The sequence below is a fragment of the Amphiprion ocellaris genome, chromosome 1, assembly GCF_022539595.1.
Source record: "Amphiprion ocellaris isolate individual 3 ecotype Okinawa chromosome 1, ASM2253959v1, whole genome shotgun sequence".
Taxonomy (NCBI): Eukaryota; Metazoa; Chordata; class Actinopteri; family Pomacentridae; genus Amphiprion; species Amphiprion ocellaris.
The window spans coordinates 13,599,417-13,669,642 of NC_072766.1; the positions used below are offsets into that span (position 1 = coordinate 13,599,417).

The window sequence follows — 70,226 nt, forward strand, 5'->3', positions numbered from 1 at the left end:
ACCTTAAGGAAGAACTGCTACCTTCACTCTGTAACGAGACGGCAGTTATTTTAAAGACCCAGCTCCTGGTGGCTTTGAGTGAAAGTTTAACACCCATCAAAACGGAACTACAGACAGTTAAATCTGAGCTGTCGGTCAGTATTTCAAACATTAAGTCTGACCCGGCTGCACTAAAGAACTGTGGGTGAAACGGAAACTTCACTCTCCACATCACCGACGACATCGTCACAATCCAAAGCAGAGCACCTGTCTGCTGAACTTTTAAAAGTGGACTATAAATGTGAAGAATGTGAGCAGCAGCAGCCTGTGAGCAGCGGAACAGATGTGATCAGAAAGAAGTCATTTTCACTTTTATCTTTTCTTTGTGGTTCACTTGATGCTGTCAGATGCAGATGTTGGAGCTGATTCTGATCTTTCAGGATAAAAAAGCTGCTTTTCCTTCACAGGCTTTTCAGGAAATTATTCTCTCAGGTTTTCTCTGCTATTTATATTTTTATTATCTGTGATTATTTCATTATTTCTTTATTGTAAAAATAAAGTTTGAGGCATAAAGACTCATTTAGTTGTTTTAATCCTGAAATCTTTGATGTAGCAGAACTAAACTTCCATTTTCCTTCTTGTACTTGTGATACTAGAACTAAACGTATCTTCAACATGGATCATCTGCTTTTAATGAATCAGCAGCAACATCACAACAACAAATGAGACAGTTTTCAACAAATTAATGAAACTGATGTCATTTAAAACTATCAGAGTCTGTTTTAGTGTCAAATTAAAGCTGATTACTGACAACTAGAACATTAACGTTACTGTTTTAATCACATTTAAGTTTCCTGAACGTTACATTAATGTCAACCAGCCACAGTTTTATGAACTTAATGAACTACATTACAGGAACACAACGCACCAGCTGTTTACATGAAACTCAACACATTAGCTTGATGCTACGTTAGCTTTAATCAGGCTACAATTGAGCACCTAGCTCGGTGGGCATCGCTAACATTAAAGCTAATATTTACTATGCTAACTTTCTTCTCTGGTCAACACAAACTGAAACAAACTCCACCAACATCTGGAGTGCATGGCACACATTATATCTGACACTAAAGCTGCATATAAAGTGCATTAAAGCGGCACCGATACGAACATAAACATTTACTTACCAAACTATCAGAGTCCTTTCAGTGTCTGCTGGTAGAATCAGCCGAAGGTAGAAAACTGGTTAAAACAAGCCAACGGGCAGGAAAACTGTCTGTGGAAAATGTTCTGCTGCTCCACCGATAAATAAACCAACAGTTATTATATCAGAATTAATCCAAACGAGGAGAGCAGAGTCTCTGCTTCTTCCTCCATAGGACCTGTCAATCATTCCAGACCGGACTGTCAATCAAGTAGTCCCGCCCCTGGCTTCGCAAAACTTTAACGCTCTATAAAAAAATTAATATTGATTTATTTTAAGATCGGCCACTTGATCTCTCATTTTGACCATGAAAACTAACGAAAAAAAATGTATATACAGTCTATGCACCGTACTCTGTTTGGCTCCACACTTGCTGATGACCACTTCCGGTCTCAGAAAATGAAAAAACGGACCTCTTTTCGTTTCTATTTCTTACTGGTTTTACTTTCTTGTTATTCTAAATATAAAACGAAAATCAAAGCATTTTTTAAAAAATTGTTTATCCCTTTTTGATCATGAAAAGGAAAAACGCCTTGTATTTCAATTTTAATTTTTGTATTTTAAAACGAAAATCAAATAACCACTCGTTTTTTGTTTTTCAATACCCGTTTCAGAACGGAAAATCCAATTACCAGATCCGTACACGGACCGTGGTGGATGTCTAGTGTGTGTGTGGGCTGTGTGTCTGATTGTTGTTGTAAAAAAAAAAAAAAAAAAAAAAAAAAAAAAAGTGGGACTGAAACGAGTGAGAGCTCGTATCTGTGCAGGCTCCAGCCGAAAACTACAGTTGTAGTTATCGGCTGAAAAACTACAACTCCCGGCAACAACGTCACTTCCTGTTGATGGGGACAGGAACCTCTCGGGTATGGACACATAAGAATCATGTGACAGGTCATGGCCACAACGTGATCACGCTTATTTCAACTTAAGAAGTCCTCCAAATACCAGTAGTCTGGTTTATAGAGTTTTGTTGTGTGCGCTTTATTGTGTATTTTTACAAACCCATCACTGCAACGAAAAACCACCCTGAGACCTGGTGAATGTGTGAAATGTTAGTGTAACTCCCCAGATTTTATATGCAAAAAGAATTATCGATCTATCTCATCTGGTTTAAAATCTACAGCCAATCAAAAATCAATATGCAAAACGTAGCGCCGGCGCTACGCTGGGTTCTAAAGGGTTAAATAGGGCTCACTGGATCGAACAGAAAAGCCTTTATTGGCTATTACACCAATCAAACGCTTCCTATAATTGCTGGCCAGCTTTATGCATGTCTCCACTGGTATTTTTGCCCATTCATCTTTTGCGATGAGCTCCAACTCTTTCTGGTTGGAGGGTCTCCTTGCCATCACCCTGATCTTTAGCTCCCTCCACAGATTCTCAGCTGGATTCAAGTCAGGCTTCTGGCTGGGCCACTCCAAAACGTTAATGTTTTTGACCGCTAACTATTTCTTCACTGCTTTTGTTGTGTGTTTTGGGTTGTTGTCATGCTGAAATGTCCAGCAGTGCCCAAAGCCAAATTTGTCTGCAGACTGCCTGATGATGTTGAGAATCTTGATGTATTTTTGTTTTTTCATGGTGCCGTTTACTGTAGTTAGGTTCCCTGGTCCATTGGCTGAAAAACATCCCCAAAGCATTAGGTTCCCACTGCCATGTTGGACAGTGGGGATGGTGTTCTTAGGGTTGAAGGCTTCTCCTTTTTTTATGCCAGATGAAGGCTACATCATTGTGGCCAAACAGTAAAATTTTTGTTCCATCTGACCATAAAACAGAAGACCAGAAGTCTTCTTCTTTGTCCAGGTGAGCATTTGAAAAGGCCAAGCAGGCTTTTGCGTGCCTTATCTGGAGAAGTGGTGTCCTCCTTGGTCTGCATCCATGGAACCCAGTAGTGTGCAGTGTCCGCTGGACTGTCTGCCTTGAGATGTTGCCACCAGCAGGGCCCAGATTTTCCACGATGGCCTTGGTGGTGATCCTTGGATCTTTTTCACCTCTGTCACAATCCTCCTGGCCAGCACAGGTGTCACTTTTGGCTTCCGACCACATCCTCTGAGATTTTCCACAGTGTGGAGCATCTTGCAGTTTTTACTAATACTTTGCATTACAGCCACTGGAACTTGAAAACATTTAGATATGGCCTCATAGCCCTTTCCTGACTTGTGAGCAGCCAAAATGCGCACCTGCAGGTCCCCAGTGTGCTCCTTTGTCTTAGCCATGACTGTCCACAAACCAACTGCAGAGAGCTGCTGTTTTTCACTCCTGTTGAGTTGATTAAAACAGCTGTTCCCAATGACTCAGGATAATTAGGATGCTTTAGAACAGCTTGGACTATCTGTAATGGTATAGAACCTTGGATTTTCCCATCAACTGTGACATATTGCATATTGTGGTTTCTGTTTATGAATAATTTTGGACATGCCACTTTTTGTTTAAATGTAAATAAAAGCTGAGATATTATTTTTTCCACAATGATAGCTCAATGATAATTTTACTAATCCACAGTTACAAGTTTTTAAAAATATTACTTGACAATAGACGTGTAAATCCAGTGTTTTTTTTAAAAAATACAATTTATTGATATTTTCGTGGTGTTCATGAATTTTCAAAAAATATCTGCAAAATTAAATAACAATTGGGTTAAAATCACAGTTTGATTTTTTTCTTTTTTTATACCATAGCCTACATAGGCTCATTTTTACTTCTAATACTAGAGAGACATTTCAAATATTAATTTACTTATAACTGAGTACTTATACTCAATTTTTACTTAAAGGATCAGAGTACTTTGTCCGTCACAACAATTCTTCATGAAATGTTCCCTGAATGTTCTCTGAATATTCCTGTTTTGTTTTAAAAACGAACCAAAAAACAATGATCCTAGCAGCGAAGGGCCGTCGGATAATATTAACGTTCCCTAAATGTTCTCCAAACGTTCCTGTTTTTGTTTTAGTGGAAAACAATGATAATAGCAAACAGGAACTTTAATGGTACCTTAAGGGAACGTTTCCTCAGTGTTCCCTGAACGTTCCTGTTTCATGTAGAAAGCAGTGATCCTAGCTGTAGGATGACTGTTAAGTTGTTCCTCTACACCTGACTATCCTGCTGTATTCTTGTGTAATTAAATGTTCACCAGGTAGTAGTCAGTGTCCACCGCCGTGTGTGCTGCGGGCCTACTTGTTGTTGACATGATTACACGTCATGCAGGCCCGGAGAGTAGACGGTGACGGTGTTTAAAGGGCGCTTTGATTGTTTTTAACGGCTAAACGACGAGGCCGAGGCTCCGGTGCTCTGTTCAAAGGGCTCTTTCGTTTCAATAATCTTTCATCGTACGTGATTAGAGCTCGCGGCTGCTCTGACGTCAGCCAGATTGTCTGCGTTTAGGTGAGTCTCGCGCAGCCTCCTCTTCCTCTCGCGCCCCTCCCGCCTGCGCGAAAAGATACGATGAAACCGCTCGCTGTCATCATCATCATCACCATCACGAGCGCCGCCCTATAGAGAGAGAGAGAGAGCTCGAGACCCCCCCTCCCCACCTAACAACCCCAACCCCGCAGGCTCGAGCACAACGACCCCACCCCCCAACCCCCTCTGACTGAGGGGACGGAGCGAGACGCACACAGTCGCGGAGAGAGACGACCGATTCGGGATCCCGGCTCTGTTTTGCCCTCAATCCGGGCCTAATGCTGTAGCAGACAGCGCGGGAGGAGAGCGAGTGAGAGACAACGCACTGACCGAGAGTCGGCGAGGGACAGGGCGGACCGGGGAGACGACGGGATTGCTCATTCGCCTGGAAACATGGGATGTACACTGAGCGCCGAGGAGCGCGCCGCTCTGGACCGGAGCAAGGCCATCGAGAAAAACCTGAAGGAGGACGGGCTGGTCGCCGCCAAGGACGTCAAGCTGCTCCTGCTCGGTAAGAGAAGAGCCTCCCCAGCCGCGGGGCTGCTGCGTCTCGGCTCGGTGTACTTGTGGTGGGACTGCATGGGGCGGAGGTGCTCTCCGTGGTGCTGATTTCACTACCGGCTCTCACTCTGCCCTCCGTTCTTTACAGGCGGCGGAGAGTCCGGCAAAAGCACCATCGTCAAACAGATGAAGTAAGTGTCCCTTTTTTGGCTCATTTTGACCCTCTCAGGCACAGGCGGAGTGAAAGGCCCGAGATTGCGCCTCCCCTATCTGTGCTAAGGCAGGTTGAGCCGCCATGTTTCGAGAGGCCGTAGCCCCGGAGGAGTGCCGGTGACTCGAGCACCTCCTGCAGACCGACAGTGAGGCTGCGGAGGCCGCACCGGTGCGTCCCAGGGTGCTGTTCACCGCCTGGGTGCTGAAATGTAGTTAACGAGGGTTTTACTCGACTACAGGGAGTGTGCAACTGGGGATGTGTGGGTGTTTTTCCTCTGTGTGTGTGTGTGTGTGTGTGTGTGTGTGTGTGTGTGTGTGTGTGTGTGTGTGTGTGTGTGTGTGTGTGTGTGTGTGTGTGTGTGTGTGTGTGAATTACAGTGAGGTCACTACAGCTCCATTAGTGAATACCTCTGCTTTTAATCTTAATGGCTTTAAGTGCCCGATATCGCCGGGAGTACTTTGCCTATAAAGCGGATTTACGCAGAAATATGGCTTCTAAAACCGCATCTAAACCATCCCTGTCTAAGCCAAATCACTCTTTGATGTTTTAAATCACTTTTGTTGTTTCCTCTAAACCTCTTAGTTAAGTTTCTAGATGTTTCAGTGCGGAGAAGAAACGCTCCTTTGTATATTTCCTCCTGTGCAACATCTCACCCAGTGTTTGTGGGTATAGCACTGTGTGTCTCCTTCCTGCACTGCACTGACTGCACCCTCCCTGCATGCCCTGCTTCCTCCTCTTCCCTACACCTCATTACCCAGCCTGGTCTCTGGTTGCCCATAACTCACTCCTCTGCTCTGAACTCAAGACACTGGGCCAAAGAGTGTTTGCAAACACTTTCAGGGCTTGCTTGAGCCTAAGCCAGCAGCAGATGGATGGGTTTTGCTACACATTGTGGGTCATAAAGTGAAGGTGTTGAACATGTAGCATGCTCTGCTGTGATTTGTCTGCTGGTCATCATCCCATGCAGGTTAGTATGACCACTGAGAGTCTCCTTTCTGGTTTGCTCAATGAGAGTGAAACTACACCTGATGTAGTTTCACTGCATTGTAAAAGAGAGAGAGACTAAAAGGCCACACGCAATGTTGACATGAATAATTTTAACAGCCTGAAAATAGCCAGAAGACGTCACCCTACAGGGATGGAGGAGCTGTAATGATTTGCACAGTAATATGGATTATGTGAATAAACAAGGAGCAGCTTCATTGATAGGTGTTGTAGTACTAACCACTGTAGTCAGCTGCAGCTGCAGAAATGTCACTGATGTCTATTTTTATACTTTTCCAAATTCAGACTCTGTGATTGGCCAGCTAAGTTTTCATTATTAACGCATATAGCTAACGATTAACCCATTACATTTATCAGTTTAGTCATTATTTGAATCATTTTTAATGCAAAAACGTCACCAGTTCTGACTTTAGTCATCAATGATCCAGGAAATAATATCCAAATCAATAAATAATAACTATAATTATTAGTTCTAACCTTAACATCACATAAATATAAAATACTTATTCACTTATCGGCCCTAATTATAAGCATTTCGTAAGCACTGAATGCACAAAATATAAAACAAAAACCCATCCTTTTCGATAAGATGTTTTGTAGAGGTGGAAAAACATGCACCTTTTAGAACTGAAATGATCAGCACATTGATGGACAGAAGAACATTTTGATGACCAAATAACTATTATAGTTTGTTCTGTAGTTGTAGTATACGATAATGAATTGAAAAGTTGCCACTATTTCCCAATATTTATGGGCAAAGCGAATAATCATTACTTGCTTGTTGAATTGTTAAACGGCCTTTGCTGTGTGAAACAGCCCCTCTACTGCTTGTCCCTGAAGGTTAATGTTTTATTTTATAACATTTTTATGATGCCAGTGGTGATGCAGGCCAGAGGGCTGATCTCTGCAATAAAAACTTTGATTCATGATGTGAACAGATGAGATGAATATATAAAAACAATTATCCCTTATATGTTTTCCTCCATCATATGTCGATCAACGATCACAAAGGTGGATGGGAGAAGCTGCTTTGAAAGGTTTAATGTTGATTGCAGGTCAGTTTTCAGGTTATAGGTTCAGTCAGGGTGAGAATATGCTGATGGATAATTTAATGCTGAACAGATTATAAGGAATTTAACTGTGTCGAGTCCTGTGTAGTAGTGATTGATTAGTGCTCTGCCTGATTCCACTCCATCGCCTGGCATAAATTATTAATGGCTTAAATATCACATTACTGCCCAATTACAGATCACAGACTGAGACTGTGATCAATTTCTACTCCATTATATGCACACACACACACACACACACACACACACACACACACACACACACACACACACACACACACACACACACACACACACACACACACACACACACACACACACTTAAAGATGGATTTAGGATAGAGATGGTAGGAATAAAGGAGAGGACAATATGATTTATGTGTTTGATTTAATGCCAGAAAGACAGAAATCCCTTCCAACACACACACACACACACACACACACACACACACACACACACACACACACACACACACACACACACACACACACACACACACACACACACAGAAAAATCCAGAGCATGTGGAGCTTTTATTGTGAAAAGACATCTATTTAGGACCATATGGACGTGTGCGACTTTTTCTGTTTAGTCCAGGCTTGTGTTTCTCTGATAATGTCTCTGTACGCATGCAGGATTATCCATGAAGATGGCTTTTCTGGGGATGATGTGAAGCAGTATAAGCCTGTGGTCTACAGCAACACCATCCAGAGCTTGGCAGCCATTCTTCGAGCCATGGACTCACTGGGCATCGAGTTTGGAGACAAAGACCGAAAAGTTAGTCTTACCTTTACCTTTATTGCCAAAGCAGGTCTGTGTTGATATAAATCGCAGTGTCTGTTTGGGTCATGACGTCTAATTGATAGTAGTAAATCTGTTTCAAGAAATCAGTCCTGGAAATACCTGACTTTGTGGTTGGTTTGTAGTGTCCATTTAAAGAAATGATGTGTGTAATGATTTAGAATGATAAAAAAATGCCACAATACCACTTAAGCCAGATGAAAAACAATATGTACATATATTACATGTAATCTTGCTGCTCTTGCCCTGACCTTATGAAATGTGCTTGTCCAGGCTGATGCTAAGCTGGTTTGTGATGTGGTCAGTCGTATGGAGGACACAGAGCCGTACTCTGCAGAGCTCCTCACTGCTATGAAGCGCGTATGGGCCGATGCCGGGACTCAGGAGTGCTTCAACCGTGCCCGGGAATACCAGCTTAACGACTCTGCTCAATAGTGAGTAGAGCAAAGACTACAAAATGCCACGCTTTCAAAAAACACCATTCCTCTAATCCACATTCTTCCTTCTTGTTGTCTTCAGCTACCTGGACAGTTTAGACCGGATCGGGGCGGCGGACTACCAGCCCACAGAGCAGGACATCCTGAGAACCCGAGTGAAGACCACTGGCATCGTCGAAACCCACTTCACCTTCAAAAACCTCCATTTCAGGTAGCGAGTTGCTGCTGCTCAGAATGACTTGACCTCTCTAAGATTAGGTTCAGGGTCTGAACTGACATGTTATCACCTTTTTCTAGGCTGTTTGACGTGGGAGGGCAGAGGTCAGAGAGGAAGAAGTGGATCCACTGCTTTGAAGACGTAACAGCCATTATCTTCTGCGTCGCTCTGAGTGGATACGACCAAGTGCTCCATGAAGATGAAACAACTGTAAGTGTGTCTGAGTTGAATCAATGTGAATCCCACTGGTGCACAATTCATGGTTGAACTTATTCGATGAAGGAAAAACAAAACAAACTTAACATACGTAAAACCATATTTACTGATTAAGAAAGTGTCTAAACAGTTCCAAACTTTTAGAGTTTCTTTCACTACGTTTGCGATTTTTTTTCCCACAAGAGGGTTGTACCATCTGCACCACATCCTCTATCCTCAAAGTACGAACTAAACTGTAAAATCATTCATCTTTCATTATTCAATTAGTCTCTTCTTCTTCAGTATATATTGTGCACATATTTTATGTCGGCCAGTGCCTGAAGCTGGCATAACAGGAAAAATATTAATATCATAAAATGTTGATTTGTTGTCCATTGCTGATATTCAGTAAAAATAAAATCTTTGGAAGACAAACTTACGCAATCATAGTTGTTTCCTCTAGAAACCACATAAAACTGGGTGTTGTTGGCAAAAGGATTTATAGTTCGTATTACACTGGTGCTCCACTCCAGGCGCTCTCCTCACTGTAACACTAACCTCATTGTTTTGTTTACTCCTCCTGAAGAACCGCATGCATGAATCGCTCATGCTCTTCGACTCCATCTGTAACAACAAGTTCTTCATCGACACCTCCATCATCCTCTTCCTCAACAAGAAGGATCTGTTCGCTGAGAAGATCAAGAAGTCACCGCTGACGATCTGTTTTCCAGAATACACAGGTGAGTCTCGCGCCTTCCCTCCTCATCGGCTTCATAAACAAAATGACGAGTCTTTCATGCTCTCTGGTCTTTTCTCTGTTTCCTCCGTTTGTCTCCAGGTGCTAATACTTACGACGATGCTACTGCATATATTCAGGTTCAGTTTGAGAGTAAGAACCGCTCTCCCAACAAGGAGATCTACTGTCACCTGACCTGTGCCACAGACACAGGAAACATCCAGGTAGTGTTTGATGCCGTCACTGACATCATTATTGCAAACAACCTTAGAGGGTGTGGCTTATATTGAGGCCTGACCAAGCACAGAGGTTGTCATGGAGTGTATGAGGTGTTAATAATGATAATTTTGATGATACTTAAACACATAAATATGTAATTCTACACGTCCAAATGGACCCAAAGAGCTGCCGTCAGACACCACACTGGATTATTGCCATGATTTGTTCCCTTTCCTCTTATTTTAAGTATACAACCCCCCTTTTGTCTTTTAAAAATGTGTTTCTGAGCTGAATGTTTCACATTTTGTTGATGACTGTGTCAACAACCGGTAAGGTTAGAAGCACCAGGGGCTTATTCAGTGGGAGCCTCATTTTGCAAAACTCTGAGAACCCAGAAATGTAAACGCGGGGTGAGTATGGCGTCATTCTCAAACACAACGTGGAATATTGTCCTGTTCTTAGTGGCGCTTTATGTGCAGATCTCGAGGCATAAATATCTGTTCTGAATACAGCCTCTGGTGCTCCGTTTGAAGAGCTGCTGTGTGTAAGAAGGTGGAGATGATGTCGGGGAGGTGCTGTACTCGTGGCTGAGGGTCATGGATGGAAAGAAGGAGGCTATTTTAGCTTTCCTTCAGACCCACACATGACTGAGTAGCCTGCAGGTCTGTTCCACTCTCGGTCTTCTCTTTTACTCTAAAACATAATGAAAGAGAGGACTCTTCTGTTCAGAGTGGCTGCCCATCACCATTGGCCTCCTGTAGCGTGAGGAAATACCTATCAGCCAATAATATTTTAAAAAAAACATAAAAAAACCCAAAACATATCGGTGCCAACCATCTGAGAACGACAGATAGGGGAATAGGATCAGAAATCATAGCTCATACTATCAACTATATTATTTAACAGATATAACATTTTATTATCATCGAATGATTTATTTATTTAAGCCTCATGCCCTACATGCCTCCTCCTACCTCCTGAAATCCCGTGCCACATTTATTTCCTGAAACACTGGGGTGCATCGGTACCCGTCTACGGTTCAGAGGGTGGAAAGCAGCCCTCCAATGACATCTTGTTCTCTGTGTGGTGCTTGACCCTTCGATGTGAATCTGTGTAGAAATAGAAGACTGCACGAGGAGAACAATATCATTTGAGGCAGAATCTGTCTGGGGAGTCGAGGGTTTTTTTAAACCCTCTTCTCCCTCGATCAGTGAACAGGGAACCATTATCCCCTCCCTCCCATCTGTCACGTTTCTCTTTTCACAGAGGAAAAAGTACAGCTCTCCATTTTCACCTGTGCACCCTGAAATTCATCCTCCCGACCCTGTATACTCTTTACCTTTCACATATCAGCCCTCATATCCTATCTCCATTTCCACCTTAAAAAGCACCGTACTGTATATATATATTATGATTATACCAGATTTTTTTTTTACTGTGAATGTTTTTGTGCTGCACCCCCATCCTATTCAGTAGTTTATTGGTTGCTCTCATGTGGAATGTTTGTGCTGAGCCAATCGAATGTTGTGTTTACATTAAAGCCACACTTTTCCTAACTATTCCTGCGTCCGGGGTCTGAGTCTGATTGCGCTGGCGAGGTAAGGCGGCCGGTGACACGCTGTACGATCGCAGCGCTGTTCCCCTCCGCAAATGCTTTCACACACACTGACCTGCTTTAATCTGTGCAGAGAATTAAGGTTAGACCAGGAAATTAGGCTGAACATTATGAGAGTGGACCACTTTTAATGCTTCATTGCCTGGTGAACACAGCTTTGTATTTAGTATCACAAATACGTATAAAAGATTGGGAGCAGGTCTAGCATGGCAGTAGGGCAGCACTTGGTGAAATGTGGCGGATGGCCGGGATCAGAGGCGTTGCACAGCAGCTCTCAATTTATTAGGTTAAAAGTGTCCCATCATCACAGACAAGGAGCTATTCATATATTGAATGACTAGGCTGGATCAGCTGTCTGACCTGCTTCTGTCTGTTTAATGGGTACGATGTTCATTACTGCTCTGTTTCACTGACAGCCACAAAGCTCCACTCCTCAGTCCCAGTGTGTCCTCGTTTCTCACAGCCAGTTACAGGTTAAAAGGTTGGAACTCCCGCGGCAATGCAATTACAGACTTACACTTTTAATTAAACATTTCATATTCTCACAGTTTACAGTTAATTAACATGAAATCATTCCACCATTCCTGCCAGTCACCCACAAAACCCAAGTCTCTAAATGCTCCGCTGACAGAGTTTGACATCTACCAGGTGTGGAGCAGAAATTTCCTGGAATGGCAATCAGCATCTTTGTCTCTGTCCTGCCCACATCCGTTCACAGAAACATGGATGAAGTCTGGATTGAGTTTGTTGGTGGAAAACATCACAAGGTGGGTACTGCATGACAGTCACTGATTACCAGCGCACCGATTCTTCAGTTACAGTCGTAACCTCTTGATATCTTCACTTCTGAAGTCGATTCGCAGCGCTAGAACCTGACGTACCTCTGCTGGGGTCAGCCGCCATGTCAAGGGGCCCGAATTAGGACCCCAGTAGTCCAAGATCTCAGTTACCTGCAGGACAAATAGGTAACAGACTAAGTGTCTAATGTGTAGTTAGTGTTAACTGTCAGCCTCTATAGACCAGTCGGCCGCTTTTAACTGCTGTACTTGGTCGGAGTGATGCCAGTTTAATTAAAGCAGCTACCCAACTTGAATATTTTTCTTCTGAAAATATTCTCAGAAAATGTCACAAAGGTCAGAATGAAGCTGTCATTTACTTTTCAGACTGTTCCTCTTAAAGACAGAATTAGGTTTCTTTAAAGAAACTCTAAAAATATTTGGTGATGACACTAATAGATCACCATCATGTCTTAAAATGTTCTCCAAATGTTGCATTGGCAATATCCTTCTTTCGTAAATAATAATATATTATGAAGTAACATTGTGGGCATGTTTTATAGAAGAACTTCCTATAATGTCATCTGTTAAACCCCCCAAAACATCCTCAGAATATTAGAGGAAAAATGTTCTGTCTTCGTTAACATGTCACATTGGCAGAAATATTTTATCATCTTGACCAAAAATATTCAAAAAGTTGGTTTGAGAAAGTTCTAACACAATCTGTGGCCTCAGGATGGCAACATCCTGAAAACATCTTCTGAATGTTGCAGTTAAAAATTACATTTTATAACCTTTAACCTTGTGGAAACATTGTTGACAGCATTCACTATACATTAGATTAAAATGTTTTTTGTTTTTTTTTTGTTTTAAAAAAAAAAAAAAAAAAAAAACCATTAGGGGAACTTGTAGGTAATGTTTGCTCATGGTGTGGGACCATTACATGCTAGCTGGGTAGGAGTTAAACATGACAGATAGATGCAGTGCAGTAAAAAGTAAAATATTTCCAACTGAGAATCAGTGGAGTAGAATTTATAAAGTAGCGTGTTATGGAAACATTATTATATAAGAAACCTCAATAAAAATATGTCAAAATTGTACTTGAGCACAAACACAGCAATAAATATATGGTCTGTTGTGTGGGACTAGATGCTGATATCCCTTCTTGCATACATGAGACAGTAGGTGCCCTCCTTCCTCAGTGTTTCGCTGATAGGCCCACGACTCCTCCAGAGACGTAGTTACAATGCACCACTGGTGTAAACCCCCATAAATATTATAGTAAACTGTTCAAAGATGTGCATTCTGTGTGTAGAACAATGTGAATTACCCGCTCCAGGTTGAGGATGGTGGCCATCTGTGTGAGACGAGCAAACTTATCCCTGATGGTCCAGGTGGTGACAGTGGTGAGATACGCCACGAGAGACCGGAGCTCTTTATCGAACTGCAGCCCGCCAAGCTACAGCAAAGGGATCAGCATGATGAAAAACAAACACACCTGTGCATATATTATGCACTCACTAATATTTTCTTCTTGTGCTTGTGTCTTAGGATTGTATGTTGCATAATCAGAATGAAAACGCTGCTCAAAGGAGGAAAATGCTAACAGGCCAGAGGGAGTCATCCTCTCCTACAGGCCTTCATTAATAAATCACTGCTTGAGGCTTTTCTTCATGTGTGTCAGTGATGTGGTGCAGCGGGAGTTTGCTGCCACCTTGTGGCTGAGCTCAGCTCCTCACCCTGCTGAACGAGCATTTCAGGACCGTCTTCTCCATTTCAATAGATATCAAGCTGGTCATCAGGCTGGTCAGTGTGTCGTAGATGACGGGAGAGAGGGCCATCTGGTGAGGCAGAGGAGTAAAGATTAGAAAACAGAAAAAGGTCAAAATAGTAAGGAAGAGTGCAAAGTCAATAAGCAAAGTCATAGCTTGAAAAGGTTAAAATACCTTAAACTCTGCCATGAGCTGCTCCAAGTTAACGATGAGCTGCTGCACCCAGGGGTCGTTGGCTTCGTAGTCATTAAACTCCTCCTGTGAGGAACGGCAACAGTTACAGCAACATGCTTCATGACCTCTGATTAGCATCTTTGCAGAAATGTGAGGCCTTTACCTCTTCGATATTATGTGAGATGGACAGGAAGCTGCTGATCCACGGTTTCACCTGAGGCTTAATGGCTGTTGTGTTTAACTCAGTCAGACCCTCCTGTGAAATTAAAATTTTACTCATTGGACACTGTCAGTCATAGAAGCCAATGGATGGCGAGAAACAACCTGCCTCAGGACAATCATGCTAAAAAATCTAAATCAGAACTCTTTGATTGTCTTTTTCTCTACCTACTCAGCAGCTAGAAGCTCCACCTCAAAAACACAGGTTTATTAGAGAGACTTTACTAAAGCTGGTTTGTGCATCAAACACATAAGAAATTCTCCTCCACTGGTGTGTTGTGCTAACAATGGTTCCCTATTGTGAGGCTCCTAGTCTAATTGTACAAATATCCAACTACCAGCTGACGACCAAAAATCAGTGTGTCCGTTTGAGTGTGTGTCCAACCTGTAAGAGATCCTTGAACTTTGTGGATGTGCTGACAAGGTCGGACAAACAGCTTTCAATCTTGGCTTGTTCACCAGAACCAACCCCTTGACTGAACAACTTGGAACAATCATTCTGCAAGGGGGAAAAAAACTCAGTTTTCAAGCAGTGGAGCAAACAAGTAACGTGTTCATAGGTAGAGAGAGCTACAGCACAGACGTGAAACTTACCTCTAGGTTCCTCTTTAAAGTTGTGATATTCTCACTGCACACCTCAACATTATTCAGAGTCACCTGAGGTAAACAAAAAACAGTGTGACTGAAAGACTCTTACGCCCACAATTGTTCAGTATGATTTAGTCCTAGACTGTCTTACCTTAATAAAATAATACCCCCAAGACCAAGTATTTTGGCTTCTAAAGTTCAACTGGTAGCTATAAACCTTCAGTGTTTCTACTACTGGAGAAATGTTGAAGTCGTGATTCTTTCAGCAAAAAGCCACTTTAAAAACTGAAATGCAACTCATCTCTTAGATTCTAGGAGCTTATTAATGCATTTAACCCCTAAACCCTCTCAACCCCCAAACCCACCAGCAGTCTTAAGTCATGTTGTCTTTACAAAATCACTAAAAAAAAAAATACACCATTTTATCGGGGCTAAAAACAGTAACAACAAAGAAAATCATTGGATTTTGAGCTCTGGTAGGGAAAATTAATACGTTCCTTCAAAATCACTCAATCTTTGTGTCATTTAAAAATCTGCCAAAAATAAACCCTCTGCACCAACCAGATTCTGTAATAGACAAAAAATGTTGGACTCCTCCCTTCATGGCTTTCAACTTTTTGACTGAACTGCTGGCTGTGATTACACAGAGCATTTCTGGGGCAAGTAAAAAACAAATTAATAATGTAAGTGAGCTATAAATAGAATGTACATCCACCATTTTTTTTACCCAGTATTAGTAACACCTGAGAGCTTTGGACAAATGCTGGACATGCTGAGTCCAGATTTTTTACATTTTTGTAAAATAAGTGATCAAAGAAATTTGACATTCTTTTTGTCATTTCTTTGTGATTACTGACATTATATCTTTGTTGTTCTGTACAAAAGCCATTTCTGAGTTCCTCTACTTCTAGCCATGGTTGTGCTGTTTCCACAGAGGAACAGGACTTTGTACTCTCACAGTGATTATAAATCTGACAGGAGCAAAAAATGCCCAAAACCTGCTTGGAATTCAGAGGGTTAAATTACTGCTCATCTCTTTCTAAACAAGAAAAGCACTCAGAGTACAGTATTCCACCAGGGCAGCTCAGTCTTTGTACCATTTCTGACGGATGAAATCTTTAATAAAAAATGACCTTGCGCTGAGCACAGGCGTGTGTCATGCATGTGTACGTTACGTACGGATACCGAATCGCGTGACCTAAATATGTGGTGGGTGGCGGAAATTGATGGGACTCGGAAACACCCCCACAATTTAATCAATTGTTCCTGGTGGATTCGTAGTAGGATCGCGATCGTGTGATCGTCAGCAGGCAGCGGACGAAGCATTCAGTTGTCATAGTTACAGTGACACCGTGCTGCTAAATCTCACAATGACACAGAAATCTTTAACAAATCCGTGGATCCAGACTATAAGCCGCATCACTGCCAAAATCTAATGAGGTGGTCCTTTTGTCATTTCTGACCTTCCCCAGAAAATTTCATCCAAGTCCGTTTTTGAGTAATGCTGCACACAGAAAGACCGATTCACAGACTACACGTTCCCTGGCAAGGTAGTGACTTAGAGAGAAAACACAAGTTTTTTAGGGTTTTTTTTGGGCCTTTTTGGCTTCATTAGATAGGTACAGTGTAAGAGGCAGACAGGAGAGTAGGGAGAAAAGTGAGGGGAAAACATGCAGAAAAGAGCCGTGAGCGGGAATCAAACCCAGGCCACTGTCGGGGACTAGCCCCTGTTCATGGGTCGCCGCTCAACCAGTTGAGCTATACAGGGGCCCAGTTTTTAGTTTTTTTCATAATTTCTCAGATACTGTCTGAGAGCGAGGCTGGGATGTGTGTTTGTCTATTCATCTCACCAGAAATGCAGCCTTGGCGTTTTCAGTGCTCTCGATGCCCAGCGTGTTGAACTTGCCCTGCTGTAAACTGCTCTGCATCAGACTGACCGCACTGCTGACGCCACGCTGGATGTCCTGAAGCGTCGTAGCTGGGAAGCCCTGCCGCAGCTTATTATACAGCACCTCCCTGACAGGTGAAAAGAGACCAAGACACAAAGGCATTAGATGTGAAATAATGATTTTTTAAAATAATACTGAAAATACATGAGCTGGAGAGAGAAAGCACCTGAAGTCTGACTCCAGTACGGAGTTAGCGTGGTTGATCATGGCACAGAGGCAGTCGATGCTGGAGCTTGATAAAGCTCTACTGATGCACTTCTTCACAATGTAGAAACAGTCATCCACCATGCTGCTGGTTAGCTGGCCCTTTTCATACGTATCCATAGTAACCGCCTGGGGGCATATTAAATCATTAAGCATCCCAACACAATAACATCTTAGCTTTCTTAAACGTTTAACACCTGGAGTTTTTACATTACAGTGACATATATAGTACTTTCATGTGTTGTCAGATTTTGCATTTGATCAACTGCATGCACAGATATTGACATTTTTGTCTTTTTTCCACGTATTGTTTTTCCTTTCTAAAACCCGGTGCCGACATTACCTACAGGTGTGGTGCATAGGCTTGGCGAGCTCACTTCCATCTAAATCTACACCCCCAGAGTTAATTCCATCTTCAATCTTGTAGCCTCGAGACACGAAATGTTTCGCTAAATAAAGTGACAGCACAATTTTAACAGCTCCCTGTACAGGAACTGTAAAGGATTTATGCAACTTTTCACATAAACCTTAGTAAAATCCACGCCTGAACAGATTTAGATTCGTAAAATCAATGAAATTTCCCTTTAATGTTTATCTGCGGTCACTAATTAAACACCCAAAAACTCCTTTTTGAAAGTTCTATATTAAGAAAAATGCCATATGGACATGCTATCAAGATAGAATACTTGATTTTCACTGTGGACAGTCTTTACTTAGTCTGTCAAATAAACAACAGTAAACCATAGACTTAATACTTTATGATACTAACCTTGTTGACGGACTCCCTCATGTAGTATTCTTCCATTGGAATATAGTAGCCTATCAGCTCCTGCATCGTTCGGCTCAGCAAACAGTGTTTCAGGAGCTTTTCTACATTCTGCTGATGCTCTGGAAGTTCAAAAATGTAAGAAGAAAAACACATTTTAATCAATCAGACATCTAAAACAGGCTTCTCTGGATGTAAAATAAAGACATTCACATAAAACCACCTTGTGTGATGCTCTGAGCGTCTCCAACTTCAAAGTCGGCCACCATACGGCGACGCAAAAAGCGCAGGTAGAGCTCCGCCCTCGCATTCATCAGCGTAACTTCTGTCAGTACAGGGTCCAGCTCCCTGTTTGTGTGAAGACAGGTGTGCACGTAAACACCACAGACACAAACATGACAGGAAATGCAGCATGTCGCTCAGAAAAACACACACACCTCGGCTCGATCCGCTCTCCTGGGACACTCTTCATCATGCTGCTCTGGACAATCTGAAACTAAACAACAGATTCGAGGTCACAGCAGGTGCAGAAATGCAGTGAAAACAAACATCCGATGCAGCTCAGATATAATGAACACCTTGTTGTGGTATCCTCTCTGCTGGATGAACTTGTCGACAATTTTCTGGGCCTGACGGTCACACTCCTGCTGTAGGTGAGTGATGAGTGTGTACAGATGGCCTGGACCGTAGTACGTCTCTACTATCGGCTGATGAGTCTCAACAACTCGGGCGATACCTGCAAACATGCACCAGCACATCAGCAGAGTCGAGAAATACGTAAAGGAGAATGGGGATTTGCACAGATTGTTTTCTCACCTTCCAGCAGCAGTGTCAGAGTGTCTGCAAAAATCAACAGAGCTCTCTTCTCGCCCAGATCTCCTCCTGTCGCTAAAACCAGGTTCTCCTCAGCCTTGGAGGCAAGCTGTGAGTGAGCGTGAAAGATTCAGAGGCAAGAAATTCCTGATAAGATGTGACCAAAATCATAACGACACACTGTAACATATCTCACTAAAAGGCAAAGATTGCTGAGAATGAACTAAAATTACAAGCCTGATGGGATTTATATATTTTAAACCCTAAAAAGATGTTTTACATAAGAAAATATGAAAATGTGTAACTCAACTGAGGTTGCACTATTCTCTAAATCTCTTACTTTACTGTTTAGTGTATAAAGATTTCTGGATTCAGATTCAACATTCAAACTTGATTAAAAAAAACATTAAAACAACTGAGGCATATAGATCACTTTAATTCAAGTGATTTGTAAAAAAAATTATCGGAAAATTCCTCACAACCTGATTTTCCACTGAGTTGAATCGATTTTAAATTCAGCTACATTGTAATTGAGGCCTCCATACCTCAGTGAATGACGTTTATGTAAGGGTTGGATGAACAATATGGTGTGGAAACCAGACATAGAAGCAAACAAAACCCAAAAAATAACCAAAATCATAATTTTAGTTTCGACCATCAGCTGCAATCTCAGACAAATTACAGCTGACAACCCTCTCACAAACAGCTCTTCCCTTTACAACACTTCTTCTGCTACTGACCTGACTGCAGAGATAATGACCGAAGCGGGCGAGACCCTGCTGGTGGAGGCCCAGCAGAGGGAAGATCTTGAAAAACCTGTCCACCTGCGCGAGGTCGACTGCTGCTACAGCTTCATCGAGCTTCTCGGCAACAATGACCTTCAGCTTCTGTTCTGCCTCCTGCAGCATGACCAGACTGGCATCCACAGCGCTGCCTGTACAGACACATTAGTGCTGTTAAAGAGTCTGTCTAGTGACGGCAAAACATCCACAAGTCTTCAGCTGCTATATTCTGCTTACTTACAGTGAAAATGTATGAAAAACTGCACATTTTTTGGTAATAAAAGATCTATTAGTCGATCACAGCGGTGTGCAAAATGACCAAAAGGTTGGCAGCTTTTTCAGTTGACTGAATTCACTCATTTCTGTAGGTCAATGTAAAACACTGGATGTTGTAGTCCATCTTTACTCTACTGTTAGAGATTTAGAGGCGTCATACTTTCTTCTCCCTGCCTGCTCAGTTCAATCACCGACTGGTCCAGAGAAAGATATCGATGGATGTGAGCAGCAGCCTGTTCATAATCTTCGTTGTGCAGAGCCGTTTGCACACCATCAGTGCAGAACTTCAGATCGAGGATGTCATCAGTCCGCTGGATGACGTTATACAGCCTTGTCTGCAAGAAAGAAGATGAGACATATAATCAGAAATCGAAGTATGAGAATTAAATCAAAACCTGCATTACACACTCTGAGCAACAAAGGAAAACAAAATGTTTTACAAAGAGGACATGTTGCAGTAATACAAGTGTCAGGACGCATGTTATCAATATTTATATGAACCCACAAACAGTAAACAAGTGAGTTAATGTGGATTAATCACATTATGACAGAGCAAAACTGATCCTGCAACAGTGATAGAGGTAATTAGTGTGTGTATGCACCTTTGCCAGGTCCAGCTGTCTGACTTTACGGCTGACGTTTTCCGCCAGGCTGCAGGTGAAAGTGATCATTCCTGACAGCTGACTGGCATCTCCTCCAATCAACTGTAGATTGGGTCTGTAGAGCAAAAAGAGCCCATTTTGCAACACAGACTATTATTTTAACATCTTACAGCTGATTGTGAAACTATACTGATCTGTGCAAGCTGTACCCCATCCTCTGCAGCGCCAGCATCTTTGTGTGAATGCTGCCCTCCTGCCCCACCAGTCTGTCCAGCTCAGCTTCCACTTCTGTCTGCAATGACGGAGAAAATGCATTTTATTTTGATTTTAATACAGTAAATCCCACACTTGTTAAAAAATCAAAACATACAGCTGCAGAACTAATCCGATAGGTACCATATAAATTTAGAACTCCTACATGCATGTAGATGTCTGATAAGAAGGTAGAGATGTGTCTCTTACTATATAATATGACACAAAAATAGTTTAACAGATTGTAGAGTGATGTGATTACACTTACTGTATAAACAGCATCAGTATCACTGTTTCATCATGTAGCAATTATCATTTTGCACTGCTGTGTTTATATATTCCTTTCTAGCTTGTAAATATCTGTATATATTGTGTTACATTAATTTGTATTACTACTTGTATTTCCATGTTCTTCTTCCTATAGTTTATTTTTATTATTCTCTTTCCATATTCTTAGAGTAACACCAACAGCTGAGACCAAATTCCTTGTATGCTGTGTATGTACTTGGCCATTAAAGCTGATTCTGATAAACAGGGCCATTATAGACATTGTTAGGCCATAGTGACACTTTCAAGTGGGAACGTGGGCTTAATGATTGAAAATAATTTTAAGGAAATAATACATGATTTGGGGATCAGTTATAATAATAACAACAATAATAATACTACTACTACTACTACTAATAATAATAATAATAATGATAATGGTGTTGTTATTGTTGTTATTACTATTATTATAAATATTAATGGTAATAACAACAATAATAAACCCTGTGAAAAAAACGCATAATATTTATGTACATCCAGTAATTATCCTATTGTTTGTGTATCCATTAATTTGCAGCTATGCTTTTAAAGCTTTTAAAGTCACAAATAAAATGCTGGTGCATAGGTTTTGCTAAATCTGAAGTACATAATATGCAAGAAAATATGCTTTAAGTAAAATAAAAAATAATAATAATTGGAATTTATTTTAAAAAACCTTAACTGTTTGTTGTCTCAACAATTTCCTCAACAGTGTTGTGTTAAATAGTTTTAAATGACTAATAAAATGACAGGCTCGTTAAACAAACATTTGTGTTTCAGATAATTCCAACATTACACGAGCAATATGGATTTAATTGATTACTATCTCAGAGTGCGACTGAATAAACTGACCAACATAAATGAAATTAATTAAGACATTTGGGTGTTTGTTTGGTCAAATGTCTCCTCACTGAAAATAGCGCAAAAGAGTATTTATATGTAAACATGATTTAAATACCAAATTATTCTGGTTAACGTGTTATTTACACAGGTAAAACTCTTCCGTCTGCCTGTTTTATGTTAATTTATCCGTAACTTATTACAGTGAACGTCTCTCTGCTCTGTTTTGACGCAGCAGCATCGCGGAAGTTTACGTGGAAAACAGCGACTTGCACGAGCGGACAAACCGCCGGTACGAACCTCCTCGGCGCAGAGCTGCTGGTAAACTCTCTCCAGGTCCTCCAGCTCCGTCAGCCCAGAAATGGTCTCCATACTGACGGAGGACAAGGAGCCGGAGTCGCATCTTCTAGCTGCCACGGATCCGCCGTCAGCCATTTTCCGCCACCGGAACAGGACTCAGGAGGAGCCGAGATCCGGGACAGGTTGAGTCCTGGGCATCGTCTGCCAGGCAGAGCTTCAACTGCGGATAATGCGGATACACTCAGATTAAACTTGTGAGCTTGTCCGTAACATTATGAATTCATAAAATAAACTTCCTACATTATTGCATTTGTGGTTGGTGGCGTAAACTCATCACAAAAACCGCTCTTATGCTCTGCCTGAGAAGTCTAACTCTGAGATACATAACCCAAATACTACGCATGCGCATGTAGCTTCTTGACCAACGGATACCTCAGATGGACAAACAAGTGAAGGCCGCTTTAGCGATAACAGCCTGTGTTTGACAGTGGAGGCAGGATGTGAAGGGAAAGTTAATGCACCAAACTGACCTGTTTGATATTTGTTGTGCGCCAGTAGTACATGTTCTGTCACTCTTCTGTCATCTATAAATTGCACTCAAATAATTTTATTTGTGGGAGGGAATCAAAAGAAGTGGTATTGAGGTGTGTCAGTGTAACATTTTTACAGTCCAAAAAAACCCTGTCTTTTTTCCATATACATAGACAAACACCTTTTATTTTTGTGAGAGTCATATGGTGAGTCCTACGTTAGTCTGAAGAATGTATGTCAGTAATTTAAATATTGGTAATAAAACCATTATCGTAAAGTTATAACTTTTTTTCTTAGGCCCATCAGTTTGAAGTTAATTAAGCCATTTTTTTTTAAAAGAGCTAAGATAATTTCTAAATGTGCAATCTGGAATTTATGTTGCAATTAAAGTGAGGGCAACATCAAAAATAGAAATAAAGTTAATCTTATGCACGTGTCAAGTTTGTATTGATCAAAGTGACTTGTGAGATAAGGTGACCACTAGGGGGCTCCTTCCCCATGTCCTGGGAGAAAATGCCAGCATATCTGTGCGGATGCTTTCAGTTTAATCAGTTGGCATTATATGTTCTACCGCTGCATAAGCTAACAAACAGATCAATGTGACTCAACAGCGGAATATGCAGTGAGCAGGTTCAACATACAACAGTTATGCAGGACTGTCAGTGTGTGCAGTGATGTGAGCGTGCCCTCATTTATCAGTGTCAGGATGTGGTTTTTGTAGGCCACTGATGGAATTCTGTTTTTTTTTCTTTGTGATTACAGATGTCAAATGCTGGGATGACTTAAAATATTATTTCTTTTGGGTTGTGCCAAAAACATCAAACTGTTCTGACAGAGAAATATGCATCAGGCACAGACATTTGAAGGGGCTATGTCTATCAATAGTCTCATTTATGTTCAACAGAGTTTATCTGGACTTGAGGCTACAACGATCTGGGTCACATCAAGGTAATAAAATAAAACCTTAGCCCCTCTTTGTTACTAAAAACTCAACAAGCATATACTGTCTACAAAACACAATATGTATAGCACAAAGACCACATTTGTCAGATATCCTCAGACTTACTAACATTGTCTTCAGATGAACTCTGGAAACAGTTTTGCACAGAACAAGGCCTGTAAGTTTAGCTAAATTAAGTTTGGCTTTACTTGTTCTTCTCAGTAAATTCCATGTGAACTTTTGTGTTTTTGTAGTAGTTGCCATTTTTATACCCCAAAACAACATAGCAGTTATGCAAATGTTGTATTCACTCCTTAAATACGTTCCTGAAGGACGTAGGTGTTCATGATGTATTGATTCAATAAAGAACAATGTGCAAAAATCGAATTTTCTTCCAAATATTCTCTTGAACATTAAACAATAAAGCTTATTACATTCAGAGTTGCTGCAGAACAACCGACTCCTTAAATATACATTGAATTACACTTTATAATAATCCTTCCTATCCATGCGTCTTTCCTATACTTGTCATTACAACAAAAAATGGCAAGTAAATAAACCACGGTAAACTTAAAATGTTTGTTTTTGCTCTTTTATTACTCGAAGAACTCCAAGAGACTAAGTTCAAGTCTCGGCATACGATAATCACAACATGTGCAAAAGGTGCATCATAGTTAAAAAAAAAAAGGAAAGACCATAGACTGTATATAGACATTACTGACAGGCTGACTATTTCAAGCAACAACCAGAGTAACAAAAAAAGGTATTTACATGTCTAAACCTGTGACTATATGGAAGCCTTTGGTGTTTATCAGTTGAGTGAGTGTAGGGTGAGCTGGTGGGAAGAGATCAAATTTTCATACATTTGGTGCCAGAGTGATGCCAGGACATCAGCTGTAACAGAAAATAAATGGACAATACACTGATTGGTTGCAAAATATATTTTACTAGAAGAGAACTTTACATTTTTACGTCACTCTGTGTATTAATTTGGTCCCAAAGCATTTAAAGAATAGATAAAATCAGTGATAACAGAATCTATCTCCAGCTTCAGTGGATGTGCTTATTGTCCTCTGGAAAGCAACAGAAGTCCTTCTCTTTCCTGCTGAAGCTCTTCCCATTTCTTATGCAGCTCTGCCTTTTCCTTCTGCAGCTCCTCTCTCTGTCTACTTAACTCGTTGGCTTCCTCCTGCTGTGCTTTCCTCAGAGACTCTATTTTCTCCCTCTCTGCAGCTGCCTCTCTGGCATCAGCTGCACGCAGCCTCTCCAGCAGCTCCCTCTGATGCTCCAGAGCTCGAGCCTCCTCCCTCTGCGCCCTCCTCAGAGCTTCTATCAGCTCCCTCTCCCTCCTGAACACTCGCCTTTCTCCTTCAGAGGCTCCTGAAACCTTCAGTGCACCTGGAAGAAACAGAAGCCCACATGTTTAGTCTTGTTACAATTCTTTTGAACATGGAGAAGAATCATACACTTAAATCAAATCTGATTAAACATTTAAAACAAACAGAAGGTATTTTCTGAAAAATCATTTACGTAGTCAAACAGCAGTGAGTGATAAAAACTTACCAGGAACTCGTCTCTGCTCTGTCATCCAAAATATCTCATCAGTGTCACCGTTAGTCTTTGAGTCCCGTGATGAGTTTAATGGTGGTGTTTGCTGCCTGTTGGCTACTAGTGCAGAGAAAACCTTCGGGTGTCTCTTTAACAAGTGTCGTCGCAGGTTGCTGGTGCTGCCGTATGAATACTGTAACTTCTTCATGCATATGCGGCAGCGAGCAGCATTCAAACCGTCCAAATGCTCAAAGTACCTCCAAATTAAACTGCGTTTGTGTTGTGTGTGTCCTACAGAGCGATCATTACTCATCTCTGAACATGCCATTTGTTTTGCTGGACCTTCTTGTGAAACGTCCAGGAACCCGCTGATATCAGCAGAATTCATCCTCATTTCATTCACTGCAGTAACGATGTCAGAGTCTCCGTCCTTCAGCGCCACTTCCACTGAATAACAAGATAACACAGTTAGAATGAGCCCCCGACGAACAATTCATCACTAATTATTTGTGGATTTTGTAAGAGCCCAATGTGATGCCGTCAACTAGTTTCTTTTGTCTGATCAGCAACCAAAATTAATTTACAGTCAAGTCAGAACATAGAACCAGCAACGCGTCATTTCCTAGAACAAACAGTTCTCAGTGTGCCGATTGGTTGAACAGTTAATAATAAAGACCTATAATAATAATGATGGGCGATTACTTTGGTGTTGATCAGCGGCTTGACTTAATAAATTGTCATTCCAGCACTTCCACCTCCAGTTTTACTGAACCTTCATTAAATATTAGGAAATACATGACATATCTCCTCTGTTTTCTCTGAACTCACAATCCTCCAATTAGAGATTTATGGGGAAAGTTAAATTACATTTATGCTCATCAAACCTGTAACCCTGAATGTCGTTATAAAGTAGACTGTTGACTGTTTATACACAGATTTAGATTTGTGAAACATTTCTTATATTTGTGAAAACACAAAAAAGGGTGATTTCACTACTTCTTTATGAGTACATCACATCAGACCAGGGCCTTGTTTTCTCAAAAGCATTGTAAAGGTAAGAGGACCATAAAATCTGTCTTATAGACCAAGCTTGAGGGTGTTTCCTAAAAGTATCTCACAGAGATGATTGTATATTCTCAAATTAGAGCCCATGGGCCACATCAGGCTGGCAATAGGGTGCCAGCTGCCCCGTCGACCATTTTCTATTTCACACAGATAATGAGCTGATTCACATTGGGAATTTTTTGTGTCTGCTTATATAGTAAATGTTCAGTGATGTCTGTTGTAGATTAACGAGTAATCCCTAATCAATGGTACAGTATGTTGTTAAGGTAATTAATAATCAGTGTGGAAATTATCATATTCTCCTTCTCATTTATAGACTCACTTCCCTCCCATGCAAATACAATGTGGAAATCAATCCACATAGAGTCACATATCATATTTAGATGTATAGATTCAAAAGGCTCACCAATGATGTCTCCTCTTGCCACTGAATGGCCTAAACTCTCAGCGCTAATGGAGGTACAGATCTAACTAATCTAAATGTGGTGTAGTGGTGCTGGTTTGACGAGGTCTACATATGAAAAAGAAGTGAAATTACATATTTTTGTGTGTTCACAGACAGAACAAATACGTCACAAATCAGAAATTTAGTTTTGAAGAGTTACTGTTGTCTACCTGGGAATCAAGGCCTGATTTTCTAAGTATAAATATAGCATTTAAAGCTTTCTCCATCCTGTTGTTTTTTGGATGGACTGTCGCATAGGCAAATGATTTCAAAGTCATTTATGTTTGTCAAGATGTGACACTTTTGCATCACCACAATGACATGCAGGGAAGTGCACCTGTCAATAAAACACTCATGTTACAGTTCAGCTAACATGAACTCCCCAGAAACAAGGTCATGTTAAATGTTGAAACTGCAGCCAGGATGACATAAACCTCTCTTATAACTAAAAGTAAATTAAAAAGTTATGTTGATAGAACCCGTGTAAAACATACAGGGCCTGGTACAAGTAGGTGAGGAATTCACCATCAATGTATTCACTATCAGAGAGTATTTTCAGAGCGATGCCTTTGAAAACAATCATTAACATAGTCAAACAGCAGTGAGTGATAAAAGCTTACCAGGAAGTCTTCTCTGCTCTGTCATCCTAACGGTCTCATCGGTGTCACCGTTAGTCTTTGAGTCCTGTGATGAGTCTAATGGAGGTGTTTGCTTCCCCTTGGCTACTAGTGCAGAGAAAACCTTCGGGTGTCTCTTGGACAAGTGTCGTCGCAGGTTACTGGTGCCGCCGTATGAATACTGTAACTTCTTCATGCAAATTCGGCAGCGAGCAGCATTCAAACTCTCCAAGAGCTCAAAGTACTTCCAAATCAAACTGCGTTTGTGCTGCATGCGTAATACAGGGCGATCATCATCCGCTTCTGAACGTGCCATTTGTTCTGCTGGACCTTCTTTTGAAACGTCCAGGAGTCTATCGATGTCAGCAGAATTCACACCAGTTTCATTAACTGGGGCAGTAATGTCAGAGTCTCCGTCCTCCAGCACCACTTCCACTGAACAGCAAGAAAACAAAATTATAATTAGTGCTTCATCTAGCAATTATTTTATATCAAAATGAGGATTAAAAAAAAAAGTTGTGCGGTGTACAATTTCTGAACATAGTAAAGACACCCATCCCAACATCACAGGGCCCAATGTGACACCTTCAACTAGTTTGTTTTATCTGATCAACAGTCCAAAATCAATTTATAGTCAAGCGAAAAAAGAGAAGCAGCCAAAGCCTAATTTGTGATAAGCATTGAACAGATAATCTATAACCAGAATAGTGGGTAATTAATTTGGGATTTGTGGGAAAAGTTAAGCTGTAAAACTGGGTGACAGATTCTCTGTTTTTATAAATCTTTATGAAAAAGTGTTTGATTTTCTAGTTACACTCTCAACAGCAACATTTTATTTATCAAAGCATAAAACTGAACAATTCTACTGTTCTGTAATCACTATACAAACTGTAACAAACCAGCTTTAACCCCACACCCTACATTTATCCTCATCAAAGCTGCAAAGCTGGACTTTGCAAGTGGACTCAGGCTCAAATTCTGTAACACATTATAAAATATTAGGCCCTACTTGTTATCTGTATGTTTTTGATTGGTCTTGGCCCAAAGTATGTCACGAGTTCATACCACACACAGTGAAATGGTGGAGGAACCAGCTCTTCTTAAAACGTAGATTTGCTCCAAATGTAGCCGTTTCTAAAATTAAGCTAAAGACATCCCTTTTCCTCCCTACTTTTAATTAATCAGTTATATTTTATCATCTCCTCTAAAGCACCTTTACGTTCATTAAATTTGTCAATGCTTTTATTCACCTGATTTTAATTTTTTTTGTATCTTGTTTCATAGTTATCTCTTTTGTGTTCTTTTGCCTTTTCTGCTGTTTTAGTCAGTCAGTTTTGATTATATTGTCAAATGAGTGCAAACTTTACTCATCCTGTCTGTACTGTTTTTGATTTATCTAATCCATTAATTTTTTTCTGTTGTATTTAATCATTTATGTAGTTATTTTATTTTATCACCATTGTTTTCTGGGACTGTAGGCTATTTGTATAGTATATAAATCACATATAATAGTATATATAGAAAGTATAAATGTGGAGTTTTAAGCGACTTCCATCTCCATTCTGTTGTTGTGTGTTTGGAATAAACACTGTAAGTGAACAGTGTACAGGTTTAACTTTCCTCAGCAGCAGAATACGAAGATGACTTCAACGTCGTTCGTGTTTATAAAGATAAAACACTTCTACATCTCAGGAATAATAGGGAAGAGTCTCTGTCAGCAGAAAGAAATAAAAAATGATGCTACTACAAACCAAAAATTAAGTATTAAACTACAGCTGATTTCAGTACCGGAGCAGAACTGTTGTTCCTCGTCTACGTCCATGTCCTGCATGTCGTTGCTGGTAGTAGTTTCAGACATTTGTCCGTCTCTGACCACAGTGGGATGTTTGACCCGCAGGTGTCTCAGCATCGAGGTGGTAGAGCCGTTGATGTTTTTCTGCAGGAAGCTGCTGCAGAGGAGACACTGGAGCGACTCACAGTCTGTGCTTTTAAAGAAACTCCAGACGACACTTCTCTTCCGAGAAGTCTCTTCCATCGTTGACTTCGAGTTTGCGGCTCATAAACTTCATCGTTACTATGACTCAGATAAGGAAACGCTGTAATTTCCACTCCACGACATCTAAGACGCCTCTTACTACAGCAGGAGTTAGCTGTTTGGCTAACTTAGCCGAGCTGCTCCTCTCTGACTCATAATGCATTGCTGCAGATAGTGATGGTCCTCTGATGCCCGAGGCTTCGACACATGCGCTGTCGCTCATGAAGCAAACGTATCGAGCCACTGTGCCGAGGCGTGGTTTGGTCACGTGACTCGTGACGTTTGAATCACTTCAGTGACGTTTGAAGCACTCACCTGCTTCGAATCACCTGATTGGTTCGGTTTGTTATGTGACTCACTCAGCGGGATCGAGTGTTCCGGGATAGGAGATCCCTATTTAGTGTCGTTCATTAGGGTCCGAGCACCGAATGGTGCGAAGACCCTATTGGAATGCAAGGAATTATTTATTATTAGGGTCCGAGCACCGACGTTGCGAAGACCCTATTGGAATGCAAGGAATTATTATTATTATTATTATTATTATTATTATTATTATTATTATTATTATTATTATTATTATTCTTTGTGCGACGGGAAATCCCCATTTTTGGCGGCCTTATCATACCCCAAAACGCGTGAAACTTGGCATGCTCATCAGGACTGGCGAAAAATTTGATATTTTAGGGAAGTTGCGCATGTGTGGGGCAAAATGGCTCCATAGCGCCCCCTGGAAAATTGAACATTTGGTCATTAGGCCAACTTGCACGACGTTTCATCTACAGCTACAAAATTTTGTAGGCATATTCAGCACATTAGGAAACCCAAAAAAGTCAATCATGGCCACGCCCTAAACCCAACAGGAAGTCGGCCATCTTGAATTAGCTGTAAATTTTTTAAAATTAATAACTCATCGGGGATAAGTCCGAGAGACCTCAAATTTGGCCAATATATGCAAACACACAACCTGATGAAAAGTTATCAAAATGTTCGTCTCATTTCAAAGGGCGTGGCCATGGCGACTCCCAAAAAAATGGATCCTTCGCCATGAAACAGGAAGTGGTGTCTAACTCAGCTGTACATGCTCCAATCTGCCTGAAATTTCACGTTTGATCAGTGTCCAGCCCTGACGACATCCATGGGGTTATATACATTCACAGTCATAGCGCCACCTTGTGGTAGCAGGAAATTGACATTTTTCACACTTTGATGTACTATTCTTAGCACATTGATCAGATTCACCTCAAATGTGCTGACATAAGCCTGAACACATTGATGATGATCCCCAGAGAAAATGGCGACTCGTTATCAAGGGGCGTGTCTGTGGCGGCGCGGCGAATTTCGATTTCTCGCCATGAAAATTGAATTATTAATATCTCAGCTGGAAATGATCCAATCCGGACCAAACTTGATGTGATGGACACCAGTCAGGTTCTGAACACATCCACATTCATAAATTTAGAAATACTCATAGCGCCACCTATTGGCAACAGGAAGAAATTGTCATTACATTTGCACGTGCCATTGCCAGAAACTTTGTCATATCATTCAGAAAATTGGTCAGGTGACTGGTTACACCTAGACGATGCCACAGTGTGAAGATTTTGACGATTCATAAAACGCTGTTGCCATGGCAACGTATCGTTGCCAGAATAAACAAAGTACTTTTTGACAGGTTAAAAATGGTCATATGCTCGTCAAAATTGCCACACTCATCAGGACTGCTGAGATATTTGATATTTTAGATGAATTGCACATGACTGTTGCAAAATGGCTCCATAGCGCCACCTGGAAAATTTCAAACAGTTACTACGGCCAGTACGTGTTACCTAGAATTATGAAACTTGGTAGGTATATGTAACTCGTCAAGACACACAAAAATGTAATTGACACCCATGCCCAAAACCCAACAGGAAGTCGGCCATTTTGAATTATATGTCATACGTTTTGACGATTTTGGGTCATTTTTGTGCATTTTCAAAAGCTATAAACTCAAACAGGGTAACACCTAGAGAGCTGAAATTGGACCAAGATGTACTCCAGGCATGGGTGATCAAAAGTTATCAAAATGCTCACCTTAAGTCTGAGGGCGTGGCCATGGCGGCCTCCTGAATTCTGGTGCTTCGCCATGAAACATCAACTGCTGTGTAACTGCCCTAAACATGCTTCAATCTGCGTCAAACTTTACATGTGTGATCAGAGTCCAGTCCTGATCACATCCATAGGCCGACATACACTCTCGGTCGCAGCGTCACCTGGTGGACGTGCGCGGATTCGTCGACCAGCAAGGATGCGATGACCCGTCCAACGCTGCTTGCAGCTTTAATTTTTAACTTGAGTTTGGAGTCGACAGTTTTTGTCAGGAGGTTGGACTTTAGGCTTTGTGCTGGAGGGTTGAACCGTGATTTCCAAGATGTTCAAAGTGTACAGACCTCTTGAGTCCTGAGGAGATGAGCTTTCACACAGTGTGAGGGCTGAAATTTTCGAAGTTTCACAGTAGTTGTCTGTAAACTAGAACCTTCAGATAGTCCAAGGACTCGTGTCTTCTATGTCCATCTGTAGTTGTCTGTTAGTTTGAAATGTCAGATAGTCTGAGGACTGCAATGTGCAAAGTGTCTTAGCACTTCTGTGTTAGTTAGAAATTTCTGTTTAATCGAAGACTTAAAAGTTGTGAACATGAGTCTTGATTTCACATTTAGAGTATCCATTTGAGTATTGGTGAGATGTTCACCTGTGTGCTACTTAGAAATGGTGAAGAAACTTTGATTGTATTCACTGAAAAGTATAGTTAGTGGTGATCAGAAGGTAACATTAGTTTGATCAATGATTTCAACTATTAGTAGACTTTATGAGTGAAGCAGTTTTGAGAAAAGAGTTATTAGTAAATCAATTCATAGTGCAACCCAGAACATTGAAAGAGGAAGTGTTTGAAGAAATAACCAGATGTTTTTGTTTCAGAATAGAAAACGTTTTAAGATCTGTAAATTTATTTGTTTTTTTGGATTTTGTTATTGTGTCTTCTGTGTAATTAGATATTCAAAAGTGTCACTGGTGTTTTTCAAATTTGTTGTCTGTTTTTAGATTAATCTTAAAAGTTTAGTTTTGGTCTTTTGTCATTTTTCATGATTTTATAATATTAGATTAGATGTACAACTGTTTTGTCTTTTTAATGTGTAATTGTTGAGTGAAAAGTATTATTGGATGTGATGAGTTAAAATATTATTTTCAATATTAAATGTTTAAACTCTTGTAGTTTGTAATGTGAAGAACTTGTAGTAGATTGTAATGTGTAATTGTATATAAAAAGTTTTCATAGTAAATTGTGTTTAATTCCTAGTAAAAGTGTTATTGTCTTTAAGGTGTTTATTTGTAAAGAAACATTTAAGTATTTAAATAAGTGTACTAGTGTCTTTCACTTTTTGTTTGGATAGGCGTAGTGAGAGACAGCCAGACAACGGGATTAGAAATAAGAGGTAGGCCAGCTCATACAGCATGAGGTGTACAAGCGGGAGTCGAACCCGGGCCTCAGCGGCGGGGACCAAGTACATACGTCAGAGGCGTAACCCGTAGAGCTACATGAGCACGCATGTTCTCACCTTGAAATCGTGTATAAATCCAATAGAAAGTCAAGGGGTAGGGTTAGGGTTAATGAGCAAGGTCCTTACAGCTGTAATGAAAAAATCGGGAAATTTAATATGACACATAAATATTTTTAATTTTAATACAAAGCAGCAGAATATTGTAAGAAATTAAATCGCGGTTTTTCCGTCCGCATCGTCGATATAGCTAACCTAAAGGTACTTTTCAACCACGATGCGGACGGAAAAACCACAACTTCATTTTATGAATTTTTTGGTTGGAGTGTCTTATTATTAAATTATGAAAAAATTTTATTTGTTATATCTATTCTTTTGGTACATTGCTACTGTCAGGACCTTCCTCTGTAACCTTAACCCTAGACTTTCTATTGGATGAATACACGTTTAAAAGCACATAACATGTGTGTCCATATAGCTCTACGGGTTAAGCCACTGACGTATGTACTAGGTCTCCTACGCTGAGGCCCGGGTTCGATTCCCGTTCGCAACCCCGTGAGATGTGACTTGTCCTCATTCTTATTTCTACTACCCCATTGTCTGACTGTCTCTCACTACGCCTATCCATCAATTAACTGAAAAAGACTACAACACTTATTTATAAATTTCTTGTTTATTTATTTAATAAACTTCTTCTATTTCTTACATCTTTTTTTCCCCCATACTTTATTAAAGTTTGATTGTCTTAACTTTTTCCCTTTTTTTTAATTGCTTCATTTTTATGTACTTTCTTTCTTTAATCTTCTTCTTCTTTCTACAATTTAACACCAACCTTCAATTTTGGCTCTTTTTTTGACATTTTGAAAAGCTATCAACTCAAACAGGGTAACACCGAGAGAGCTGAAATTCGGCCAGGATGTAGTCCAGGCATGGGTGATCAAAAGTTATCAAAATGCTCCGCAAAAGTCTGAGGGCGTGGCCATGGCGGCCTCCTGAATTTTGATGCTTCGCCATGAAATATCAACTGCTGTGTAACTGCCCTAAACATGCTCCAATCTGCCTCAAACTTTACATGTATGATCAGAGTCCTGCCCTGATGACGTTCACATGCTGAAATACAGCCACAGTCATAGCGCCACCTGGTGAATGGAAGGAAATGCCCTATAACTAGCCTGTACATGGTCCGATCTGCCTGAAATTTTATATGTGTGATCAGAGTCTGACCCTGATCACATCCATGGGCCAATATACACTCTCGGTCGCAGCGCCACCTGGTGGATGGACAGGACAAGCTCTATAAGTAGCCTGAACACGCTCCAATCTGCCTGAAATTTTACGTGTATGATCAGAGTCCGGCCCTAATCACATCTTTGCACGACTTGGCGGCCATTTTGGATTCCTCGCCATGAAACAGGAAGTGCTGTGTAACCAGCCTGTACATGCTCCAATCTGCCTGAAATTTTACATGTATGATCAGAGTCCGGCCCTAATCACATCTTTGCACCACTTGGCGGCCATTTTGGATTTCTCGCCAAGAAACAGGAAGTGCTGTGTAACCAGCCTGTACATGCTCCAATCTGCCTGAAATTTTACATGTATGATCAGAGTCCAGCCCTAATCACATCTTTGCACCACTTGGCGGCCATTTTGGATTTCTCGCCATGAAACAGGAAGTGCTGTGTAAGTAGCCTGTACATGCTCCAATCTGCCTGAAACTTTACTCTCTCAGTTGCAGCGCCTCCTGGTGGATATGCGTGGGCCAGTCGGGCCGCTCGGATGCGAGGACCCGTCCAACGCTGCTTGCAGCTTTTATTGGTTTAGTGGTTGGAAGTCAATAAAACATTAGCGTCAGTCAAATTGAATGCGTCAGTGGATGGAAGTGGTGGTTGCCTTGTGCTGCTCTTCACTTCACTGCAGCTCCATGGCTCCATCTGCTGGACGGACAGAAGTGCAGCAGCTGATGGCAGCTTCTTTGACCTCACGCTGCTGTCAGACCCCAGATTAGGGTTTATTTCAGATATATATAATAGAAAATAGTAATTAAAAAATAAGCTGATGTTGTATTTTTGCAGCAGTGAGTTTTACAGGGTTAAAAGCAACCAGTCAAAGGTTATTACTGAGGATTTTAAACAAAAACATTCAGGCAAACAGTTAACATCATAGGGTGCCTGACATGTTTGTTTTTTTTCCGGGTCGATACAGATTTTTTTTGTAATCAAGGAGATCAATAACCAAGATTTGGAATCGCTACACATTTGCAGAAAAAATAAAGTTTTTGAACAGCACATAAAGTTAAGTTAAAATTAAAATAATCACGAGTTGCAGCCTTTGCTTATTTATGTTTTACATGCTGAAGTTGTCCTTCAGTGTTTCACTGATCAGATTGTGCTGTGGGCAGGAACAAGATCAGAGGGAGGCAGCTGCAGCAGACCCAAAGTAGTTTCACATTCATTTATCTGATCAGATTTCAGGGGGCTTTTTTTTTTTTTTTTTTTTTTTAAGAAATGGGACCAATAATTGAAAACATGCTAAATATCAGATGGGATCATTCGTGTCACAGGACATCTGCAGACACAGGTCAAAGATTACAAGGAGTTTATTTAACGAATGAAACTAAAACCAACACAGAGAGGATGACTAAACCAAGGTGAAAACAAAAAGGGGAAACAGACTAATTGTAGGAGAAAGGTTCTGGTTTCAAAGTTTCTGGTCTGGCAGAGAGCGGAAGAATGAAGAACCGGGCCTTTGTGGATTAAGGTGATTGAGAACAGGTGAATCAACCCCCACACCCGTGAGAGAGATGGATGGATGGATGGATGGATGGATAGATAGGTAGGGAGGTAGATGGACCATAGATAGATGGATGGATAGGCAGATTCTGCAGTGGGGAAATTTTCAGTGTGGCAGTAGCAGATAGGAAAAAAAGTAAAAAGAAAAGCAGCACTCAGTGCACAGATATAAATAGATGTTTTCTCCTTAGAGAAGAAATACAAATGCTTGTAAAAAAAAACAAAACCTTGTGAAATTGCACATATTGACTTATTTACATTTTATTGCAGTTACTTCATGGGTGATCTGAACTACTGGGAGCAGGCTTGATTGAACACAGTCTGACTGCTGCAGGAAGGAAGGACCTCCTTTAAACATTGTGGGTGAAGCAGTCTGTCCCTGAAGGAGCTGCCGGTGATGGTCCTGTTTCCTGCAGGGGATGGGAGATGTCCTCCATGATAGACAACAGCTTTGTCATCATCCTCCTGTCTACCACCAGCCCAGGACAGAGCTTGCTTTCTTAACCAGTTTCTTTAGTCTCTTCCTGTCTGCAGCCGTGATGCTGCTGCTCCAGCAGACCACTCCATACAGGATGGCTGATACCACCACACAACCATAAAAGGTGCTCAGAATTGCTCCCTGCACCCCGAAGGACCTCAGTTTCCTGAGCAGGTGAAGTCTGTTCTGACCTTTCTTACACCGTGCGTTGGTGTTCTATCTCTAGACATGTTTGAATGTCTTTATCAATAAATGGTCAAACACATGTTGAGTGTCAGCTCAGCTCTTTGTTCCACACATGTATATGTTCCTATGTGATTGGTGTCTTGCAGTCAGAGTGTAAAGAATTGAAGCTGTCAGAGGCTTTCTGTGGTGAAGAGGCTGCAGGACATCAGCTGCTCCAACAGGTGACGCCTTTGTTCTTTGGCTCCAACCAGAACCAGCAATAAATCAGCATGAGCTGCAGCTTATCCACCTCATAGAGCGTATAATAAAGAAACCAAGAGGTTTTAGTTGATAGCTGTCTCTAGTGAATGACCAGCAGTGTCTTGTTCAGGTTGTGAGGAGAAGTAAAAAGCTTATAGCAGCTGGTATTCCCAGGTAGTCTCCCATCCAAATACTAACCAGGCCCAACCCTGCTTAGCTTTGCAGATCAAATGAGATTGGGTGTATTCAGTCTCAGAAACAAACCTACAATGTAAGTTCTGTACCTCACATGATTCAAATCTCCACTCCCACCTTTTATTTGTCCTTTGATTGTTCCAGTACTGATTGATGCCATCATTTAAGCCAATTTACAACAACACCTTGTAGGAAATGTGGTGCAGAGGTAAGTTCTGTGCCTCACATGTTGAAGGTCCATGGCTCAAATCCCCACTCACACTTTTTATGTGTCCTTTGGCTGCTCCAGTACTAATTGCTAGTATCATTTAAGCAAAGTTAGAGCAGCATCTTGTAGGACAGGTGGTGTAGAGGTAAGTTTTTTGCCTGGCATGTTGAAGGTCCCCGGTTGAAATCCACCTTAGTACCTTTATTATCTTCACCTCCTTAATAGTTTTGTGTACCGTCATTTACGAAAACTAACAGTTACACCCAGTAGGAAGGATAGTGCAGTGGTAAGTTATCTGCCTCTCATACAGGAGGTTTTTGGTTCGAATCCAGCCCAGGGCTCTTTTGACACTTTTTAAGATAAGATAAGATAAGATAAAGTTCTTTATTTCTCCCCACTCCAGGGGAAATTTACATTGTTACAGCAGCTTTATTTACAATATATACATACTTTGGCTGTATGACAACCTCTTTCAACCATCATTACAACAAAGTCCATGAAGGACCTTGTGTGAAAGATAGCTCACACATAGGTTGTGTGTCTGTCATGTGGAGGGTCACGGTTCGAATCCCCACTGGGAACCTTGCGGAGGATGATAGCGGAGTGGAAAGGTTGTGGTCTGTGGTGTGGAGTGTCAGTGGATTGGAGTTGAAGGGTGGTTCCAGCAAAATCAAGAAGTTGCCCGAAAAAGGTACAGAGCGTACAGAGCGTACAGAGCGTACAGAGCGTACAGAGCGTACAGAGCGTACAGAGCGTACAGAGCGTACAGAGCGTACAGAGCGTACAGAGCGTACAGAGCGTACAGAGCGTACAGAGCGTACAGAGCGTACAGAGCGTACAGAGCGTACAGAGCGTACAGAGCGTACAGAGCGTACAGAGCGTACAGAGCGTACAGAGCGTACAGAGCGTACAGAGCGTACAGAGCGTACAGAGCGTACAGAGCGTACAGAGCGGGAAATCAATTGAAATGTATGTTTTCTTCATTAATGTTGAGTTACAGCATTGTATTTAACAGTTACATATTATAAACATGAAAAACAACATGACTTCATCTTCCTGTTGGTTTGTGGCTATGATGTATATTATATACACCACCATTCGTAAGTTTGAGGTCACCGCGGGAGTTTCGTGTTTTCCATGGGGGCGCACACTTTTGTTTGTGTGGTGGCGTGGCTGCACAAGGGTTTTCTATTCGTCGGTTAGCCTTTCGGCACCATTGGCTGGCACGGTGTGGTGTTGGAGCACGGGAGTGATGGTTGCTGGGGGTGTTCCTCTGTGCCCCTGTGGAGATATTCCATTAAAAATCTGTGTTTTTTAATGCAAATTTATGCAAAGAGCGTAAAGAGCGTAAAGAGCGTAAAGAGCGGGAAATCAATTGAAATGTATGTTTTCTTTATTAATGTTGAGTTACAGCATTGTATTTAACAGTTACATATTATAAACATGAAAAACAACATGACTTCATCTTCCTGTTGGTTTGTGGCTATGATGTATATTATATACACCACCATTCGTAAGTTTGAGGTCACCGCGGGAGTTTCGTGTTTTCCATGGGGGCGCACACTTTTGTTCGTGTGGTGGCGTGGCTGCACAAGGGTTTTCTATTCGTCGGTTAGCCTTTCGGCACCATTGGCTGGCACGGTGTGGCGTTGGAGCGCGGGAGTGATGGTTGCTGGGGGTGTTCCTCTGTGCCCCTGTGGAGATATTCCATTAAAAATCTGTGTTTTTTAATGCAACTTTATGCAAAGAGCGTAAAGAGCGTAAAGAGCGTGAAGAGCGTAAAGAGCCTTTCAAGAAGATTTTTGGCGAATTTTGCCCAAATGTGAAAAAAAAGCTTGAGCAGAGTGGGGGATTGAACCTGCACTCTCCAGGTTCCAAACCACCATCACTACCTCTGGACTACCGGTCCTACATACCCAAATACAGGCTTTTCTTCTATTCGTCAAGGCGGTGACATCAACACTGAAAGAAAAAAAAAACAATCCACAAAATCAAAAAAAGAACATGATCTACCTACAACTTTTAAAGAACACGCTAAAAAACACAATACTAAAAAGTCACACTCTTCTCCTCATCACTCATTTTTACATTTTAACACAATTTCAAAGCCACACAAATCACATTCTTCATGTCAAATCACTTCTCTTCACTACAAATGGGAGAGAACAGCAAACAAATAAAATACAACTTATGGCTTAAATATCTTCAAAATCTCTTTGCTATTCCTCTACATTCAAATTCCTCAACACCACTCAACAATCACCTGCAGGATCTCTTACTTCTTTCTTAGCTCTGACAAAACATCTTCAAGACTCTGAGAAGACAACTCATTTTCAACACATTTGCTGCTTTGTCTAAGTGTCCACACACATCTCCAGTCATCCACAGGCCTCACCACTGATCAGCTGCACAAACTTACATGTTAAACTTCTCCAAAGATAAAATACAGGCCCTTCTGTCTGATCACAACTTTTACTGGTGGCTCATATTTCAAGTTCATTTCCTTGAGTTAAACATTAAATTACATTAAATTCTATTAAACAGACAAAATATGGAATGAGATAATTCAACACGATACAATACATGTCATTATGAAATTAAACAAAATTTTTAAAATACAAATATTAGAAATTACAGATAAAGTATTTTCCATCATTAAACATTTAAAAAATACAATTAAACAAGAAGAATGTTAAACATTTTTAAAAATGCAAAACAATTAATCAGATTATTAAACCCTTAAAAAGACAGAACATGGGTACCCATATAGCTCAACGGGTTAAGCGGGTGATCCATGTACAGGGACTGGTCCCCAACGCAGCGTCCCGGGTTTGAGTCCCGCTAGTGGCCCTTTGCTGCAAGTCTTCCCCCGACTCTTCTCCCCCGTTTCCTGTTTGTCTCTCACTACACCTATCCAATAGAAAGACAAAACATTTAATTAAAAAATTAAATATTTAATTAGAAAATTATATCTTAAAGACAATAAAAGTTCAAATAGGAATTACACTGAAAATACAATGAAGGATTTAAAAAGAAAATTAAACATTAAAAGGTGGTAAAACATTTAAAAAGAAAAACCTTAATTTAATTTAATCGAAACATTAACAGACTGTCTGAAGGTTCAAACTAACAGAGAACTACTCAAGAACTTTTAAGATTTCAGTCCTCAGACTGTGTGAAGGTTCAAACTAACAGAGAAGTACTCAGGAACTTAGAAGATATCAGTCCTTGGACTGTCTGGAAGTTCAAACTAACAGAGAACTACTGTGGGACTTAGAAAATTTCAGCCCTCAGACTGTGTGAAAGCTCAGGTCCTGAGGACTCGGGAGGTCTGGAGGCTTTGAAAGTCTTGGAACTGAGGGTTCCACCCTCCAGCACAAAGGCTAAAGTCCAACCTCCTGAGAAAAACGATCGAGTCGAGACTCAAGTTAAAAAAAAACTCAAAAATGGCAAAAAAATAGATGATAAATGCGCAAAAAAAAAAAAGTATCGCACGCAGCTTAGAGGGAACAGTGGTCCCAAAACTGTTGATAAATTATTTCTCAATAAAACCTCATAACCAGTTACATAAGCACACCCTCTTTACTGACCTCTTTACCAATAAACCCCAAGACATACTTTGCCAAAATCCATAACAATCCATATAATCTTTATTTGCACCAGCCCCATGTGAAAATGACATCAGTCTGTATTTGTAGAGCATCTCATGAATGTAGCAGCACCGTTTAAATGTTTCATAACACAGAATATAAGCAAAGAGTATATAGGGATACAGACAAACATGGGAAATAAGAAACGTGCTCTTCAATAGTTATTGTCATTATTATTACTAGTAATATTATTTTGGTGCCCACTACAACCCATACAATCATCTAGTGTAGTCAAACAGGAATGTGTGCATGGCGAATCAAATCCAAAACAATCCATGAACCAACGACCACGTCTTGATTGCACTTCATTTTATTAACCACTAGATGTCCTACTCGAGCACTGTGTGTCATTGAGGCCTCGAGTAATGAACCATGTTTTGAATGAAGTGTCGAAGCTTCAACAAAGCCTCGATCAGCCATCACCAGTTGCAGCCCAACGTCATATCCGGACTAACTGCTGTCATGACGACAACAGACAATAACTTAGATTATTTTCTTGAATAAAAGGATAAATACAACACAGATAACGGCATAACAGTTTTTATATCAAGTAAATAGCATATAATATAATGAAAAAATATTTTAATCATTAATAATAATCATTATGTATACAGCATTTTTTAAAATCCAATTTGGAAAGTGTTTAACAAGACATCAGAATAACACGGACAATTCATAAAATCTTCATTTAAAAGCCAGACTGAAACACAACATGGTGCAAAAAAACAAACAAACACAGTGTTAGATTTTTTTTAAAATCTAAAAATCTTTCATTTCATTGCCAAATAGATTTTCACATATCAGGAATTTGGTATGGTGTTTTGGTGCATTACAGTGAACAATGGCAAGCAGAAATTTTTAAAGAAGGATAAAAGTTTTTCAAAAAAGCAAGTGTTGCAAGTCAATAGACAGTGCAAATGCATCAAATGTAGCAAATCTAACGAATTTCAAAAGCCATTAAAAGCAATTGTCAAAGCTGTCAGTGTGCAAGATTATATATTTGTATTTAAAAAAAAACTTTAAATGTGCAAAGAATAATAATGATCCTATTTAAAAAGCTGTGTGTTAGATAAGATAAGTCATTTATTTCTCCCCATGCCAGGGGAAATTCACAATTGTTAATGTAATGCAATGACTCAATGACTATAGCGGGGAGAAAGGCAGTATCACTACTGATGCAGAAAGCTGCTGTTTGGAATAATCAATAAAAGTATCTATTAAAAACAAACTTAATAGAGGAACCTGATATCCTAAGGCAGATCACTGCTGAGTGCAAAAGCTCTATTCCCTTTAGTTTTCAGCTGGGCCCCTGGATCTGACAAAAGACCTCTGTCCCTGTGGATCTCAAAGTGCATACAGGTGCAAACAGTGCTAAAATAGAACTACAATAAGGCCAAGAAATAATCAGTAATATCATCAGCTCTACCCTAAGACAAAGTGAAAGCCAGTGTAAAGAGACTGAAGGAAGATAATGCATAACAGCAATAAATAATAAAGTTAGAGGAGACATTTAAAAATGAGAGATTCTGAGTCCACGGTGAAATCCTGTATTCAGATGAATATCTCATGCATGTTGTAGCTGTTGCTTTCAGAACATTTAAGGTAAATTTTAAAATCTGTCAGACCCACTAATTACCCACAAAACTCTCCTAATCTCATTAGCAAATCTCTCTTAAGTTGTTTACCAACACAGTGGTAACCCAATAATGCTTATAATTTAAGTAACAGATATCTAATTAAAATGCTTTATTTTAATATATGAATAATGGGCTAGTCTACATAAATGTATATATCCAGCATTTAGTTTACTTCCTGTATACCTCTAGTGAACCCTGGTTTCATCAGGTCTTCTGTGGCTCCCTCTTACAGCTGACAGCACTTCTTTAGTACTAGTATTAATTTATGTCTTTGCACTTTCTGACTCTGTTCTGTCTTTCCTCTGTATGTTTGCAACAATGAAATAACAGAAGATGCTCAGAGACTTATTCTTGGCAGTTTCTACAGCTGCCAGTAGGATGCTTTCCCACTTATTTTCAGTGTTTAGTGTCGCACGTCCAGCTCTTAATCTAGCCATTTTTCTTCCTCTTCTTTACCAATTTTGCATCTGTTTTTTGTTTCTTTTTCCCAGCAGTGCTGCCAACTGCCATTATTGTTTCCTCTTTCAATCGGTTGTTTTTTTTTTCTGGTTGGACCTCTCCTTCATTTCCTCTTCTCCTCTATGTGCTGGTTCCCATGGGAACTGAACTGTGTCTCAGTCTCTATAGAGTCGGCACCAGATCTAGTATGTCTATGACACTTTTCAGGACAGAGCTGGAGTCTGAGCGGATTATGTCCCTTAGATAATTTAGTTTAAGATTTACAAAATGAACAATTAGTTTAATCTTTATATCATAGTCTCTCCTTTCTTTGCTCAGTCTTTTATTTCCTTTATGGTATCAGACATTCCGAAGTCAACATGGTTTAATTATAAACTTAAAATGAAGGCCGGGCAGCTGATTATCTGCTCATCAGTGCATTTTTTCCCCACAAAATACTCCTGAACTTCTTGTCATTTTGTCTCCTCTCCTGATAAACTCCAGCAGCCTTTCCTTCCCAGAAAGGCTGGAGGGTATTTTTTTTAGTTGCATGGCCCTCTGAATGTCCTCGTAGATTTTCCGGCTCATGTCTGGACTCGCCTATATTATGAGGTATGGTTTCAAAGACTTAGCTGGAAAGCAGGGGTAATTTTTTAACACTGAAAGAATAAAGTCAGGCCAGACAAGAGACACTAAATGAATACAGCTTATTTATTAAAGGAATTATCTGTCAGGTAGATGAACAGCACAGTTTCCCAACTTTAAAGCAACACATTAGTGCCCAAAAAGCCGTATTATCAGTTAAAACGACTCTAAATCTAAAAAAAAACCAAAAACAAAATAAAGAAACCAACAAAAAGATAAATATTACAGTTTTATACAGAAATTCACAGGCTGAAAACACAAACACTGGACAGAACAAAGGATGGCAAACTTTCTGCACACCAACTCATAAATAAATAGTCTTCCTCATACATGTTAAATTCATCTTTGCAGCGAGCTGGCTGTTACAAGCGTTACACTGCATTTTAAATATGTGGCATCTAATTAGTTTCAGTGCAAAGAAAAAACAAAAACAATACACAACTGTTGACGAGAAGGTGAAGACTCGGTGGGAATGTATTTTAATAGCGATGGGTCCTGCAGGCGAACGTGATGCGTTTTATAAAGACACTTAAAGTCCGTTAGTTGTTTTTGCAAAGCACTATTGGGATAGCGTGAGGTAAGCGTGTACTGTGTTTGTTTCCACATCCGCAGATGCTTCGCGGGTCTAAGAAGCGGTCAGACCAATCAATACATCCTGTCTCAGCGGTGCGAACAGTGAAGACCGATATTCCTTCAGCAGAAGTGAGATGCAGTAACTGTAAACCGTCCCTTCTCTTGGTCTGAGCTCAGAGAGGCCCATTTATACTCTCACGCACATCAAATCCAGTGGTTTTACTCATGAAAAGATCAGTACAGTTTCAGAGTTAAAGGTGTTAAATGGTGGATGCTGGCTCCAGGTTTGGACTAAACACATCTGTAATAAAATTTTTAGACACAAATCTTGTAAAAACATAAAATTACTTCACTGCTTAACAAATGTAAACAAACCTTTTACATGCATGTTAAACCGTTGTCAAACACCCTCAGGTTTTCTATTTAAAAGTCTGTCAGTTCATCAATAAAAAGGGTATTAATCTGTAATTTCTTAGACGAGTCTGTTTCTGCTGTTTACCTAAAATCTCTCCTTTGTAGTATCAGATGTTCACTCTGTGTAAGCCTGGCATGTGGCTGTTAAAAGATAGTCACCTCCATCCTTAGATGTCCAGTAGAAAACTGAAACCAAACACCTCTAGAACACACTTATTTACCTATAACATTACCAAGACATGACACCTTATTTGCACTGATGACTTCTTAAACGAGTGCATTTATTTGGAAGTAGTAGATTTGGATGAAACTACATATCACTTGGAAGATGCAGTAGTTTGAGGGGTTTAGATACTTTTACCCCCATTGCAGAAGACAAGTTGTAGCTGCTGTGTCTGTGAAGCAGGAAACTACAATCTTTTAACAGCCTCTTTTCTAGCTTACAGCAGAGTGATACTCAACAGATATGTCTAAAATAAAGAACTGGGCATTTTGAGGGGTGATGCTACAAATTAGACTTTTATTTTTCTAGTTTCTACATAGCTTATTTTAGTCAATCCCTGGTATCTTAACTATGTCACAGCATGCTGTAACATAAAAACCTACAAGCCTCTCTTACAATCTTTTAAACTATCTAAATTTAGGCTTATTATTACACAGTCCAAAATTAAATACAAAGTAAACTGTACACAGCTCCATTATTCTCATTCTGAATTGGTGGAGCTCTAGTAGGGAATCATTTGAGCTCTACCAGTCATGACAAGTATTTCGTTAGTCAAATCATCCTCATGCTTTGATATTCACATTAATGCCAGCAGAAAACACTCTTGTTCGTTACACAAGATGGTACTGGTGTCCATTAACAACAATATATTTTCATTTAAACAAATTAACACCTACACTTTCTGTGCAACAGAGATTTGCATATTGTCTCAGACTTTATCTTTCAGTTATTAACAGCTAAAAACAAATTGTCCTGGAACCAACTGTTGTGTTGCTGTGGCACAAAAGCCTCAGAAACTGGTCACAATCCAAAATTAACCATTGGGACCAAATGCTGGATTGACAGTGCTAACATTCAATCAGCAATTTGTTTTATTGCAGACATAACCCGGGCACTGATCTGATACTTTCAAGTAGCTTCAGAAAAAAAGGTGTGTTCTTGGCCATTTAGAAAGATAATGTACATATTTCTATTAAAAGAAGTTCAAAATGAAAATAGGCTGTAGTCCAGCATCACCTGTGTTTTCAGCTAATTTTGCTTCTTTCCGATATTTGAAGTAGGCGTGGTGTGTTACTGACAGGTGATGTATATCGACCTTATTCAGCAGGAAATCTGCAATCACGACTTCAAGCAAGAGGATGATGATAGCATTTACTTTTTGGCACCTGTGTCAGTCAGTGGGGTGCAGGTAGATTCTGACACGCACTACATTTACAAGTATTCTAATATTTTCTGGGAAGAATCAGAATGATGGAGCTGAAAATTTAGTGTAAAACAAGTCACAGCTGTGATGGTTACAAGCAAAGTAGCTATGTTCTCTGAAAACAAAACATTCTGTTCAAACTGTGACAGGATGTGAACATGTAAAGTAGTTGTGTTTGATGCAAACTGCTGAAGCAGCTGACTTAGAGGAGAAACATTCAGAGCCTCGTTCTGTCAGACATGTAGTGGGTACGCTGAGTGAATAAATTAGTTTTTGTTTCTCTGAAGAGCCTCACACAGGTTGTGGTTTGGATCTGGCTCCTGACTCATGATCTCAACACACTCCCATTCTCCACTACAGCTGGACCGCTTCACCGCTTCTACCACCGTCTGCACATAAAGACCATCCTCAAATGTTGGCGCCATCGCAACCGGTCCTCGCGCCCATGACCGGCGCTCCTCGTGAGCCTGAAAAGACTGTCTCAGTGCCTTCACCATGGAGCTCAGCCCCCGCAGGTGAGGCAGGGGCATCTCTTTCACCTCTGGTCCCACCCACCCACTGTCGTCTAGCAACAGCTCCTCACCTTTACTCCCATTGCGCTGACCGTACAGTTCTGTCCCCCTGGCGACCAACCTCCCAGTGGATCCAACTACCATAACCTCGTGCACAAATGACCCCGGCATGTTGAAGTTCAGGGTCACAGTGCAACACACGCTGCCAGAGCCGGTCCCACCCATCAACATCTGGAAGAAACAAAAGTCATCGCTGGTGACACGGCGGATGCCACGAATCAAACCGTTTTGTTGCACAAAGGTCCTCAGTAAACCGTGCACCCGGTGGGCTCGAGCGCCTGTCAGGTAACTCAAAAGGTCAATTATAGCAGAGCCGACGGTGTGCAGACCGCCTCCTCCCATCAGCTCCTCGCAGGTCCAGCCATATGACTGGTCCAGGAGGCTCGGGCCATACACCCGGACATCACACACCTGCAGTTCACCCACATATCCCTCCACCAGCAGCTGCCGCATTGCAACAAAAGCTGGCAGGAAGCGCAGGGTATTACCCATAACGCTGAGCAGCTGTGGGTAGTATCTGGCTGCAGTCACCATCTTGAATGAATCCACAGCAGTTGCAGCTTTCTCACACACAACATTCTTACCTATGCCTGCAGAAAGAGAGAAAGTTAACGGTTATTATTTTTCAGATACTTCGGTGTTCTTTGAGAAAAAGCCACTTTTTACAGTTAATATTTTACACTCAGTACCCACTTACATGGCCCAGCATTTATTTTAGCCAAGGGTACACATTAAAATGACAACAGAGTGTGTTTTGAATATGATTTGAAGGTGGAAGGACTTGGTGTCCAGACTCAGGCACAATGTGGAGCTGATGTTCTTAGATTGCATAGATTGCATTTCTGTCCTGTTCCTGGTGTTTGGTCTAAATAAACACAAAGTCTACATTCTCCTTCAACCGCATGCGATAGCGCAGAGGATGTGCATAGTTTCTATATATGCAGATTGGCCTTGAGTAGCTCTTGGAATTAGTGCCGTGGATAAGTCCTTCGGTGGGGAAACACTCAGGAAGTTGCAACTAAAACAGGAAACTGAGGTCAACACTCAGGAATTCCATCAGATACAGTAGGTTAACTTTTTACATCTACTCTTCTCTGATACGACATCATGTTTGCTTTAGCGTGTTGCTCACAGGATTTCACGTTTTTGTTTGACTTGTTTTTGGATTTTCCTCCTTAAATGACTATGTTCCCTGTGGTCGAAGCCATGAAGATGTTTATTCACATGTCAATAAAAAATCATAATAAACATTTTATAGAAGAGTGCAGTCATATTATGAGAATATGTCTTTTTGAAAGACTTACAGTAAAAGTTTTCAAATGTTCCAGATCTGACCTGCCACACCCAGCTGGCTCAAACACATTAGTAGTTTGTATAACCCAGATGCTAATTATCATAACGTGTGAGCGGAAACTGGAATGAAGGACTTGAGTCTGGTATTATCAGATTAAGCTTATTTGAGCATCATCCTTCACATTCTGAATTATTTTCATTGTTAATTAAACTCTCTATTTTCTTGATTTTTCAATTAGTTGTTTGGTGTTTAAAATGTCAGAAAACTAAAAAGATGACATCCTCAAATGTCTAGTTTTGTCTACAGCTCAAAGACATTCAGTTTGCTATAACAGAAGAGGAAAGATCAAACAATTTGGACTTTTTTTCTGAAAAAATTGAACTCAAATCCATTAATCATTTGTCAAAATAGTTGACAACTAATTAAATTATCATTGCAGCTCTAGTATTCACATAAACCTCAACTTCTGGTTTTCGATAAATGTTCACCAATATTCTCTATTTTACAGCAATACTATATGTTCTACAGCTTGAGATAGAGTACACATTTTAAAAGCACAAATGCAAATGGCACAAATTAAATGAAAAGTCACAATTCTCATGAAAGTGTGCTTAGAAGCTCTTACCCAGTGCCTTGACTGCAATCTGCCTCGTCATTGAGGGTGGAATATAAATGCAAACCAAATCAACGTCTTGGTGCAGCAGGACGTCATCTGATTGGCTGGTGTGAAACGGGATGCCAAGTTCCTTTGCCAAGCAGCACGCTTCCTCCTCGCTTCGCCCCCAAAGTGCATGAACCTCAAAGCCTTCAGCTTTCAACAAAGGGACCAGCACTCGTGCTGTGCTCCCAGTGCCAAACACACCGACTCCTGGCAGCATGACAACGCCGCTCACTGCAAACTTACGTGTGAACCATGGCCTGCCTCACCGGCATCTCAACAGCAAACAGTCCACTTGTCTGTCAAAGCTCGAGCTGCTGTCCGTAAAACCTACAAAAATGAATGAACAGACTGTTAAAGCTGGGGGCCACTGACAAAATCCATCATCAGATTCAATAATGTAACAATATGTCCCACATTTATTCCAGAAAATTACAATTACCAAAGTCAATTACGTGTCTCATTGCACAACATTTAGTCTATCTATTTTTCCTCCCAGCTTTAGTGAATGTATCAACAAACAGGACAAACGTGTCTAATGGTGTCCAGCCCAGTTTTGCCTATCAGCAGCTACTGACAGCCACTTACACTGTGCATACTTAACATGCCTTTCCCCACATGCTCCACACCCACCGAATGTCAACGTCATCTCTATCTTTGTAGGAAGCGCACCTTGTGTTGCCGTGCGTAGAAGCGTATCCAAGTTAAACACAAACATCTGCACAGAGAGCAGCTTATTCTAATAACATTAAACAAGTGCTTGAACTTGTCCACAACATAATTATGAAATACTGTGTTGCTCAGCCTTCCCAAGTTACCACTCACCTTCCTGGTTTCCTAATCTAAGCTTTTCAGACCTGTGACTGTCATGTGGATTTCAAAAGTACATATAATTTCTGCTATTACATTTGATCTGCATGGTGGGAACTCCTCCAAACTGTACTTTTGAGGAACTATGCGCTTCATACAGCTGGAGAAAGAGCAGCTCTGTCTTGGTGGAGCACTAATAAAGTCTTGTCCTAATGGATTTGCATATCTGTAACATTGTGGACTTGGATTAGTAGGGAAAACGTGATGTTAATGTTAGAGTACCGGTAGTAGCTGGCAGTAGCTGACACTCCCTGTGGCCATGACTGTAATAGAGACTGATAAAGGAGCGTGTGTGTGCGTGTGTGCGTGCCTGTGCACCTGCGTTACCTGTATAACCTTAGAGAAGCAGGTTCTCTCTTTTTCAAAAAGACAAACACACATTCACCAGACTGACAGCAGCTGAAGCCTGTCACTCTGCAGACTAACCGAGCCGTGTTGTGTCGAGTCAGCTGGACAGATAACAAAGCCATGCCACACCAAACTGTCGCTGTCGAGGTCAGTAGTAGTAGCTGGGGGTAGCCATAATTTTTTAACGACACCACAAGAGCGGAAACTGGCCGGTGCTTTGCTTAACACGAGCGTGTTTGTTCCAGGTACACAAACACACACATACACACTGAGCTAGCTAGACAGAGAGGTTATTGATAACGTTAGCTAGCACATTTAGCTAGCCGGGCCAGACAGCCGCAAAGCGCCCAGAAAACTCGCGATAAACGCAGGTACTTCACAGACTTAATATTGACAGTTGAATTATCTGCCGGCCTTTAAATGTGATGTGAAACAAACCGCTGTGAAATGTACAGATAAAATGAGCTACCTACTGTATTTGGCAGGACGACATCAGCGGAGCGGTAGGTGTAGAGCCGGGCGCTGCCCAGTTGCTAATGGTAACTTCAGTAGCAACGGCAAGACTGTGGGAGGACCGGAGACTGTGAATAGGTAGAGATTAGTCACCAGCGGAGGACTGACGGTGGGGGACACAGCAGCCATGTTTGGAAATATGGCTGCACGTGAACCCATAAACTTAACTGAAATTATGCTAATGTTTGCTTTGTGGCCAGGAAAGGGCCAATAAAAGATTATGTGAAGTTGCATCATGGGAAATGTGTTTTTAGGTCAAGCACTGAAAATCCGAATAACTTGGCATATGTAGCATTTCTTTTGTTGTTGTTGTTTTACAGCTGTCTAATGTATTGACCCCAGCTAAATTTTAGTGCAGAACCGGTCCCAGATCACACATAGAAAACTGACAAAATTCACTCTGGTGCAACATTAATGCACTCAATTTTGTGTGTTTTAGTTATATTTTTTACTTCCTGTACCTTATCATTTTTTCAACATATGCAAGAATGCAATGTCAGTATTTTGGACTCACAGAAGAGTTTCTGTACAGTATATGGAAGAATCTGTACAACATCAAGAGCACTTGATATAGAGCATATTTCTTGTTTATTTTTTGACAGAGTTCCGTATATTTTTGCACTATCCCCTTTGCTGCTGTAGCATTGCAAATTTCCCCACTGTAGGCTAAGTAAAGGCTAGTCTAATTTTATTTTATCTGGGAACCCTTTTGAAACAGAGTCCATATATTCTGGCTACTAATTGGTTCACCTCATTATAAAACATGAGGATGTGCTGTTGACTTTGACCTCGGTGTCTTGTTGAATCTCAGACACATGAAAATATGGTTTGCAGTGGTGGAGTTCTTCCATTTTCTAACAGCAGCATGCCTATGGGAATCGCTCAGTTTTTTTTCCCAATGATTCATTGTGCTACCTGTTCACAGCACACACCTACCTTCATAAAGCAACTTCATACAAGCTGATTTTTAGTTTAATGCATTTTAAATATGTCTTTTATTATTGACTTTCAGATACAGAATTAGCTTTGCTGGCCAGATACATGTACACATGCAAAGAAATTGACTCTGCGTCACACATGCTTTTAAATAAAGGCAACAGGTTAAAGAAAGAAAAACAAGTGATTTACTATGTACAGCTAGAAATATGTGAAAAGGAGCATGTATGATACATGAATAAATGCAGTTAATAATAAATGCAGGGTTATTGACACTTAATGTACATTAGACAGGTGGATGATAAAGCCATTGTACCTCAAACTAATAATAGTTGATAATAGCAAAGGTTACTCAAGAATAAATTTAAATGGTCTTATGTGGATATTCCAGAGTTTAGCTTCTGTCAGATGCAGTAATGTTTGTCAGGATGATCAGAAAGACGATGTAAAATGTGAATATCGACAGCCATCCACTGTCCACACCAACACATTCCTAATGGCAGGTTTTTGAGCTGTTGCCACCACAGACTTGAGTCTCTGAGATGAATCTACAAGGCCATCCAGTGCCTGTTAAAGGTTACTACAAGCTTGCTGTGCAGCCTGGAGACTAGAAGGGTGAGTCTGCAGAGCCAGAGGCTGCACTCTCAGAGCTGCACACTTCTTCTACGGCCGCACCTTTAGAGCATTTCTTTTAGACAGCTACAGCAATAGATGATCACTAGAGTGCACAACTTACGATTTAAATGCACAGTTTATGGTTTTAAAGAATGATGTCACTCAAAATACACTTAGAATTTAAAAGGTTTATTCAAGGAGTATTACATTTTCATTTTGGCCCCAATAAGTTTGTCTACAGAGATACTGGCTGCACTGTCAGGACCACACCGAGTATTCCACACATAGTACTACTTCATGTCCTACCTAAGGTTTAATTCACCCAAATAGTACTTATTACAAGATCATAACTTGGTTGCTAAGACTTGCATTTGGACTATTGTGTAATTATCAGGTAGAATAATAATGGAATCATCTGTAATGGCTTTTGTGGTGTCAAGATCTCAAACAGCACAGTCTGAAAGGTTGGAAAGAGTCAAAACACACAGACAACTCTAGAGGCAGATATACATTAGATTTATTTCATACAACAACATTAAATAAAAAAATAATCACACAAAAGTAAATCAGCTCTGTGACTCTCACTGTGAAATCTCTGATCTCACCACCTCCTGAGAGACACAGAGACAGATATTAAAATGCATAAGTACATATATCCAATAAACTATACATATTTCACTTTTTTATTTTTTACTGTGGTAAAATAGATTTGATTTGTAACATTTCATGCCACTTTATCCCTTTCTGAAGTGAGCACTACCTCCAGACTGAATTGTCTTCCTGCTTTCTTCAGCTCTTTTTGAGTCCCTCTACAAAATTCTTCCACTTCACTGAAATAGTAGACAGACAACATTATCATTGCAGTGTTCACAGAAATACTGGTAACACTTAAAAAGAGTATATTCACTAACATTGGTACTCCTTAATTAAGGTGACACCCTTTACCCCTACCTTTGATGGTAAGGGTAAAGGATGTTCATCATTGGTGAACAAATTGACATGCATAAATACTCTCAACAAAGACTGCCATCTACAGACTGATGAACTTAATGACAAGGTACTGATAGTGTAGTACAAGTTTGTAAAGCAGACGTGAATCCCTAACTTGTCACTAAAATTAATTATACATGTTTTGTTTAGGTTTGTCGTACCCCTCTGTTTTGAAACACTCCAGGAGAAGAAGACACCACCACTTCTGGATCAAAGGCATGTCCATCTGAAAGCGGTGTGACAGTGGGAAGAAGAATTATGAGTTCAAAATGTGTCCTTTTCCTTCAAAATGAATAATATGTTGCAACAACAGAAGCATTTGGGAAGGGCAGTTTCTTCTTTGTTTAAACGTTTCTTAAAACTAACCTCCTGGATTTCAAACCCCTGGTTTGTGACAATGGAAAGTGTTTACGGTAACAGATCTCAAAATCACAAAAAAAAAAAAAAAAAAGTGATAATGAGAAGATTAACTATGAGGAAAATGTACTTCACTGTTTAACCTTTTTCTCATCACAGGTGGAATATCTGATGAATGAGGTCCATAAAGGTTCTTAGTAAAGCAGCAGCTCTAAGAAGAATCCAGCATTAATACACCTCTGATTTAAAATGGGACCAGTTCAAATACCTCTGCAACTTTGTCAACATCATTAAAACTGCAAAACTATCAGTATTAAATATTTACAGTGAAGGTTGTTGCTGCTAATGTAGATGACAGAGATCATTTCAACATGCTTTTACTATCTTATGAAGGATTAATTAATATGCTGGCTGGAGTTAATTATCATCATCTGGAGCTGGGCTGCCAAAATCTGGCCTTGACTCAATTAAACAAATCAGCAAACAAGCTAAGAGTTGGTTTTACAGCAGCTGTCACTATATAAAAGTGGTCGGTTTCACTGCTTAATGATGAGTTCAAACATAGTTTATTTCTCACTTTAGCAGTTAAACAAATAAAACATTATGTGCAATGTGAAATGTGCAAACAGGGGCTATTATCCTCTGTGGGTGCTTAATATAAAGTACATTAAACATTCTTTTCCCCACAAAACTGCTTCTTTTCAACATCTGGGGACATTTTTTTCTTTAAAATCGTGCATTAAAGCTTTTAAAAACAATAATATATTTCTCCCATCTAACTGATTAAGTCTATGTATGTATACTGTATTCAAGATACAACTTACTCTGACCTGTATCCAAAAAAATACATTCACCATGTCAGCTAATACTAACCATGTCAGTCGTGGGACCTTCTCAACAAAATATTTTGGGTTACTCTCCATATTTATCTTTGATTATGTTTGTGCTGGGGTTTTTGTAGGTGGACACTGAAGGCTTTTAATTTAAGTTTAAATGTGCAAATGTTTTATCTTTAAAATTGTTCCGTTTATTGTTGTCTATTTGTATTTTGAATGGTCCTACCCTGCAGCTATTTTTACTTAAGTTGCTTAAGGTGATTATTAGCACATAAAGTTTGATTTCATAATTCCCAAGGCAACTTTACATTTAACTTCGGCTTGACTAGAGGTTTAAAATCATCGTGTAACTATAAACACCTATATGGGTTAAGAAAAATGTGTTTATCATGCACAGAAAATAATAATCTATCTGCCTTAGTGTTAATAGATAATTGTGGAGTGTTTCACATGGAAATAGATTAATTAGGAAAAATAAGCATTGTGGATGAAAGTTAGTGTTTTAAGCCTTCTTTTCTTAATGTTTGCATCTAAATTATAAGATATCGAGCTGAACTGTTCCACCTCTGACCAGCAGGGGCGCCATATTACTGACGGACTCTGTAAGCAAGCGCAAGGAATTGTGGGACTTTTAGTTCTCAGTGGGAGACGGTTGGTTTGAAAACAGAGCGAAGAACAAACCAAGACATATACCGCCAAAAATCATAAACAGGCCCTGGATTCAACATAACTACGAGCTCCGTCTGCTGCGAGTTCGGATGAATTCGGCTGGATTCGGTCGTCCTACGAAGCAGAGCGGCTCACTTTGGTGAAAAATAAACAGGAAGCTGTTAGCGTTGTGGGACGTGTAGTTCCGCCTGCAGGCCGCCGAGCTTGATAACACCGCACAGAATAAAGAAACAACAATAAAATTATACAAACTAATCTGGTGAACGTGTTTTTGGTCCCGGCGCTGCGATAAACATGCCCGGGTTCACCTGCTGTGTCCCTGGCTGCTACAACAACTCGCACCGGGACCGGGACCTGCGCTTCTACACGTTTCCTAAGGACAGCACGCTGCGGGAGCTGTGGCTGAGGAACATCTCCCGGGCCGGGGTCAGCGGCTGCTTCAGCACCTTCCAGCCCACCACAGGACACCGAGTCTGCAGCGTGCACTTTGCCGGCGGGAGGAAGACCTACAGCATCCGAGTTCCGTCCCTCTTCCCGCTGCGAGGGGTCAACGAGCGCAGGAGTCGGCGGGGCAGAGGCAGGAAAGTGTCCGCGGCGGTTCCTGCCCCCGCCGCTGCAGCGACCTCCGGGATTGTCATCACCAGCGTGCTGGGCAACACGGCAGAAGGAGCCGAGGGCAACGCCGGCGGCGAGGCGAGCGATGACAGCATCACCGTGGTTCAGATAGGCCAGAACGGGGAGTACCTGGGCACGGCGCGGCTACCCGCCCAGTCAGAGGGGACTTGTTACACGGCGCCGATCACCGGAGAGGAGCTCATAGCCGAGGAGTCGTCGCTGGATACCGGCTCCAATGTGCACCAGCAGCCGGTGCAATATGTCAGCGTTACCAGCAGCCCGCTGGACCACTCGTACTCTCTGACCACCGGCACCACGTCGGCTGAGCTGCTGCGGAAACTGAACGAGCAGCGGGACATCATCGCACTGATGGAGGTGAAGATGAAGGAGATGAAGGCGACCATCCGCCAGCTCCGGGTGGTCGAGGCCAAGCTGCAGGAGGAGGTGCGGGAACGGGACCGGCTGCTGTACAGCCACTCGGTGGCTGTTAGCGTCCGGAAGAAAATGTGATGGGACGGATGGACACACCTGGAGACCCGTTACAGAGACTGGGACTGACGGAGGAGGCAGCGGGGCTTTGAATGCAGCAGATCCAGCCGTATTTTGTATTAAACTCCGAGCGATGACAATTTATTTTCAACAAGTAGAGCTGGTTTATCGTAGGCCTGATGTAAAAAAAAAAAAAAACCTGGCTGGCTAGTGTATGTAGCTGATAGTAATAAACTCATTGCTAATCATGTTGGAATCAGCGGATCTGAGGTTTATAACACACATAGTTCTCATCAGCCAGGACTCATAGTTTGCACATATCTGTGACTTCACATTAGGCAGACTTAAATTATATACCCGGACTGAGGGGACACTGATGCTCCAAACTGCCTGGTTGCATACAACATTTTTCTCGTTAAGGTTTTTCATGTTTTTTTCTTTACTTTTCAACATAAATTAGAAGATTGTTGCAACAACATCTCGCACCTAGATTGCAGAAACAGTGTGGAGTTTGCCAAGATGAAGTATCCATAGGATGTTTTTTTGTAACCAAAACACTATCCTTGGCACACTTTTAGTCAGTTAAATAAAAATCTAAAGTGACTGTGTTCGAGCTGCCTTTAAAGGTCGTTTAAGTAGCTTTCTTTTGTTTTTGTTGCTTAAAACGTTTGTGCATCAGAAAAAGGAATTCCTTTAAACTTTAAAGGGCACTCAAATGATGAAATGTTATTAAAGGATGTTTCTTTGAGACATGCATTAAGTTACATCTGTGCAACTGTTATTTTTCTCTTAGGAAATTTTAATAGAAGTACATAGAAAAGCATTTTCTCAAAATACTTTATGCAACTGGAACATGTGTGTTTGTCTCCAAGGTTGTTTTGTGGAACAGCAGCTGCTTGTTTCTGTGTGATTCATGAACTTCATGTGCCTGTAGATGGTCAGATGTTTTTTCCACACAGAGGTTTCATGGTTGCATCTCTCTGTCATTTTCTTGAGTGTTTTATGCAGAGGATGTTACAGACATTTCAGATTTTTGAGCTTGGTTCGACTTCTATGCTCTACTCTCAGTTTGAAGCAAATTTCATTTTGAAATATTCTCGCAGAGTAATTTCTCAAGTTGTTATTTTGTCCAGTGTCACGGTAACAAAATGGAAGCACACTGTGGGCTACAAGATCCTGTAGTGTTTTTATGGTTCTTACCTTCAAGTTAAGAGGGATTTGGCTTAAGGACTCCCTTGCTTTGTCTAAGAAGATATAACGATTTGCAGTGGCTACAGTATTTTTTCAGCTGTGTTGAGTTGTGGAAAAAATAATAAAATTTGTATCGTATAAAACTGTCAATCATAAAGATTTGTGATGGAAACCAAACATGAACTTCAGCATCAGGTCTAAATATTACAGTGCTGTTTTAAACACCTGTTGAGTGACACCTGACATGAGCTTGTGCTTGGAACAACACTTTACATTTATGACAGTGAGAGCATTACAGAGTGCACCAATCAGGTAAAACATTATGACCACCTGCCTAAAATTGTGTTGGTCCCCCTTATGTTGTCAAAATGCTCCGAACCATTGGGCCTGGACCAGAGGACCTCTTAGGGTGTCTATTCGCTCTGGCTCCAGCACATTGGCAGTGGATCCTTAGGGTGCTCTGGGTTGTCCGGTGGGTCCTCTGGGAATCAAACTTGTTCCACTGCATCCTGTTGATTCTTCATCAGAATGGGGTCTAGGAAGTTTGGAGATCAAATCAACATCTTGGGCGATTGTCATGTTCCCCAAGATGTTCCTTATTTTTTGGTGTTTTTGTGATGTAGTGGGGTACATTCACCTGCAGGGGGAGGTCAGTGACGTTTAGATTTCCATTTGCATGAAGGAGTGTGCTGGGACAATCTTTATTTGGGTGTCTAAGTCTCATCAACACTGATGCCAAAATCCAAGGTTTTCCAGCAGAACACCACATAGTACCACTATGATCATTGTTACTCACCTGTCAGTGGTCATAATGTTGTTGCCTCTAAGAACACCGATTGTGCTTTTTAGGGGTTTCCCTTTTTTTTTGGTTTGTTACAGGTTTTTCATGCATGTAGACGATCTGCAAAGTCCATGTTAAAGGTGTATATTCTCTCCCATGGAAAATACTCCTTATTTGTCCTAAACACTTTGTTTGAAGTTCAGACTCCTCTTCTGTTACTTTTCTACATCACCACCTAACACATTTGCATAACGTACGCCTCGCAGGCTAGTTTGACATACTCTCAAACAAAGAAATAGCCACTATCTTGCAGTCTGCCACTATTTCCTCGCTAGAGCTGCTTCTGATAGATAGATTGATAGATTAGATAGATCAAACCTTCATTGATCCTGCAGCAGGGAAATTTTCAGTGTTACAGCAGCAAATAGAAAAACAGTACAAAGAAAACAGCAGCACACGGCATAGATATAAACAGATACTTTGTCCTTCCAGAAGAAAATATAAATATTTAAGGAAAATATAATATAAAAATATAGTTATTTACATTTTTATTGCACAGTTTGTGGGTGAACTGAACTACTGGGAGCAGGCTTGATTGTACAGTCTGACTGCATCAGGAAGGAAGGACCTGCAGTATCTCTCCTTTAGACACAGTGGGTGAAGCAGTCTGTCACTGAAGGAGCTGCCCGGTGATGTTAGTATTTCCTGCAGGGGGTGGGAGGTGTCCTCCATGATGGACAACAGCTTTGTCATCATCCTCTTGTCTCCCACCACCTCCACAGGAACCAGAGCGGCAGCCCAGGACAGAGCTGGCTTTCTTCACCAGTTTATTCAGTCCCTTCCTGTGATGCTGCTGCTCCAGCAGACCACTCCACATAGGATGGCAGATGCCACCACAAAATCCTAAAAGGTCCTCAGAAATGCTCCCTGCACCCTGAAGGACCTCAGTTTTCTGAGCAGGTGGAATCTGCTCTGACCTTTCTTGTAGAGTGCATTGGTGTTAGTAGTCCAGTCTAGTTCTGTAGAGCTACATCCCAGTCAGCTTCTCATAGATGTGGGGTTACAGTTTTTAGCCAGTCGTCCCTCACCTTTGTGCGGCCAGCTGACCAATCAGAGCAGACCGGCATTATGCTATGTTCACACTGTAAGCGGCAGAATTACAGAACAGGCAAGTGTGGGCCAGCTGCATTGCTGGAGAACTGCAGCTGAAGTGACGCTCAAACACTTTTTGTAGTTTGTAGCTTCATATTGCTGTCTTTTATTGAACATGGCCTGTTCATGTTCACCTAAAATCAGAACTCACAATTACAAAGACGGGAGAGAAAATGTAAATGCTGAGTAAGGATATGTGCTGCAGCAATACACAGTAAGAGAAAAATAACAAATATATTTTTTGAATATGTTCTAATGGACCCCAGGAACAAATAAGGCATGTAAACCCTGTAAAATGGTGCTAAAAATGAGGTGTATATCCCATAATTTTAAATGTGTTGCAAAACCAAGGAAACCCTAAAGTTGTTGTTTAGGTTTCAGTGAGGTTTTAAACTTAGAGTTAGCTATATAGATGTAGCTGCCTTTAATTTGTCAAAATAACTCTACTAACTAAAATAAATAAATAATAAAAAGTAACTATGACAAGATACAAGAAGAGGATAAATGTATGTGTTCAGGCTGCCTGTTTGAATGAATGATCGCATTTTGAGGAGCTAGCAAAAGATTTAAAAAAAAAAATCAGAGCTCACTTAACTAATTGTGTGTCAAAAAATGGATTAATCATCTCATCCAATCAGTTCAGCACTAGTTTCAGAGCGTGATTTAACTGTGACTAGAAACAGAAATTCACAGCATGATTGTCTCCCTCTAGATGGCGACAGGATAAAAGCTCAACCAGCGGAGCTTCATGTCATGTCTCTATGGCCTAATTTGCTTCATCTGTGTGTATTTGCTGGCAGCTCTGATGCTCATTTGCTGAATTGTTACTCATATACAGGCGCTGAAATGTTGAATGCCATCATGTGAATGTGGGACTGTAATGCGGTTCCTTCTCCCAAACTTAAATGGGTAACAACCACCCTGATAATGTGTTTCATGAAACGGAGAAAGAGATGGATGAATGGAGAGATAAAGAGCATTGGACAGAGTGAGGATCCAGATCCTAAGCTCATCTGGATTTATTTTTTTTACTCCCAACAGTGTTGCATAATGCCTTAATCCAGCGCTGTCAATCAAACTTACACAACTCCATCTTCCTTTTCTATGGCTGCTGCCATTTATCAGTGCTGTCTTTACATTGAGGCCAAACAACAGCTTCTCATGGCAGATTGTCTCATCCTTTGAGAGTAATTATGCAATGTGAATTAGGTAAAAGAATATAAATAACACGTGATTCTGCAATCCGGTGTTTGAAACAACATATGCACAGTAGCAAGACAGTATTTAATCTCATTAGGAGTCAGAAGTCATTGTCCAAATTAAACTGTAAGTTTGTGTATCATACAGTATGTGTCACACTTAATGTGTCTTATCCAGTTCAAGATCAGTTAAACTGACAGTCTGCAGCTTTCAGTGAGTGTTTCTGTGTGTGACTGTGAGCTGAGTCTGCAGAATTGGTATCCAAAAACTTTTCCAGGTGAGACTTTGAATTAATTTCCTGCTGTGATGTTCGTCTGCTGTGAAAATTTTCAGACTCTGTCACAGCTCTTGAGCCAATTTTGTGAATTTGTCTTTTCTGTATTCTCATAATTGTGGTTGAAATTGATCACAGTCACAGTCCACTGTAAATCTATTTTCAACAAATCTCAAGGTTTCAACAAAAAGGCAACCCAGACATTTTGCAGCCATCACTGAAATTGTCTGTAGATGAATTAGAGTGGCTTTGATTGAAACATCTCTCCAACTTGATTTAGAATAATCTATTTTTGATCCTCCGGGTCATAGCTTTATCCAGAGCAGAAATGCTTTGCTGCCATCCAGGGAATTATCACACAACAAACTTGAAGCTCTAAATGAGGAAAATATGTGAACAGAACTGGGAATTCACAAAAGTGCAGTAATGTACGTTGGTTTGAGCTGCTTATGCAATTAAACTGAGTGAGCAGATCAGACGACCTTGTGGAAAGTGATTTGAGAAAACGTTCACTCAATCCATGCAGCACTTCACCAACGTTGTTAGCAGGAAAACTCTTTCACACACCTGACAACACAACCTTAATGCTTCAAGTGTGCATAGATTCATCTGGATTTGAACTGGCGTTACCCTGGACTCGGACCACAGATATCAGTTTAGTTTTATTTATTCAGCAACAAATGTTATGAATTATTCTTAATGCACTTCACGTAGTAAGATGAAGACCTCACAATAACAACATACAATATTATACAAAGAAACCCAACAAATCCAAACAAACACTTCAGTGAGTGGGAAGAAAAGGAAGAAACCTTCTGCAGAATCATGTTCACTGGGTGGTTGGGGTAAAGGAAAGAGAGAAGGATAGCAGATAGAAAACAGACAAACAGCGTGTAAGAGAACAATTAACACTGGGGAAGCTGGTGAGGCCATTATCTTCTGATCAGAAACATGGAGCTTTGTAGGCAGAGATTCCTGCAGAGAGGACAAAACATAAACTACATGATTGACAACACGCACATGTGACATGCCATGGTGGCAGAGAGAAAGAGGAGAGTAGAGGAGAGATGCTCAGTGCATCATGGGAAAACTTCCAACAGTTTACATCTACAGCATAACTGAGATCTGGTTCAGGTTCCTCTGAGTAGGTCCCAACTATGAAGGTATTTCAAAAAAATTTCAGTCTCACTCTTAATCAGGAGCATCACCCCCATTTGGGACCATAACTGTGGACTATAAAGCCTAATATCACTGTCCACAGAAACTCAAATGTTTGAAGCAATCAAAGATGAAATGAGTAGAAAGCTCTGAGATCTACAGGTAGCAGAAGCAGCCTAATGGGGTTTGAACTGTTGCCCCATGAACCTTACAACCTACACCAACTGACTTTTACATGTTTCCCAAACTGAAATCCCAAGTGCAGGGTTGCCATTTTCATCGTGATAATGTTGACATCTGTGCTATTGAGGAGTTCCTGGAGGCTCAAGATGTGACCTTCTTCTATAAAGGGTTAGCAAAACTTGAACAAGCTTGGACCAGCAAGTGCATTAAAATATGTATTTTTTTAAAAAATAATAATGCAAAAACTATCTTTCTCCTGCAACATTTTTTGGTAAGGCTGGCAATTTTATTCAGTACCCTTGTACCTAGTAAAAGCTTTATCAAAAAGAAAAGTTTTAAAGCTAACCTTAAAAGTACCTTAAACACCAACGCTCAGTTTTATTTATCTGCTACAAGACGCCTTACAGTCTTCACAGCATATGACCTCCTCTGTCCTCAGACCCTCGTCAAGGACAAACTCTCTCAAACCGGAAAAGTCCTGAAAGCTCCAGTACCTCTGACAAATTCAGTTTTTTTTTTTTAACATTCAGATTGATGTATCTTGAGCAAATCTGCAATCTGACAAAGTGAAAAAACAGCATATCTGCTGAGTTAATACAGACTCACAGATGTAGCCTACAGGATGTATTGATTCAAGGCCACAGCTTCCGACACAGATTATTCTGCAGTTAATGGTTGTTTTAAGCTGCAGATTAACAATGGGTTACCATTCATTCCTCCTGTGTCAGTAGCCTATACAGATGTGAAGCAGGACTTATACTAATGCATAGTGTGAGCCATCTGGGGTGCATATAGTAGGGGATTTAGAGGTTGAGAGGAAGAAGTGGGGGACGTGAGATCAAGTTGGGAAGAATACGGTAGATCTTTACAATCACCATTCTTTTAACGGTTAGTTTTTGGGTTCTGTCACTGTCCCATCTCCTCTTGATCCAAATTGTTCAACACATCAGAGCGCTCTTAACCGGCCTCGAACAACCCACATAGGCATAGATTCATCCTCAAATGGGCTGTTGCTATTCTCAGAGGCTGCTCTGGGCTCCCAGGTGAGCTGGATTCTCTTATCCTCACTGGGACGTCATCCATCTGTTCGAATGATCAAAAAAAAAAAAAAAAAAATCCTCCTGACACTTCTGATTATGTTTCCTTCCACTGTCATGTTTAAAGCTCCTCATTCAAGCGTAAAAGCAGGTTTTTTGCAGCAGGCAGGTGTGTCGCAAGGAGTGCGTGTCCAGAGCACAATCACTCTTATTTGATTCTGTCTATAATTTATTTGTGTTTCAAATAAATGTTCTAAATACTGAAGACCGGAAATGAGAACGCTCTAATCCAGTGTGCTGCGTTGTGATGCTGTCATTGGTCTGCTTCTTCCAAGCTCTCTACGGCTCTCGCATCCCCAGAGCGCGCATAAACACACACACACACACACACACACACACACACACACACACACACACACACACACACACACACACACACACACACACACACACACACACACATAGTAGCACAACATCCTCTTACTCTCTGCGATGAATCAGTCCCTTTCTGTTAATCCAGCTGGGTAGTGCCTCTGTCCATTGCTGTACTTTTGCAATCTGATGAATCCCCAGCAGATGACAGGACGCATCACATTTTAAAGCAGCAACTTTTACACTTTTTTGGGGGTATTTTACACACAACCAGTGGGAGTTTTCACATCAGAGCCTCTCGTACCAGAGGTGGTACTCAGCTCCACGGGACTCTGCTGAGCCGAACAATGAAGTCCCGTCCAGCCACTGTGAGTGTGCTGCTGCCCATCGCCCTCCTCCACAGTAAGGATGCTTGTTTTTACTCTCCACTTGCAGTGCCAGTGGAATATATGTGTTTGCGTGCATTCAGGTTTTCTGGGAAAAGTTTGTAAGTTGGTCCCATTTTTCACACTTTCCAGTTTTTCTTTCTGTAGCTGCACATATTGTATGCTTTTCTGTGCAAAGTGGACTCAGGTAGAAACTTAACAGAGAAATATCAGGTTTGTCTGAAAAGATCTAAAGTGGATAAGATGGCTTATAAAGGATATTCTATTTGGATTGATCTGAAACTGAGGGAAAGGTTTTACAAACGCACTTAACTTGATGAAATTCTCACTATCCTGTCATGAGCTGATTCTCTCTCTCCCTTGAGTGTGTGTGTGTGTGTGTGTGTGTGTGTGTGTGTGTGTATGTGTTGGTGTGTGTCTGTTTATGCATGCAGATAGTAGTACAGCATTGTGTATTTGGAATTGAAATGGTTTTTAGAATTTGATTGAATATTGAATATTGTCATGTTGAAGTAATTCCTGCAGGAAAAACAGTAAATTAACAATCACGATAGAATAAAAAAAGCATTCAAATACAGCAGGAAAAAAGTACATCCATCTGCTAAACCGCTAAATCACAATTTTTTTTAAAAAAAAGTTACAGACGTGTAAGAAAATTAGAGGCAACATTGTGTACAGAGTGCTTTGGTATTGAGCCAAATATATAGATTGTAATCCATTAAAGATGATAACAGTAGAGCTGATTCATTAAAGTGCTTTTTGAAAGCTGGTGGTTCCATAGTGTGAGAGTTGTGGTTAGTTGAGGCTTGCTAAAATGTAGTTTATGTTCTGTGGCCGAAAGCATGTGGACAGTCAAGTCTCTTTAGGACTGTTCTTAAACATTATTGCTGCAATATTTGGTGAGGTATTTGAGAACACTGTGCTCCAAACAAGAGCAAACATGGGTGTTGGATCAAAAAACAGAGGTAAGGCTAAAGTGAGACAAAAGATTCACACATTGCCATATCTTTTCCACCAAATTAGCAATGGCTCTTAAACCAGTTCAGTTCAGGATTCTTAGAAGCTTGTTGCTTGGTACCAAAGAGCTGCAATCAGAGCTGCATTATCGGCGTAGAGTGTTGCACAATTGACAACGAAGATAAACTGTAGTAGCAAGATGGTGGATTATCTGCAGTTATTTATTTTTATCTAAAACACAACAACAGACAAACTATTAATGACAAGGTTAGCTTTTCCATCCACGGTCATTCAAGATAAGAAAAACCTGCAATGTTTTAGTTCCAACTGGAAATCAAATTTTAGGGAAGGTTTTGACCCAATTAGTTTTTAGCTGAAATGTTCCAAATGGTTTAAAAATAGGTGCCTGATTGGATTAGATGTTGGTGGAAAAAGGATACCTCTATACTGGTAGATCAAGTGCCAATTGCAAGTGCCAGTTTCCCATCAGTATCTTTTTTAGATCAAAATGCAGCTCTGTCTTTTCCTGTTACAATGTGACGCTTCCTGTGGAGAGCTGAATGGTTTGGTGTGGAGGGAGTTGACTGGCCTGCTCAGACCGCTGAGCTCAACCACGTCCGACAGTGACCAGACTTCTGTAACACATGAACAAATCTATACAAGCAGGTTCCGAAACCTTCTGGAAAGTCTGAAACCAGAAAACTAATATTTTAGCAAGAGACTGATGTTTTAAAGTGACCTGCTCAGGCGTCCACATACTTAAGCTGCGTAGTTTACCGCTGACCCTGCAATAGGATCTTAGAGCTACTTTCACTAAAAAGCCATCTAATCGAAATCAATGTTTGAGTTTAGATCTCGTGCCTCGGCTTTTCGAGATCATTTCCGTAAAAAACTTGATCCATTCTCAGAGGGACCTGTTACGTATGAGATGATCAATGCACTCAATCAGATCACACACGGTTTAGTAGTCCCATGCTGAATTTGGCTTTAAGGGTATATAATCCCTCCAGATGAATGGACTACAACATATTTCTGTATTTGTTTGATCCATCTAAACACCAGATGGATGATGTCTCTATAGACACACAAACATCTACTTCACTCCACAAAATGAAATCCTCAGCTCAAAGAATCTGCTGATTTTATTCCTCTCTCATTCTCAGTTTTTAGCTTTTCATACTATGTTTACAATATTCCCATCAAGATGAAATTATGATAATTTAGTGTTCTAATATGCTTGTGGCTTGTCTTTTTCCCTCCACTAGGCTTCATCCCTGTGTGTTTCGGAGCTGCGATTCCCGTTTCGTGTGGTTCCATTTACAAGCGTTTTGCTCAGTGTTTACTCACACTCGGGGACAGTTTGGTGGAAACACAGAAAGACCAGAGCACACAGGACATCGATGCAATCTGCAGGTGAGTGTCTGCCTGTCACCGTGGTAACCATTCAATCACACCACTTCCATCCATTGTCTTCAACTGTGAAAATTGTTCTCATCAGTAATCGTATTAGAGCAACAGGCGATGTCAGTCAGTTTGATCTGCTTTGGTTCAGACTGAAATATTTCGACTGCTGGATCGATTGACATTAAATTTTGAGCAGATACCCATCACCCCGCTGGTGAATCCCTCTATGGTCCCGTCACTTTTTGCTCAGTGCCACCGCAAGGGTGACATTTTTGGCTTTTAGATAAATGTCTTGACAGCTGTTAGATGGATTTGTACACACAAACTGTAATAACTTTGGTGATCTGCTGACTTTTCATGTGGCAAATTTGTACAGGAGTTTAGTTTATGACAAAATGCCTGCAAAACTACTCACATTCCCATCAGCCCCAGCAACACAGTGTGTTTAGGGTGAATTAGTGAAGAGTCTGAAGACTGTCTGGTACTTTAAAGCACCATAACCAAGAACCATCTTCTAAATAAAGAACCTCTTTATTAAGAAGATGGTTCTTCACGTAATAATTGTGATCCTTTAAAGCTTTAAAGGTTAATTTTTATTGGAATGATTTAGTTTGATGGCATGAATGGTGTAAAATTGGAGTTAAAAATTATCAGTTAATCATTTGGTCTATAGAACATCAGAAAACAATGAGAAATGGGCAAAACAATTTCCTGCCTCCCAAGCTGGCATCTAATAATATGCCATAGAACAATTTTTTATGGTTACTTAAGGCACTTTGGGGAGTTCGTTGAACCTGTGACTAAACGGTCTTTGTGGAACAAAAAATGGTTCTCCTGTGGCATCACTATGAAGAATGGTTTTGGGTTCCACTTAGCACCTTTTTTATTCTGAGTGTAGTGATTTAAACACTAAACTAAGCCTCTAAACATGTGAAACTCAGTGTCACTAAGTAGCTAATATAGCTATTGTTTTCCAGATGTTGGAAGCAGCTGTTCTCTATGTAAAAAAAACAAAGTGCAATGAACTGTGCTCTTCTTATGCTGCATCTCACATCTCTAGCTGCAGTTTCTTTTAAGACCTATATTGTCAAACTTGTATGAACAGTTGTAATCAAATGAGCAAGGAATGAGATAAACTTTAAAGGTTTAAAATGTCAAATTTCCATGTCTAAATGCCAAAAATCAACTAGAGCAATGTATTATTTTGTTGACTTGTATACTTACATATCCGGAATATTTTCCAATTTTTCAAATTGTTTGGACCACAGATAACAACACTGAACTGCCCTGCAATTGCATAACGTTTGCTATAGTAGCTGTTGGCACCACAATAAAGGAGCTAAAGTGAACCAAAAATGGGTCTTCGTAGTGATGCCATAGAAGAACCACTTTTAGTTCCACATCACCAATGAAAACCATCTTTATTTAGGAGAAGGTTCTTCACAGAGTGTTTGTGTATTTTTGTAGTCCAAGCTGTGAAGGTTAATTTTATTAAGAGTTATGTCAGGAAATAGCATAAAATTTGAGGTCAGATAATCACTTTTAACAAAGAATCCCCAAAGGTGCCTCAGAAAACCTTGCAAAAATACCTTATTTAGACACAGTGAATGGAGTTTTAAAAAGCTTAATGAAACATTGAATTTTGCAGTATTTCTATATCCCTTCCATTATCACACATTTAGTATTTTGGGTTCTGGACTGTTGGTCAGATAGAACGGCATGTTATTAAATGACCTCTTGGGATTTAGGAGACTGTGATGGGTATTTCTCTCTGTTTTCCAAAGTTTTATAGATCAAATGATTAATTGATAATGAACACAATTTTCAGCTGCAGTGTTAATTTTATGCTGTTGCTTCCCAACAGACCAAATACCATAAAACAATAAACTTGAAGAAACCTTAGTACTTCACAAAATCACGTAAAGTATGTGAAGAACTATACAATAAGTAAAGAGGTTTGTAAATTGTGATGGTACTATGAAGAACCAAAGAGCCTTCTGGGAGTGGTTAGTCAAATCTTCTAACAATTAATCATAACATGAATGAAGCTTTAACACATTACCTCATCCATGAACATGTCAGATAGATTTTCATCAGTAACGGCGGTGAAGACAACACCTTCATGATCTCATGTTACTTCATAACATCATCTGTCCACATCTTTGTTACTGTCTTGACATAGAGACCCCTAGTGGCAGAAATAACATAATGTGCATTAAATTAGTGACTAGTGACATTATTTAAAACACTAGAGAAATAGTCATTTGACTCTAGACTAGAATCAGTTGTTCCCATTGCCCTCTCTTCAGTTTATTTCTCCTGGATATAGTCACATTGGTGCTCTGATGTACCTGTAATAACACCCAACAGTGATAGCACAAGGTCCTGTAGTACACCTGCACATTACTGCAGCAATGTGAAGGGTAAATATCTGAAGGTGAGCTAATTTTTAGGGATGTTAATTCCTCTTTAGCAACTACTCAGATGTTAATGTTAATGTTATCACTATATGATTAAGTATTAATGACCACACACAGTCCTTTACACTACAGCTGCTACATTCCTGCTCTTATCTCCTACGTCTCCTCCTGTCCTGGTTCCTTGAAGGTCCTGGAACGCGTTTCACGTTTGTGCCAACTCGGCTCTGGCCGGCTGTCCTGGAGAAGCAGCAGCTGTCTGGGAGTCTCTGAGACAAGAGTCCAGGAAGACACAGTTTTCTGGAAACCTCTACGCCATGTGCGCCAGTCGCACCACCGTCCCACCCAGCACCGTGCCTGCACCCCAGAGCCCCCCCACCTCAGACCAAACCAACCAGGAGACTCTGAAAGGACAAACAGACCGCCACAGCCCCACCCTCATCACGCTGCTGTTCCCTGTCTGCAGCATGCTACTGCTTCTGCTCCGGAGTTAGTTGACCCATATTAGTTGGTAATTAATCAGAGTGATGCCAGATAGAGTCCTGCTCCCCTACAATCCAAACACACTCTGTACAAGTCAGACTCATCATGATCGCATGTTGATCCTAAAACAAGGATCTCAATAACTGTGTCATTATGACACATTTGTTTAGGTTTCTTACGTGGACAAGGTGGTGCACATGTATAGGCATTAACTAAATATGCTCAGATTACCGCATGCCTTGATCTTGCTTTCATTCTGATGTGAATATTTAAAGTCAAGCATACTGGTAGCTGCTCATCTGTGTCCCTTAAGATCAGAGGATTGTGTAACAACTACAAGTGTTTAACTGACTGTGATTAAATTCACTTTTTATAAGTAAGTGAGAGTGACAGCAACAATGCAGGGGAAAATGCAAAATCTCTTTTACTTATTGAGGTTATTCAGCTGAAAAAAACCTGAGTTATAAACAAATGTATGTCATAAACACTTTTATTTATTTATTTTACCACTGCTGCAGTTCATCGGTAATACCATATGATATTAGGACAAAGGAGATTTTCAGGGATGTTGCAGTGCCAGGTGTTCAGATCTGCCTCTGATCCAATCAGGTGTGATCCAGAGGACAGAATTATTACTGGGTGCAAAGCAGTAGATTTTTTTCTGCAGTGGGTTTAATTCATCACCTCGTTTGACCGATTTAACGAAAATCAGATTCATGTGTGGAAGCACTCTCTGATGCGTTGCTAAATGTTATCACTTGTTTAATACTGAGCCATTTCACACAGTTTTTCCAGCTTTTAAGAAGTAGTTTTTTTGTATTTTAAATGAGATAGTTTAACTAAATCAACTTAACATTTTGATTTGTCCCCCATGGGGCAATTCAAATGGATACATAGCTAGGGGTAATCTGTTAGCCGAGTGGTTAGGGTGAACACCACAAGGGCGCAAATGCCTTCAGTCCCTGGTTTGATGCCTGGCTGACCTGGAACTTTACTGCGTGTCAATCTCTTTCTTCCTTTCTCCCAAATTTCCTGTCTCTCTCCACTGTCACTGTTTAATAAATGCCAAAAATATCTTTAAGAGAAGTGGGCATAACTGAGCTTGGGCATCTCAATAAAACCCATGACACAGTAATGCAACAAATACGTACTGAGCGCAAAAAAGAGCAACGAAGTACAAGCGTATGTGTGAGTCAGCAGTGGGAAGAGGATGTGGGACGTTTTCCAAGTGTTTCCCAAGTTTCATCCTTGTAAATTAATGTTATTTAATGTTGTACAGCTTTTCTTTGATACTGATCGAGCTCTGTTATCACACATGCTTCATTTCATTCACTGGTGTTCACGTTACCAGTATGTTCACTGTATTATTTTGTAGTTTTGCATTATTTCAATGTGTTCTCAGCATTATAGAATGGCACATGCCACTTTGTTTCATTCTGGTTTTTACCCAACAAAAAAAATTAATTAAATATATATTAACAAGCATAATGCTTAGTCATTTTAAGAGTCTTTGCAACTCCTTGACATGATCTGTTTTTGTGTCAGATATTGTGTGTGTGTGTGTGTGTGTGTGTGTGTGTGTGTGTGTGTGTGTGTGTGTGTGTGTGTGTGTGTGTGTGTGTGTGTGTGATCTTAATACTCTTAAGCTGTTTCATAACAGCAGATTCAC

At 40.6% G+C, this 70,226-nt stretch overlaps 6 protein-coding genes and 1 long non-coding RNA gene across 11 annotated transcripts in view; 3 read left to right on the forward strand and 4 right to left on the reverse strand.

The window, feature by feature from the left end:
* The window catches only part of LOC129347586 (uncharacterized), a 4,698-nt gene extending 3,743 nt beyond the window's left edge, over positions 1-955 (reverse strand). Inside the window, exon 1 of the long non-coding RNA XR_008599783.1 lies at positions 1-955. This exon is cut by the window's left edge and continues 121 nt beyond it. This is a non-coding gene — a long non-coding RNA (uncharacterized LOC129347586).
* A 3,755-nt stretch (positions 956-4,710) lies between these two features.
* On the forward strand, positions 4,711-11,531 carry LOC111571167 (guanine nucleotide-binding protein G(o) subunit alpha-like). Its single transcript, XM_023274247.3, has 8 exons — positions 4,711-5,087; positions 5,226-5,268; positions 8,003-8,144; positions 8,442-8,602; positions 8,688-8,816; positions 8,903-9,032; positions 9,604-9,757; positions 9,856-11,531. The coding sequence occupies exons 1-8, from the start codon at positions 4,970-4,972 to the stop codon at positions 10,041-10,043; spliced, it is 1,065 nt and encodes a 354-aa protein (XP_023130015.1). The 5' UTR covers positions 4,711-4,969; the 3' UTR covers positions 10,044-11,531.
* A 316-nt stretch (positions 11,532-11,847) lies between these two features.
* Positions 11,848-22,663, reverse strand: cog4 (component of oligomeric golgi complex 4). Of its 2 annotated transcripts, XM_023274248.3 has the most exons (20): positions 22,507-22,631; positions 22,207-22,426; positions 20,718-20,800; positions 20,509-20,623; positions 20,067-20,241; positions 19,589-19,782; positions 18,852-18,957; positions 18,614-18,771; positions 18,473-18,531; positions 18,259-18,383; positions 18,039-18,157; positions 17,232-17,398; positions 16,967-17,132; positions 15,123-15,185; positions 14,914-15,027; positions 14,473-14,565; positions 14,310-14,393; positions 14,103-14,204; positions 13,694-13,822; positions 11,848-12,537 (listed from the first exon to the last, which is right to left on the reverse strand). In XM_023274248.3, the coding sequence occupies exons 2-20, from the start codon at positions 22,339-22,341 to the stop codon at positions 12,403-12,405; spliced, it is 2,322 nt and encodes a 773-aa protein (XP_023130016.1). In that variant the 5' UTR covers positions 22,342-22,426; positions 22,507-22,631; the 3' UTR covers positions 11,848-12,402. The 2 variants fall into 2 exon arrangements, with proteins under 2 accessions (XP_023130016.1, XP_054866616.1); XM_055010641.1 differs by having other exon boundaries at positions 22,207-22,663.
* A 1,592-nt stretch (positions 22,664-24,255) lies between these two features.
* LOC111571169 (uncharacterized) lies at positions 24,256-29,594 on the reverse strand. The gene is made up of 4 exons (XM_023274249.3): positions 29,141-29,594; positions 27,356-27,787; positions 25,241-25,672; positions 24,256-25,075 (listed from the first exon to the last, which is right to left on the reverse strand). Exons 1-4 carry the CDS (start codon positions 29,385-29,387, stop codon positions 24,741-24,743), a joined length of 1,446 nt encoding a protein of 481 aa, XP_023130017.1. The 5' UTR covers positions 29,388-29,594; the 3' UTR covers positions 24,256-24,740.
* An 8,793-nt stretch (positions 29,595-38,387) lies between these two features.
* Positions 38,388-50,143, reverse strand: gfod2 (glucose-fructose oxidoreductase domain containing 2). Of its 4 annotated transcripts, XR_008602511.1 has the most exons (6): positions 50,016-50,142; positions 48,292-48,654; positions 46,384-46,962; positions 39,779-39,926; positions 38,933-38,978; positions 38,388-38,710 (listed from the first exon to the last, which is right to left on the reverse strand). XR_008602511.1 is itself a non-coding variant. In XM_055012805.1 (5 exons), exons 2-4 carry the CDS (start codon positions 48,542-48,544, stop codon positions 39,796-39,798), a joined length of 963 nt encoding a protein of 320 aa, XP_054868780.1. In that variant the 5' UTR covers positions 48,545-48,654; positions 50,016-50,143; the 3' UTR covers positions 38,766-38,978; positions 39,779-39,795. The 4 variants fall into 4 exon arrangements, 3 of the variants coding, with proteins under 3 accessions (XP_054868780.1, XP_023133186.1, XP_023133188.1); XM_055012805.1 differs by lacking the exon at positions 38,388-38,710 and having other exon boundaries at positions 38,766-38,978; positions 50,016-50,143; XM_023277418.3 differs by lacking the exons at positions 38,388-38,710; positions 38,933-38,978; positions 39,779-39,926 and having other exon boundaries at positions 43,434-46,962; positions 50,016-50,133.
* A 4,272-nt stretch (positions 50,144-54,415) lies between these two features.
* On the forward strand, positions 54,416-56,326 carry thap11 (THAP domain containing 11). The gene has a single exon (XM_023277407.3). The coding sequence runs from the start codon at positions 54,753-54,755 to the stop codon at positions 55,581-55,583; it is 831 nt and encodes a 276-aa protein (XP_023133175.1). The 5' UTR covers positions 54,416-54,752; the 3' UTR covers positions 55,584-56,326.
* A 6,712-nt stretch (positions 56,327-63,038) lies between these two features.
* nrn1lb (neuritin 1-like b) overlaps positions 63,039-70,226 on the forward strand; it is an 8,884-nt gene continuing 1,696 nt past the window's right edge. Inside the window, exons 1-3 of the mRNA XM_023277423.3 lie at positions 63,039-63,312; positions 65,519-65,666; positions 68,265-70,226. The exon at positions 68,265-70,226 is cut by the window's right edge and continues 1,696 nt beyond it. Of these exons, the coding sequence (XP_023133191.2) occupies positions 63,258-63,312; positions 65,519-65,666; positions 68,265-68,568 (507 nt within the window). The 5' untranslated portion in view covers positions 63,039-63,257 and the 3' untranslated portion in view covers positions 68,569-70,226. The remainder of the gene's footprint in view (positions 63,313-65,518; positions 65,667-68,264) is intronic.

Coding starts and splice junctions, on each gene's coding strand:
- cog4 (XM_055010641.1), bottom strand. CDS start 22,341: ATGGCTGACGGCGGATCCGTGGCAGCTAGAAGATGCGACTCCGGCTCC. Junction 18,532..18,613: donor AGAGAGGATACCACAACAAG/GTGTTCATTATA, acceptor TCTGTTGTTTAG/TTTCAGATTGTCCAGAGCAG. Junction 12,538..13,693: donor CCATCCTCAACCTGGAGCGG/GTAATTCACATT, acceptor TTTGTCCTGCAG/GTAACTGAGATCTTGGACTA.
- thap11 (XM_023277407.3), top strand. CDS start 54,753: ATGCCCGGGTTCACCTGCTGTGTCCCTGGCTGCTACAACAACTCGCAC.
- gfod2 (XM_023277418.3), bottom strand. CDS start 48,544: ATGCTGCCAGGAGTCGGTGTGTTTGGCACTGGGAGCACAGCACGAGTG. Junction 46,963..48,291: donor GATTGCAGTCAAGGCACTGG/GTAAGAGCTTCT, acceptor CTCTTTCTGCAG/GCATAGGTAAGAATGTTGTG.
- LOC111571167 (XM_023274247.3), top strand. CDS start 4,970: ATGGGATGTACACTGAGCGCCGAGGAGCGCGCCGCTCTGGACCGGAGC. Junction 5,269..8,002: donor ACCATCGTCAAACAGATGAA/GTAAGTGTCCCT, acceptor GTACGCATGCAG/GATTATCCATGAAGATGGCT. Junction 8,145..8,441: donor TTGGAGACAAAGACCGAAAA/GTTAGTCTTACC, acceptor GTGCTTGTCCAG/GCTGATGCTAAGCTGGTTTG.
- LOC111571169 (XM_023274249.3), bottom strand. CDS start 29,387: ATGGAAGAGACTTCTCGGAAGAGAAGTGTCGTCTGGAGTTTCTTTAAA. Junction 25,673..27,355: donor AGAGCAGAGAAGACTTCCTG/GTAAGCTTTTAT, acceptor CTTGTTATTCAG/TGGAAGTGGCGCTGAAGGAC. Junction 25,076..25,240: donor AGAGCAGAGACGAGTTCCTG/GTAAGTTTTTAT, acceptor TGTTTCTTCCAG/GTGCACTGAAGGTTTCAGGA.